The sequence below is a fragment of the Pomacea canaliculata genome, linkage group LG5 (genome assembly GCF_003073045.1).
Source record: "Pomacea canaliculata isolate SZHN2017 linkage group LG5, ASM307304v1, whole genome shotgun sequence".
Lineage (NCBI taxonomy): Eukaryota > Metazoa > Mollusca > Gastropoda > Architaenioglossa > Ampullariidae > Pomacea > Pomacea canaliculata.
The window spans coordinates 3,377,257-3,440,704 of NC_037594.1; the positions used below are offsets into that span (position 1 = coordinate 3,377,257).

Sequence of the window (63,448 nt, forward strand, 5' to 3'; positions counted from 1 at the left end):
TTTTTTTCCCTTGCAGGCTGTGGCCTGAAAGTTATTGTTTCTACTTGTGACAAGGGTCTTGCCATTCACAATTTCAGTAGCTTCACAGCAATTTTTATGAAACATTAGGCCTTAAACATCTTTGCTACTGATTGTTACATTTACTGTCTGATTGTCACAAGCCTGCTCTTATTTTTAAATTTTTTTTTTTAGCTGGGAAGGGGGCAGGAAACATAGCTGGAGGGGTGTGTGTGTGTGTGTGTGAAAGACAGCAATTTGTGCTTTTGTCGGTGTGAGCAGTCTGTTTGTCGGTGTACCGCACCTGCGATGGCCGGCCAGCCTTTTAATCAACTAATGTTCAGTTCTTACGGAAGAAAGGTGCACTGATGCGCCAGTATACTTCTGATAAAGGATTACTTCGATTATCTCATGATGTGCCCATGGCCGGATATCTCGGTACTCAGAAGACAACTGACCGCCTGCAGGCAAATTTTCATTGGCCAGAGATGCTGTCAGAAGTTTGTCGTTATGTCGTTTCCTATGATGTATGCCAAAGAACATTGCCGAAGGGGCGTGTGAGCAAGGTACCACAAGGTACCACTTGGACAGTTCTCTTTGATTGACGAACCTTTTAAAAAGAGTTGCAATAGACCTGGTGGGACCCTTCATACCCATGTCAGAATGGAAAAATCGTTACGTACTAGTAGCGGTAGATTATGCAACACGCTTTCCCGAAGCTATAGCTTTTCCAGGAGTTACAGCTGAAAGAATAGCAGAATCACTCTGGGAAATATGGACTGGGTGTCCCGAAAGAGATACTGACAGAGATACACAGTTTGTCAGCGAACTCATGAAACAAGTGAACAAGCTGCTTGCCATTAAATGACTGGCAAGAACCCCATATCACGCTCAATGCAATAGGCTAGTGGAGAAATTTAACGTAACTTTAAAGAGTATGCTGCGAAGACTCTGTCAAGAACGGCCAAGAGATTGGGACAGATTTCTACCCGCTATTTTATTTGCATAACGTGTGGTTCCTCAAGGAAGCTTAGGATTCTCACCATTTGAGCTGCTTTATGGTTGAACTGTGAGAGGACCGTTACAGATTTTGAAAGAACTGTGGACTAAGAATGCCCCAGAAGTAGTGAAGACTACTGTTCAGTATATCATAGACTTGAGAGAACGGCTAGAATCCACCTGTACAGAGGCTCAGAAAAACCTCGTGAAAAACGCTCAGCGTTATGCAGCGGCTTACAATCAACAGACTAAGTGGAGAGGATTTCCAGTGGGAAGCAGAGTGGTGTTGTTTTTACCGACAAAGTCTAATACACTGGAGATGGCATGGCGAGGACCACATGAAGTGAAAGAGAAAGTAAATGACATGAATTACAAGATTCAGGTGGGAGACAAACTAAGGCTGTATCATGCTAACCTGTTAAAGGCCTACATGGAGAGAGAAGCCGACCGCTCTGAGACCGACAAAGACTCTAACGAGCTACACCGTAGCGCAGTCGGAGTAATCATGGAAGAGGAGGAAGATGAATTAGAACCAGCTCTAAGAGCAGAGACTCCTCTACCTTCACTCACATCTGAAGAAGATCCTTCCGGTGTTAAATCTGGGAAAGATTAAATAAGCAACAGGAGAGGCAATTAGCAGAGATTTGCCATAAACATGTCCGCTGTCTGACTGATCTGCCTGGAAGCACTGACTTGGAGCAGTTTACACTCTCACTGCAGGACTGTCAGCCTGTCGGTGTTAAACCTCGGTCAGTGCCACATTCGCAGGTGGAAATCATCAAGCAATAGCTAGTAGCTAGACTGTATGCTGAAATTGGGTGTCACTGAAAAAACTACATCTCCGTACAGTGCACCCATCAGTGCTAGTCAGAAAGATGGACAAGTTAGGTTCTGTGTAGACTGCAGACAGTTAAACATAATCACTGTGTTTGATGCTTAGCCACTGCCTGGTGTGGACTGTTTAGTCGACTGGCTCACGCCACATGGTTTTCAAAAATTGATCTGGCCAAGGGATATTGGCAGATACTCTTAAATTCTGATGACAGATGAAAGCTTGCCTTCACTACATCTTTCGGGCAGTACACTGGTGTGTTATGCCATTTGGACTGAAGAATGTTGTTGGTGTCTTCAGTCGAATGATACGAACACTATTGGAGCCACTGGACCGCACTGATATTTTGAACTTTATGGATGATATATTGATCGCCAGTGACTCATGGGAACAACACCTAGAAGCCCTGAACTTGGTGTTTAGTCGTCTAGAACAGGCAGGATTGACTGCTCGCCCAACAAAGTGTTTTTTGGGATGTGAGGAACTAGAATACCTGGGACATAAGGTTGGGCGAGGTCAAATGTGGCAGGAGGAGTCAAAATTGGAGAAAATACAAAATGTCCATGCTACAACCACAAAATGTGAAGTAAGAGCATTTTTGGGACTTAAGGGTTTCTTTCGCAGATATGTGCCACACTTTGCTGAGATCGCTTTACCACTCACAGACTTGACAAAGAAGGCTAAACCAAACAAAGTACAATGGACTCCAGAGTGTGAAGAAGCTTACCAAACCCTTAAAGATCACTTGTGTTCTCGTCCCAAAATATGTCTCCCTGATGTACATCAGCAGTTTGTGCTACAGACAGATGCTTCTGATGATGTAGGGTTGGGAACTTTCTCTTTTTCCCATTTTATCTTCAACATCATCATTGTCACTTAGCAAGACGGCGGTACCCTGCTACAAAAACCTCGTGGACCATTGTGGCAGGAGTGTGGCAGATAAGTGTCGGCAACTCAGCAATGTCCACTTGCTAGAGGACAGTGCTGTAGAATTCTCATCATTTTTTTCACCTGCATTTAGCTCTCATTTCTTTTCTACTTTAGCCATTAAATGTAATAAACATTGGTTGGCCCTTTTTGTTGTTGAAAAATGCAGAAGAGTGCAGGTATGGTCACATATATATGTTCACGCACACTCCGCAAGCAACCACTTAAGCACTCCTCAGTAAAATAATACAAGAAGTTATGCCAGGACCCACTGGAAGAATACTGTGGGAGGCATGGAAGAATTAGACATACAGATGATAAACCCACCTTTCATCAGTTTTGTCACCAGGAGATTAACATTCGGCTCCTGGCTTTGACAATTCAGCCACATGGCAACAAACATAAAATGAACAGCCAACAATAACAACAAGCATGAGCCAGTATTCAACCCCAAACAGCGAGCTCTTTATGACTGGTGCAAAAGCAAACAGCCTGCAGCTCAATGCAGTATGCATTGCAAATAAATATCAATGACTATGATCAGTTTGAGCTTTCTGGCGCTCCCTCGGTTGACTGTCACCCCTAGGTGGGTCCAGTGTAGGGAGAAAGCTCCCTCTCAGGCCACCCTGTAGTTAAGGATCCGCCTCAGTGGGTCCTCCTTAAAACATGGCTGCTAGGATAGTTGCACGAAAGAAAAAAACTGACCACATTACTCCCATATTATGTGACCTAAATTGGCTTCCTGTGGAGAAAAGAATTGACCACAAATTGTTAACCTTGACATATGGCTGCCTTCACGACCTTGCGCCTGCATATCTACAAGATCTCATTCACTGTCACCAACCTCAGCGGAACCTTCGTTCAGCAGCCCAATTCAGACTAAGACAACCAAATGTTCAGACGGAATACAAACAAAAAGACAGTGGGTTTCAGATCCTTCTCAAATGTAGCCCCGCTTCTGTGGAACTCGCTTCCCCTCTCGACCAAGGAGTCTGATAGTCTTGCATCTTTTAAGAAAAATCTTAAGACCCACTTGTTTAAACTTGATCATTTTACCTGCAGTTTGGTGGCTGCTGGGATCACTGCACATTGAGCGTATCTCTGTGATGCGGAAACTGGCGCATTATAAAACGACATCATAAGGGTTGATTTAAACAAAAAAATTATTCAGCATCGAAACATACAAATTTTTTTAAACAAGAACACACCTCGGTATTCTCATACGTGCGCGCTTCCGGAGTGGACAAATGGTTATAACAAGTCCTGAAGCGACTTGGAGTTTTAGTCCTGACTGGACTGTGTGCAAATCCTGACAAAATTTGTATCGAGAAATTAGTGTAACATTGAACCTGTTGAGGTGAGTGTGTATTTGTGATGATTTTTATTTGTTAAATCGGAGAGTCTGTGTTTTAATGTTTGAAGAATGGATAAATTTCTGTGTTGGATGAGTATGATATATATGTGTATATTTTATGGATATAGATAGGTAAAATCATGTATTGGTTTGAAAAGGGTGGGGGGGGGGAAGAGTTACATTTTGAACTTGCCATTTGTCTAAAGACTGGTTATTTTTTTCTCCAGGTTTTTTTTTGTTTTTGTTTTATTTGTTCTTCTTTCGTTCATCGTAATCTGCCTGGGGTTCGTTGCCTATCATGATAATTCAAGTGGAGGCGTTTCAGCTATTTTAAGTGGAGACTTTGTGGGGAACTGTATCGTCATAAGGAACATTGGATATTTTGAGACAGTGAAAGAAGCTGTGTTCGGACTCTGGGCTGGGAAATTTGGATTTGCTTTGTGGTTCCTTTTCTTCAAATTATATTTTAAAATTAAACTGTTGTCGTTTTTATTTAGTTGGTCTGAAAGGCACTGTAGAGTGTAGATGACAGTGCCTTCTTGTAATGCAGGACTGTGCCCTGGCTGCTTTTGTCAGTTATCATAGAAAAATTGCACTGCACCTTGTATAAACATGCTGTGTAATTTTCTTTGTGTTTTGGACAAAATGTGGACGTAGACAAGTTTTTTAAGTGAAACTGTGTGTACCGTGAATATGGTCAACATGTGAACTGTGAATTTTCTTGGATTATTCCTGAAAAAGGGTAAGAAATTTCCTAAAATGGACACAAACATAAACATACCTTGCATAATAAACCCAATCAGAATTAGCTGACCCTGACGGGATCATAGGTCAAACACAATGCAACTGTCATGGCTTCCGGATGTAAAAAAATGTCGACAGTAACTCAAAGCCAGTCCTGGGATACTTTCTTTCCGAGACATTAACATTATATATTAAATGTTCATTGTGCCTGTATGATGCCTTTCTTCTCAACATACCATGTGCAAAAGAATAAAAACCATGACGGCATTCTGAGACTTTGTCTACCCCAAACCTGAATCGGACTGTGCGCACAAGTGGGCTTGCACAGAACAGTGTCCGGCCGAACATCGCTCCTGACCGGGACACCAGCAGAAGACAGACACTCTTAACAGAGAGTGTCGCGAGCGGCCCCGTGCTACGGCACTCCACCAGAGCTCAAACTCAGAACTTAAAAGCTCCGGTTCGACAAAAATTTTTCTTTTATGAAAAATGCTTCTTTTGAGGGGCTTTCTCTAACTTTCTTTGCTATATGGCGTTACTCTGTTCTTTAATTGATGATATGCTATGAGAAGATATGTGCTTCAACTGATGACAAGCTATATGGTGTTATTCTGTGCTTAATTGATGACATGCCATGTGATGATAATAGGTGCTTTCATTGATAGGAGTTATACCAACTCTTCGGCGACACTGCGGTGTCCTTGGCCTGCACCCGCGCACAGTCCACTTCTGCGCGATGGGCATACAGGACCATCGTGTTTTAAAATTTTTTTGGGCATTTACAGCGCATTTTTTAGTGAAGAAATTGCTTAGTTACGACAGCTTGGGCATTTCTCAACACAGTTACTTCCCTTGTAAAGGGAGGCTACTCTGTTTTGACTGAACTATCGTCAATTTCCCAGAGTAACCGTTCAATCCACAGACTTAGAAGGATATGTTGTATTAGAGGACGATGAAGCTAATACAACTTCTACAAATGTTTTTTCAGATCAGCATGTGACAGCAGCATGCATCGAGGAGGAGGAAGAAGAGGAATTTGAAATCGACGCAGATCAAGAGCATCCTGCACCAGAATGATCAAATAACAAGGAAAACAACGAGGCTAAGGATATTCCGTCATCTTTAGAGGGAGATTTTATGAATGGTGTGAAAACCTTAGTGGTTTTCCAATGCGACCAAACTTCCTTGCAAAGCCAGGTTTGAGCGACTCACTAAATCTTCCCCCTGGGGAAGATTGTTAGCCCATCAATTTTTTTTATCTTTTTATAAACAAAGATCAAATAAAGAAGATTAAAAGTCAAACAAATTTATTTGCAAAGCAGGTAATAGATAAGGTTAAAAAATATAAAGTTACTCTTCCAGCTAGGTCTTTTCTAAAAACGTAGAAGCCTGTACGCGTTTGCGAGTTGTATGATTTTTTTGCAATTATTTTGCATATGAGCGTTTCGCAGAAGCCAAGACTTACTGATTACTGGTCAAAACGTTCATTTTTTCAAACGACATTCGCTCCTATGGTAATGAAGCGTGATAGGTTTATGAGCATTCTGAAATTTCTTCACTTGAATGATAATTCTTTAGCAGTTCCAAAAAGGCAACCTGGCTTTGATCCTCTGCACAAGTTGAGACCATTCATAGACCACTTGAACCATGTAAGTAGTTGTTAAAACTTATTTTTTGAGGTTTTTATCTTTTAGATGTTATTTGCTTTTATAGTCGGATTGTTATTTTATGGACGACACAGTTCTCTATTTTTTAAAATCCAAAATCATTACAGTGTTGTTGATAACTACATGCCACGTCCACTTGCCCCTGCTGTCAGTGTAATTATTTTATTATTGCTTGTCATTTCATAACAAATGAAATATCTCTTGCATGTAACTTAACACCATTTATAAATAGTGCTTAAAAGAACTACCTTACGAGTAAAATCTGATGTATAATTGACTGAATTCAGAATACAAGAGTGCCATGCCCCTTTTGCAGTACACAAAAAACATATAATTTGATTCATCTTCCAGACTGTGTACATGCCAGAACAGCATATCAGCATCGATGAGGCCTTGTGTCCCTGGAGAGGCCGACTAGGCTTCAGGGTGTACATGAAGGACAAGCCCACCAAGTGGGGAATCGAATTGTACGAGCTCTGCGAAAGCAAGTCTGGCGCTTTGAAATCTTCTGCTGCATGCCTGGACTGAGCAACAGACCTTATGATGTGGTTCAACGCCTTATGGAGCCCCTGAAGTCCTTAGGCTACTGCCTGCATACAGACAGGTATTACACATGTCCAGCTCACGCTGAGGACCTGGCCTGCAACAACACAGGCTTCACCGAACAGTGAGGTACAACAGAGTGGGCCTGCCAAAGGACTTCATGAAAAAAAAGATGGCCAAGGGAGATGTAGAATTCAGGCGCCTAAAGAACACTATGGTGCTATGGTGGGTGGAGATTTCTACTTGTTGTATTGCAATTTGACCAGATTCATAGTGAGTAAAGTGTGCTACAAGTATGCCTTCAGACAATCTTGTTTTTCGAAGAGTTTGTGGATCTTTTACACCAATATTCGTCAGCTTTATGCTGAAGAGAGTAAAACTAAAACTGTCTGTGCGGGTCGCCATGCTTACGTTGAAGTCCCGAACAGACGCTGCGGTGATCGGTCTGTTGCTCTCGTTTTTATTAATGTTATGTGGAGATGTGGAGCCAAACCCTGGTCCCACTGGTAAAGACAATATGAGACAAACAAGACTAGCTACTGTCAGTGCAAGAAGTGTAAGTGCAGACAGGGCAGATAGTGGTGCAGTACACACTGAGACTCAGCACAGTGCAGAGCCGACCTTGTCGGATGTTATGTCAATGCTGGTGAATATGAACGCAAAATTCGATGAAGTCAAGGATGATGTCAAAAAGCTAAAAGACTCAAGCTCGACCCTCGAAGCGCAAATGAAAGAACTGCGGCAGGAAAATCTTGTGATTCAGCGCGAGCTCCAACAACTCAAAGCAGAAACCGATTGTCTACAGAAAAAGCTAAACGAGGCGGACAGGAAGATTGACGATTTAGAAAGTAGAACAAAGAGAAATAATCTTTTGTTCTTCGGCTTTCCTAAGAAAGCCAACGAAACGACAGACGACTGTGAAGCCAGCGTGAGTTCTTTTTTGAAACACGAACTTGAAATTCCAGACACAATAGAGTTTGATCGGGTACATAGACTGAACAACAGGAACGACGCACCCATCATCGCCAGATTTACATTTTACAAAGACAGAGTAAAGGTCATGAAAGCCAAGTATAAATTAAAAGGATCAAAAATTTTTATTGGAGAAGACTTTTCATCGCGGGTGCGTGAAATGAGGAAACTACTAGTCCCACACATGAAGAAAGCGAGAAGTGAAGGAAAGAGGGTGAAAATGGTTTTTGATCACCTATATATTGATGGGAAGAAATTCTATGCTGATACAGACGGTGCCCTTACTGAACAAAGATAGGATTCTGGCCGCCCTGAAAATCATTCCGCTTCTAAGGACATTAACCCCAACGAAGATAGACAAAAACAAAAGAGAGTTACATCCCTTGATTGTAGAAATGGAAGCAGTGGTTATGATTCAAGTGCTGGCATACACAATAAACTTTCTTTTCTACATTGGAATGTATGTGGACTGCAAGGTAAACTAACGAACAACGATTTCCTATCCTTCATAATGGCATTTGACCTTATTTGCCTTGTAGAAACATTTATGGAAAACTTTACTTCTACAATATTTTCAAATTATCACTGTTTCTACAAACCGGCTATTAAATTTAATAACCAAGGTCGTCGTTCGGGAGGTCTGTTATGTCTAATTAACAATAACCTGATACCATATATTACAAAAATAGACACAAATTTTCATAATTTGATTGTTTTTTCGAATTAACAAAATCTTATTTAATCTTGATAAAGATATTATCTATATATGTGCATATGTACCACTGAAGGCTCTCCTTTTTACCCATACTTTGGTATTATCAATGGTTTTTCCATTATTGAAGAATGCCTGGTGGAGTGTATGCAAAAAAATGGGGATATGTATGTCATTATAGCTGGAGATTTGAATGGTCGGACTGGGTGCTTGAACAATAATGATTCTACTGATGCTGACTTTGTCACAGAGTTACTTGTACCTGATAGCCATTCTGTCAAGTCAGATAGACTTTCACATGACCCAGTGGTCAATCAGTATGGGAAGCTTTTACTTAATCTATGTGCCTCTTTTGAGCTTTATATTTTGAATGGTGTATGTCATGGCGACCGTGATGGTTGCTACACCTACATTGCTGATTCAGGACATAGTGTTAATGATTACTTTTTAATGTCAAAAGAACTATTTTACACTCATAATGAAGCTTTCTCATTGTTTGTTAAACAGAGATTTGATTCTGATCATATGCCTGTAAATTTGCAGTTAAATATGACAGATAGGGAACTGACAGGGAAGTCATGTGAAGTAACAAAAAAGAAACATACACTAAAAACTTTCTTTGCCTGGGATAATAATAATGCCTCTAAATTTATAACTAATATGAATAAAGAAGAGACTATATATAGTTTAAATCAGGCAATCCAATTGATAGACACAGACATAAATGGGGCTCTAGACCTATTTAATGGCTGTATTAAGGAAAATGCTAAGTGTATGGAGAAATGTATCAATATTTGTAAAAAGAAGAAACAGACAATTGGTTTGATCATGAATGTAAAAAAGAAAGACAGTTAGTATGGAAAGCCTTAAAACATTTAGAAAAACACTTCATGAGGATGACAGACATACATATTGTAAAAGAAGAAGAGAATATAAAAACTTATTGAAAAGAAAAAAGAAGTTATTTAATGAATCAATAATACAAAAGTTAAAGTCTGCCATAAAAAACCAACAAATGTTTTGGACCACACTACATAATATGTCTGCAAAGCGTATTAATTACAACAACAAGATTTCCCTTGATACCTGGTATCAACACTTCAAAAAACTACTTGAGAAAGACATTGGCTGCTCTAATAATGATACATCAGAAGTTAACGACAACATTTTTGACCGACCAATTTCAAAAGAAGAAGTATTGCATGCTCTACGAAGAATTAAGAATAATAAAGCTGCCGGCCCAGATATGATAATTGGTGAACTCTTAAAACATTCATGCTCTATTGTAGTTGATTTTTTCCATAAATTTTTCAACGAATTATTTAACAAGGGTGTTTTTCCAGAAAAATGGACAGAGTCAATAATGATAACTTTATTTAAAAAAGGAGATAGGAGTAACCATAACAACTATAGGGGTATTTCCATTTGTGATGTAGCTAGCAAAGTGTATGGTTTCATAATTAACAACAGACTACATGAGTGGATGGATGAAAAACAGGTTGTGGGGGAATACCAAGCAGGTTTTAGGAAGGGATACTCAACTGTGGATCATATGTTTACCCTATTGGGTTTGATTCAAAAACAGTTTGCTCTCAATCGTAAGTTATACGTAGCATTTATTGACTTTGAAAAAGCGTTCGACTCAGTTAACAGGCATTTACTATGGCACGTTTTGTTAAAAAACGGGATCCCAAGTAAGCTGTTTAAATCTATTAAAGCCATGTATAATAATGTAAAAGTAAGAATCAGCTGTGGAGCACAGCTAACTGACTACATAAACTGTACAAAGGGGGTAAAGCAAGGGGATGTGTGTAGTCCTGTATTATTCTCTCTCTTTATCAACGAAATGGCAATCAAGATAATCCAGAACGGAAAGCATGGAGCCTCCTTATCTCTAGATTACTTAGAACTGTTTATATTACTATTTGCAGATGATGTTGTCTTGATAGCTGAAACAGTGATTGGGCTGCAAAACCAGTTAAATAACTTAAGTATAGCTGCATCTACCTTGGACCTAAATGTGAATCTAGATAAAAGTAACATTGTAGTCTTTCGCAAAGGAGGGTTTTTAGGAACTAGAGAACGTTGGACTTATAACAGCACTGTAATGCCTGTTGTTAATGTATACAAATATCTTGGATTGTTGTTCACTACTAAGCTTAGCTTCTCGGCTGCATGTCAAGATTTGGCAAACAGAGGAAAAAAGGGCTTACTTTTAATAATGAAAACTCTTAGATCATATAATAACACAAGTGTAGATGTATTTTTGAAACTTTTTGACGCCCAAGTTCAACCTATCTTGCAGTATGGTGCAGAATTATGGGGATTAGACAAGGCATCTCATTATTGTGAAGAAGTCCACCTTTTTGCCTTAAAACGCTTCCTAGGGCTAGATGGCCGAACCCCAAATGATTTAGTGTATGGTGAACTGCATAGACACCCAATTACAATAAACTCAGTTAATAAATGTGTTCGATATTGGCTGAAAATAGTCAGAATGAACGATGAAAGACTGCCCCGTAAAATCTATAAAATGTTATTTGATTTAGATACAAAAGGAAAATCTAACTGGGTATCTAATATTAAAAGAAAGTTATTTTTCATTGGGTTTGGTTTTGTGTGGTTAAATCAAGGGGTACAATGTGAAAGAATGTTTATAAATAAATTTAAAGAACGACAAGTTTTGTGTAGATGGCAAGAGTGGGAGGACCACATCACTAGTAGTGAGAGATTTTCCTTTTATGCTACTTATGGGATTTCAGGAGCTGTCAAGAAATATTTACAATTAGACCTTGATTATTATTTGTTGACAATTCTTGCTAATTTCGGATGGGTGTATCTAATATTGCTGTTCATTATTTTAGATATAGAAGATATAATCACTTGACCTTTTATGTCCATTATGTAAATTAAGTGAGGAAGATGAAGTTCATTTTGTTTTTGTGTTGTGAAGCCCTACATCATTTTAGAATAAGATACTTACATAAAAATGGTATACTAGTCAAATAAATTTAAAATGAGTTTGCTACTAGCCTCATCAAATGAAAAAGTTGTTAAAAATCTGGCATTGTTTCTCCTCCATGCCTTCCAGTTTAGAAAATCTACAATTGAAGGCAAATAAGCAATTATGAATGTATTTTCCTTCTTTTCGCAACCATGTACTGATGTATGAAATATTGTATTATTTTGATGTTACTCCCCCTTCAAAAAGGGCAATGGCCCATTGAATAAACTACTTATGACTTATGACTATGGTGGGTGGACAAGAAGGATGTGAATGTCCTTACCACCCTACACAAGCCTCAGGTGGTCAATGTGAAGACTCGAACTCATGAGAAGAAGAAGCCAACACCTATTGTTGACTACAACAAGTACATGGGTGGGGTTGACCACAGTGACCAGATGATTGCCTACAACCCATTCCACAAGAAGACAGTGAAATGGTGGAGAAAGCTGTTTTTCCACTTTCTGACACTCACCTTGGTACAGGCTCACTGTACCAAAAGGTAAGGAAACAAATTGGTAAGCCAAGTATGCAGTTGGATGAATTTATTACTTCTGTAGGTGACGATCTGGTGACCATACCAAATCGAAGAAGTAACGAGGAACAGCCAGCACGATCAGGAGCTGCAGTTCCTCAGACACCGGATCACCTTCGCTTACAGGTGAATTATGATGGTCATATTACTGCTCCCATTAAAACTAGAAAAAATTGTGTTGTTTGCTATAGAAAGCTAGTTAAGGCAGGTACAGATGCCAAGTTCCGGAGGGCTAGGTCTAAGCGCACTACCTATGAGTGCAAAAAAGTGTATGAAGCCCCTCTGTCTCTATCCCTGCATGCAGATCTACCATACAGTGAAGGATTTCTAACCTCTGAAACTCAGAGTAAATAAGTGTACATGCTTTTAACATTTTTTCCCAAGTGTTGCAGGTGCATCTTCTGGATGGAGGAGATAATACAGAGGTGGCCCTCCCCCATGACACTGCTTATGGCTCTTCAGTGTGCAGCTGCACAATGCATCTGGCAGCCTATGTGATGTTAGGGGGGATGTCTAAATGTACTTACACTTCAGGGAAATGCAGCTGTAGTACTTTATTTTTAGTCAGGTTACTTCGGGTGGTACTGGGTAAACAATCTGACCAAGTGTTTATGTATTTACATCACATCTAGAAAGTAATAGATTTTCATATAAATAATAAAAAAATGTTAAATAATTTGTTTTGATATTCCTGATCTTTGCACAGTATTTGTTTTGTTAATTTTTGTGATTACAAGACTTTGCAGGGCCTAATCGTTACAACATCTACATCACGACTGTAACAACAATTTTACAGCCATGAATTTCCAGAATTCTGGCACCATTTTAATGCATCATTTTTGAATTTCTATGGACAAGAACAATGTGTGTGCATTTCTTCTTGGTTTTGAAACATCAAACTGTGGTTCCTAAAAGCCTAACTTCTTGTTAGATGACATAACCTGTGTAAACATGTGCCCGAAAAAACTTTTTAAAAACTTCACTTCATATACCCAATTCTGTATGGATTACAATAAAGTGAGTTCTCATGCAAGTTTCAGGTAAGATTGTTCCTTTTTTACACATTTTGATCTATCATTAACAGTTTGAATTATTCTTCTACTTCTTTTAGTTATTTTCTTAAAATTTTTTGAAAAACGTTAAAAATCATGCGTACCAGTGTGTCAAACTGCCTCTAGCTTTTCCGTCTTCAATGAGTTAATTATGGCAGAACCGGTTAGAGAGGTAGCTTCCTATGTAAGGGAGGGGGAACTGTTCGGTCTGAAGGAAGAAGCCCTTAAGAACTATGTGCTGCGGTGTATTGAGAGGCAGGAGAGGTACGAAGAAGGCTTAGCCAGAGATAAAGAAGCAGATAGGTAGTCAAAAAAGGGGACACTAGTGACCCCATCTACCTCCAACACGTTCATGAACTCATTTCTGACTATCCTAAATTGTGCTCAGTTTTTACAGATGGCTCCAAAATTCCAAGTGGTGGCCCAGTCGCTGCGGCAGTAGTTCTGTCCTGCCAACCACAACGGGTTGTTTCAGTCTGACTGGCAGACGAATGTTCTATTTTCACAGCGGAACTCCATGCCATCTTGCTTACCTTGCAGCATGCTCACCAATCTTCGGAGCACAACGTTTTGATAATTTCAGACTCTTTCTGCACTTCAAGCCCTCATTTCAAATGATTCTGACCACCCCCCTGTGCTTCAGATTCATAAAATTCATGCAGCACTTACTCAACGAAATAAGGACATTGTTTTTATTTGGGCTCCTGGCCATTCTGGTATTCCAGGCAATGTTCGAGCAGACCAGGCTGCCAAGGCTGCATGTCAGTCCCCTGGTAAAATACAGTCACTTATCTCATCCAACTGCAAAACTTTATTTTCAACCTACATTCTGACCTTATGGCAAGACCACTGGAACACCTTAAGTCAAAATAAATTATTCGCCACTCTTCCCTGTCTTTCCGACCGCCCACCTTTGTGCCACACTACAAGGCGGGAGGAGGTAGTTCTTACAAGACATAAGGCCTATTCTCACGCTGCAATGTACCGCACTTGGCAGGGTTAGTAGGCCATGGTAGGATCTTTCCGAGTTTTGCACACGGCTGGGTGGGGGCTTACCATCAAGGTTTTCACGGATAGGACGCGATTCTATTTTCTTGCAGAGCATGACCTACATTACATGGCTGTAGCCAATCGGAATGCTTGAACACAGTAGGCTCCCTTTTACCTCCAAATTAGAAAATGGCAATGTGGACGGAGCAGAGGTGCATGGATTTGATTGTAATGTGGGAGAACTACCCGTGTCTGTTCGACACTTCCAGTGCGGACTATGTAAACCGGGATAAGGCCAAAAATGCCTTCATTGAAATTGCTCGTGCTCTGGGCAATGGAATAACAGGTAGGGATTTTATATCAGAAATATAAGAAAAAAATTCTCGCGAATAGCTACTTCATCACGAAACATTCTACATAACATTAGATTAGCAGCTTTCATAATCTTTTGTTTTCCTGTTTTCAGAAGACGAAGTGAAGCAGAAAATGTGCTCACTTCGCAATTCATTTTTACAGCAGTTATCTGCATACAATGCACGCTGTAGAAGTGGTGCTTTTGCACAACATGTGGCAGAGCCAACATGGCGCTTCTGGAAGGCGTTGTGTTTCCTCAGACCCTTCATAAAATTGAAAGATAGGACACACCTATGCCACGCAAGGATACCTCTTGCGAGGTGAACTACCACTAGGTTGCCCCTGGTGTAAGGGAAATTTTAATGTATTACACCTTCTGATTATCTGTCTAGAGCTCCAGACCATCCAACGACAGTTTTTTTACAGCAAATTCTCTATCTGTCTTAAGGCCTATTCCCACGCTGCAATGCTCTTGTACAAAAAACTCGCGCAGAGGCAGCTTAGCGCAATGCGTCCTATTCCCACGTAGCAAGGGCACACAAGTGTCTTGCGAACTGACGTCATCCGCACAGTGCATTGTGGGAAGTTAACAATATGGCAGGCAACATCGACGACGAGATACTTTTAGAAGCAACTGTGACTACGATAGTTATATTACATGAAGCGGAGAGAGAGAGAAGAAGAAAGGAAAAAAGATGTGGGTGATGGAGTGGGTAGCTCGAAGGAACCGATTAGGAGCATATTCGTGTCTGCTAAAGGAAGATTCACGGGAGTGCAGACGCTTCTTGCGAATGTCGTCTTCCACGTTCAATGAACTAATTTATTTAATTGAACCTGCAATTTGCAGACAAGACACGGTCATGAGACAGTGTATAAAAGCAGAGGAAAGACTGGCAGTGACCCTGCGTTACCTTGGTTCAGGTATGCATATTTTTTATTTTTTTTTTGCTGCTTGGGTTGGTGACGAGAATGTTTAGTTATGCACTACAGATTGACAAATTTTCAACACTGGAGGCTTAGAGAGTCCGAGAGAGAACCAATCTTTTGATGGAACAATTTAAGCGCACCCAGAATATACAGCAAGCAAAGTCAGTCATGACTGAACAAAATATACGGGAACAATTAATCTGAATCAGTATGCCAGTGCTTTATAAAGAATAAAAACATACAACCACAAGTACTCAGGACAAGTCCAAAGAGTGTTTCTGTATTTGTGTGAGTTAAAAAATATAAAATCATCCACTTTACTGTTTTTCTTTTAATTTTAGATCAGGGGAAGAAGAAGAGGAACTTACAGAAAAGGATCATCTGCTGTTAGAAATTATAGGAATGAAAGAAAGTATAGAAAACCCCTTTAGACCATTGCATTGGTTTTATAGATGGAACTTTCAGGCCAATAACAAGACCTGGATTGTTTCAAAAGGAGGTGTATAATGGACATAAAAGACAACATGCCTTGAAATTTCAGTCAGTGATGTTCCCAAATGGCATCATTGGCCACTTGTTTGGGCCTGTAGAGGGGCGAAGACATGACACTTTTCTCCCGACAGAAAGTGGTTTAATGACCTTATTGCAGAATCACTGTCATGATGATGATGGTGCACCCTTTTATCTATATGGTGATCAGGCTTATCCGCCAAGTCAGCACCTGATTTCACCATTTCGAGCCCCCTTGTCGTATATCGCTTTGGCCATCCTCCTCATATCTGCCTGCTGCAGCCACCTGTGGTTCAGCTGATGCAGACGATGCTGGTGTGTATCATACAAATAGTTCAATGAACTAATTTATTTAATCGAGCCTGCAATTTGCAGACAAGACACGGCCATGAGACAGTGTATAAAAGCAGAGGAAAGACTGGCAGTGACCCTGCGTTACCTTGGTTCAGGTATGCATTTTTTTTTTTTTGCTGCTTGGGTTGGTGACGAGAATGTTTAGTTATATGTACAGAAGGGTAGAAAGTGTGGAAAACTAAATGCTTATCTCAGATATATCAGTAGTAAGAACCTTAGAAGGAAGCACACTTGGCAGTAACAGTTCAAAGAAATGAAAATTTAAGAGAGGAGAAAGGATAAGCTTAAAGGGGAAATGGTGTGGTGGAAATTATAGCAGTTGCTGTGAATATTCACATTTATGATACCACTTTAGAGCATTGTTTTTACAACTTGTCTTTGTGGTGGTGATCTTGATTGATCGATATAGGATTTTAATTTGGCAAAATGCTTCAGTGAATAAAATCATAAAGAAACAAAAGTGCAAAATTCATCACTGTTGATTGTTTATAGTAGTTGCTATATAATTTGTTATTGCCAACTGTTCAGTTTTAACTGGCAGGATGTTGTGTGGGATCACACTTTTGTGAATGCATAACAGAGGAACAGACAAGATCTGATTTTTTTTTCCCAGGCAATTCATTTGCAGACCTAGCTTTCCTTTTTCGGATTCCGGGAAACACAATCCAGAAAATTGTGATGGATACATGTGCTGCATTGTACAGGATTTTTTAAAGGAACACTGCTGATAATGCTTAGAAAATATGGATGTACATTAGGGTCGATGAACGATTGCGGTGTTATTATATTGGAATGTCATTGTCAGTCACATTTGTTGATAAATGTGTAATGTGGTCTGCGTGTGTCTCTTTGACACAGACATCAGGCTAAGTAGACAATCAGTATTATATTATTCAATTCCAAGTTATCAGTAAATAAACACAAAAATAAGTTTCCATTATAAATGACTCATGCTGGTATGTTGTGGAACAATACATAATGGCTGAAGACAAGCTCAAATCAGCAAGAGAAAGCCCTTAGCGTTTATCACACTTTGTGCGCACAAGGAACAGTTCAATATGAAGATTTAAAAAGGGAGTTGCTTCTAAAGTTTCAATATACGGAGGAAGGATACCGGGAAAGATTTCGAATGGTGTGGCCCCAAGCCGAGGAGTCCATGACAGCATTCCTGACTTGGCTAGCCAGTCTGGCTGACCGGTAGATTTCACTCTCAAGCATTCCAAAGGATTTTGAACATCTTAGGGATTTACTGCTACGGGAACAATTTCATCAAAGCGTATCCAAGGACCTATCAGTATTTTTATGTGAGAGGAACTTGATCTGTGGCTGAACATGCCATACTTCCGAGAAGCTCACTCCCATAAATCGCTAGCTAGGCGAGCCGAGAATTCCATGTTTGCCAATGTGGGATGGAGCATACCACCTTCGTCTCCACCCACGAAAGCTCGACAGGACCGAAGGCAATCCAATACTCACTATTTCTCTGGACGTCGAAGCTCTTCTAGTTATAGAAGTCAAAGACCACGGGGGAGTCCGCCCTTTTCACCACCTCCTAGGCCGACCCAAAAGAAACCTCTCTCCTCAGCTCATCGTCCTGAAGGGAAGAATCCAGGACATACCGACATACCTCCACGCCATTGTTTACACTGTTGCAGCTACGGATATATTGCCCGAGAATGTCCTGAAAACCAGCAGAGAAGTAACATCAGTGACGGCTCCGGTGAGAATAGTAAACCATCCCCCGCCAATGCCGCCATCACGTGTTCAGCTTCCAACGAGGAGAAGCTTGGACATCTCCACTTGTACCCGGGAAAAGTGAGAGGACAATATGTTTGTGTGCTACGGGACTCCGGGGCAACCATAGCAGGCGTCCGGGAATCCTTAGTTCATCCTGACGATTATCTGCATAGGACGCAATCCTGCATTACCTTTGGAGGAAAGACTGAAGTCTTCCCTCTAACAAATGTTCGAGTCGAGACACCTTTTTATACTGGAGTCTTAACGTGCTGCGTAATTAAAGATCCTGTAGCGGACCTTATAATTGGGAACGTAAAAAGGGCCCGCCGTGTCACCTTCAACCTACCCGACAAGGGTCTGGTCTCAGCAGGCGCAGTCACTACCAGAGTCCAGTCTAAGCTAGATGATCAGCAACTGCAGCCCCTGAACAGTCCACCTGTTCAATGGAATTTAACAAAATCCAAGTTAATATAGCTCCAGAGAAACGATCCATCCTTGGCCACTGCGAGAACCATGGCCGACCAGCAGCTCACTTCTCGGGGTGGCTTAGAATCCTTCTGCTATAGAAAAGGAATACTCCATCGTCTATATAAACAAGGGAGCGAACAAGTCCAGCAAATTGATGTCCCTGAAGGACTGCGCTTGACGGTTATGAGACTCAGCCATGACAACCCTTTATCAGGACACATGGGAAGCCGTACAACCTTGAGACGCATTAGAAACCAATTTTAATGGCCGAAAGTGAGAGAGACACCCAGGAATATTGCAGAACATGCGACATTTGCCAAAGGACAACAGCATCAGGGAGAGTCCCGCCAGTACCCAGGGTGAAGGTACCCACCATCGAAGAACCATTTCATCAGGTCGAGGTAGACCTAGTCGGATCTCTCCATCATCCATCAGAGGAAGACATACGCATATTTTGACCCTGACTGACCTCTCTACATTCTAAAATCGACACCATCACCGTAGCGGAAACTCTGTTGACCATCTTTAGCAGAGTAGAGTTTTCACAGCAGATCCTAAAACCGACAGGGGATCACAATTCACCTCCCAGTTAATGGAAGAGATTATGCAGCCATTATCAATACTAACACTGCATTCTACTCCTTATCACGCACAAACCAACGGGTGTGTGGAACGATTCCACGGAACCTTAAAGCCATGTTCCATAGAGTTATTGAAAAGGAACCCCGTCAGTGTGTGACGTGGTCGTGACAACAATAATGTAAAGGCTAGAGTGCAAGCTGGTGCAAAGCTGATTATATTGAATGCCCCCGTGGCCTTAAACAAGGTGAAATTTGTAGCCCTGTATTATTTACTTTGTTTATAAATGAACTAACAAAGGACATAAATGAGTATGGGAAACATGGTGTCCAGTTAACCCCAGAACTTTTTGAGGCATTTATTTTACTTTTTTGCTGATGATGTTGCCATTGTTTCAGATACAATCATTGGACAGCAGAACCAGTTGAACATTCTTTTTCAGTGCTCAAACCTTGCTGTTAACCTTGAAAAATCAAATGTCTTGATTTTTCGTAATAGTGGTTTTATACCTTGTAAAGATAAATGGTTATTTGGTAACTTTTCTGTAAAAATTGTGAGTGTATACAAATACTTGGGTATAGTTTTGTCTACAAGGTGTATTTTTATACATGCATTAGAAGACAGCCGAAAAAGCAAAGAGAGGAGTTATAAGCTTTCTTAAACTGTTGAGTGCGCTTTTGTCTGGTGAGTGTTGTTTTCACCATCTGTGCCATGACAATTTTGGTGACCCCGATGTGATTACGGAACTGTGTTGCGTGAAAGATCACCTTTCGCTAAGTCTCATGCATAACTGTTAAGTGGTTTATTCTTTGATGTTTCTTGTTGATTTTAAAGGGCATTAAAAAATTTAGTAGTTTAGTGGTAACCAGACTTTCAATTTTTCTTTTCTTGCCTTTTCAGTTTCTTGTTTTAGCAAGCTTGCTTACTTCAAAAGCTTTTAACTTTATATTGACATGTGACACAGCAAGTTTTTCTTTACACATATCTAAACATTTTAATGAGGGTTTTTAAAAAATATTTAGTAGTTACTAATGAACAAACGTTACTCAGTTACTAAGCTATGAGCAAAATAGTTGATTTGTGGGATCAGTGAGCGCTTTTTACAGGGTAGTTTGTGTGGTCCCTTTGAAAGTCAAATATATGCGAGATTTTAATATTTTACTGAGAAATTTGTGGACTTTTTCATACTCTTATGATTGCCTTTATGAGAAGACACTCAATGGTGTACTGATGTAACAAATTTAATACAACCTTAACAGGCTATATTTATAAATATATATGAGAAACTTAAAAAGAATTAAGACAACAATTTATGGCAAAACTGTCAGGCATCTCTACCCTTTGATCATTAAGATTTGATCAAATCTTAGACATTTAAAAGCTACTGTATAAAAAAAAAAGGCAAGAATCATTTGGCTTTTGTGTGAGTTGACTGGGTAAGTGTTTATTGCTTACATTTCAGGAGATTATATAATCTATCGCTCCTCCTCAAATAAAAAAAAAGAAAAAAAAAGATGCAGCTAACTACCATGGGAAAAAGCTACAAAAGCTTAATTAGGGTGTGTGGGTGTGGAACCCCTAACATTTTGCACACAGTGTGTCTAACAACCAGGAAAAAATGTGTCAAGTGGCACAATATCTCATAATGTAGAGGATATTCAAGGTCAAAATAACGATACATCATATCATATCCTGCTAAGACCTTACATGACTAATTACTAATTCACATAGTTTAAATGTGCATGCCTATGCTTTAAACTAAGCGCACTGTAAAAGATATACTGCCATACTATCATGCACACCTTTCTCAAGAGAGGGCAATGAAAGATTCGTGAAGTTACACCCTTGCCTTTAGGTAGCTGGCTGAATTCTACTTGCAGAACAACCTCATGAAGTGTGTTCTTCTCTGGGTCATCTAACAAATTCCTCAAGGTCCCTGGTCTCGAGGATGAAGGCCAGGTGCAAGACCTTAGCAGTCATTCAGAACAGCATTGTTCAAGTTTTCCGAAGTTGCTTGCTTAACTGCCAGAAATCTGATGACCTTCTTCCATATGATCACAGCAGACACCTAACACAGAATTGTTTTAATAATAATAAACACATTTTTATATCAAGCTCTTAGCACCTAACACAGTTTTGTGTTAATAATAATAATGAATACAAAATTGGTATAGCATGCTCTTAGCACTTAAGAACAAAAATGAGACATGGGCAATATACGAGTGACAGAAGAACAGCATATAAAATGTGGAAGGACAAACATTACCAATGATGAATAAAAAAAAATATAGAGAACCCAAAGAGCAACTGAGATAAATGCCCATACACAAATATATAAGGGTATTTCTAATTTACAGTGTGGTCAGAAGACTGGCTACAATATCTGCAATTTTGTATGGCCTCTTGTCCTGTGACAATCTTATACACGTGCTAGATATACATAATAACTTCAATACAAATATGATCTGTTATGGCATAAAACCTAATCACAAGTATTTACCAGTATAGACCAAAACACAATTACTATAAATGCTATGGGTAATACAAGCCAGGGACGCAAGCTTACCATATGCTTCTTACAGCCATAGCTTCCCTCCGTACCAATCTTTTACGGTCATCTAGAGCTGGTTTTACACCTTTCAAGACTTCAGACTTGTAAGGCTGCAATGCCACGTTAGGTAGACTGGACACTTGCTGTAAGCACTTGAGTGCAAGGATACGAAGCTTCTGAAGATTGAGGAAACTTGGAAATTAAACACAATAGTATGCTTAATATAGTATGATGCCTTTACAAATGATTTGCTAATATGCATGCAAACTGCAACAAATGATTTGCATGTCTTATTCTTGTTGTATGAATTTGTTGTGTTCCACCCTTTCCCCTACATGACAGTTTTAGTCTTATTTTTTAGACTCCTCCATGTATTGCAGATATTTACTAATTACCACAGAATCAAAATATAATTTAATATGTTACTCATTTTGCTAGGTTACATAGCAACAATAGTAACAAGTTTTGTGCATACCATGTTGCCTCCAGAGACAGCTAGTCGTAGACAGTCATTCAAAATGTCAGACAGATATGCTGTCAGAAGCTCTGGCATGTGCTGAATCCCCAAACTGATAGCAGCCAATGCTTGCTTATGCAACTCACATTTTCCTCCTTTCAGGGAAGAAACCAAAAGGGGCATCACCTGCATACATTTTATACGAAACCTTTAACTTTGTTAATGCATGGGGTAAAAATAACAAAAGTGAAAAGGACTCAACTGTAAGAAATGTATTAACATTTGGTTGAGAACTACAAGACTCAAAAAAGTAGTTGGGAAAAAAAATGAAAAAGCATTATCAACAAAGAATTACTTTTTAAAGAAGTACATGGAGTGTGTGCTCTAACATTATTTGTACCATGATAAAAACAAAACACTGACTTTGCATGACTTTTTCCTTTTTCCAGGATAAACTTCACTTATCCAGCCCACGAACTGATATCACAAGCATATTTCGGAACTTCCAGGATTAATCAATGTACAGTGTTCCCTCGCTACTTCGCGGTTCATCTATCGCGGATTCACTACTTCGCGGTTTTTTTGAGTGAAGTATCGATCGATACTTCCGCGCTAGGAATTATCGTTCTACAAAATACCATAGATATTTCATCAGGAAAAAGAGGAAAAATTTGGCTATATTAGTATTTCTATTAAAATATCATGGTAATTTTGTGAATAGTCAGACGAAAAAAATAATTAACTGTATGAGAAATCCATTGCTATGCGTAAGCGACGAGCCATGATTGGTATCTCCCATCTAGCAGCCAGTTCTCATCAGTTTTTTTGTTTTATTTGTGTTGTATAATTTTTTTACACTTAAGTGTTATTGTACTGTATTAATACCATGATTAATATATTACTTTACACTAACGTGATATTGTTTTACATGTATATATTATTATTGCATGTATGTCACTAATTCGTGGAAATTCTTTTATCGCGGGGGATAGGTTCCAAGACCAGCCGCCATAAACGAGGGAACACTGTATACTTCTATCAGTCCAAAATACAAAAGTATTCGAATGCACTCCTTTACATCACTATGGAATACCACAGAAAATAGTAGAATTGGAGGGAAAAAAGCTATATATGTTGTCACTGATTTTGTGACAATAGGAGAATACTGCTCTCCGTGTAACTATAGTACAAATTTATATATGTACCCATATTTACCTTGCGGGAAAGATCCCATTTTTACTTGGCTTTGTTGTTCTGCACTTCTTGAAACCACAGCCAAAAAAATATATATTTTTCATCTATAAGTCACTGATTTTAAAGCAAGTCTGCTTTCTCCACGCGGTCAGAGAATGACGATGCCAGTGCAAATGGCGACATTCAAATCAGAAGGGGAAGTTACTCTGCAGCCATGTGTCAATTTCCGGATCAAGCAGTACAATGAACAAGGACATTCAATCTTTGAAATTTTTTTTTTTTAAATCAGTGATTCAAAAATTTAGCATTATAAATTTACGTGTCAATTGTTCTTTTAATTTCTTCAAAGCCACAATAACCGCAGACTTACATATGGAGGAGTTTGTTACGTTTGTACCTCCCAAAAAGGTATTCAATGTTTTATTTTTCACTTTCTTATTCCTAAATATTAAACAAAGAAAAAAAAATCATAAAAGTTATGGTCTGTTTCCAGCTCAATTTACATCAAACTTCAACAAAAGATGTAACAACGAGACTGATTTAGGCTCTTCCAACTCCAAAGCACCTAAAAGCTAATGTAACTAACACAACAGTCCCTGGTGGATACGTAGGAGTGGGCTAGTTGTACAAGAAAACAACAAAGGATCGAAATTGCCGCATACTGTAGATTTTATTCAGTTTCACTCGGCGGCTGGCCTGCTGTCTCTCCACTCTCACTTCCCAATCAAAAAAGCCTCTCTCAACTGTAAAGCTACACTACTTATCCTCTCTACTGTCGAGCGTTCCAGAACCATCCACCCACTTTCCCACGGTTTCGTCACGGCCTTTCTCAGCCCACGTGGCGCTGCTAGACAAACCCATTCCGCCCTCTCTGGTCATTATTTCCCCAAGTGGCTCAGGCAACTTTTTAACAATACGTTCAGTTGCCAGTAGCCGCGGGTGGGCAGTTCAAGGTTGGCTATTACCAACACAGCCGGCATGAGAAAGGGACAGTCCTGGGCGCCGTTTGACGCCTACCAAGACATAATTCAGTACACTACTAGAGTGCTACACTAAAACAGAAAAAGGCAGGAAAAAAAATCCATTAAACAGGCGATGTTTGTCCTAACCTCAGGAAGCTCTGTCGTCATAACTTGGTGTGGGATGTTCATCAGCATTCCAGCTACTGCCATTAGATAGTATTCCTTGTTATCTGTTGAATATAAAAATATAAAGTGACAGACAAGGGAAACAAAGCTGGAGCGGACTTTTGCGAAGTTGCTGTAACAATGCTTAGCCTAACCTCTGGTTACACATCTCCCCAATCCAGCCTATCAGTGTGGCACTTAAAGAGGATGCTAATTCTTTGGCGTAACTACACTTTTGTCATTTGCATTTAAAATGTTCTCGTCAATGCTGACATGGTCAGATTTTACTCACCAGGCAAAGCATCATGGAAGCCTACAACCAGCTTTGGTAGTGTCTGTACCACAAATCTCTGCTGATAGGTAGGAATGACATTTGCTTGCACAGCTGTACACAGAACATCATCAAAGGGAGCAAGAATTATGTTGAAACTCTCTGCTGCTTGCAAAGCCAAGTATTTATCTTGAAGCGCAGACAAAAGCTGGAACAAAAAAAGGGGGGAGGGGGTGGAACAAATGTTTAATCACATACAGCTACTTCAGACCCATTTGATGTATTATATACACTCTGGAACACTCATTATCACAATTGCAAGCATAATCAAATGCTAGTATTATGGTTTTTGGGTGTTTACCATATTAATTCTAAATGCAACTAAATTAGTACTCTTTTATTATATAATGCTGTCATTTGACCTTTAAATTTTCCTCCAGAGAAAATGTTTGTTCACTACCATGACCAGGGGACACAGGTTGGCCTTGCTGGAGAATACTAAATTTGCACTAAATGCAGTGGTGTAGGTGCCATCTGACCATCTGATTTTACTGCCAAAATTAAAACAGTGTGATTACTAATATAAACAACTCACCACTTCTGTCAGATCAAAAGCTGACTTGTGGCCTCTGACAACCACTGCTTTAGTTAGCCAAGTAAGAAGAGTCAGTGAAGCAGAACGAAGATGACTTAACGATCCTTTATCAAGACAGGAACTAATCTTATTCTGCAGGCTTATCAACAACCCATCCAAGATTGGTCCTGCACAAAAAATAATGAATTTATCACTGATGATTCAAATTTTCAATATTTTAGATACTGGCTATTACTATTTTAAAGTAAACTTGTAAGAAAAAGGCTGTTTCAAAACTAATATACTTTTGCTGCATAGACAATGCCTGTTTTCAGTACCATTAACAACTTTTTTCTCCCCTCTCACCTGCTAGCATCATGTTGACAACTGCAGCCTCACACTTGCAGGCCTGGAGACGTGTGTATACATCCACACTATAAAGAGCCATTCCAGGCAGCCATAATAACAGCTGCTGTGTCCAAGATTCATCCTGAAGTCCATGAAATTTCATGTTTCACAGAAGGCCAGCGAACAGCATCACAATCATTGCAGTTACATCTACAAAACTTTGTCAAAGGAACTGTCCTCAGCCACAATGATGAAGTGCTAATAGCAAAATGATTTAACCATAACATTAACGACTTGCTTTACATTTAAAAAAAAAATAAAAGATACCATCACTGACTTTATGATTTAGTAATGTCATTTTTCTCCTTGCGTAAATGTTATAAAAATACAAACCTGATGAAGGCTGGGAATAATTGCAAAAATTAGCTGAATTAGTCGTGATTCCTGCCAGGGCAACTGCAAGTACCAAAATATTATTTGAATATGCTGTATAAATTGTTGGGTTTAAAACTGCTGACAGGAAAATAGTTCTGACAAATAAGTAGCAACATTGTAATTGTGAGACTTGAAGAAATAATTTTACAAACATGGAAAGGCAATAAAGATGTGATAAGTGGTGAGCATGAGCGGGATATCTTGATGTGTTGACTAACACTCTTGCTTAACTCAGCAAGCAAAGCCCCATTGTCAAGATACAGCCTGAAAGACTGGTCCTACCATACCTCATAAAAATTCTCAATCCTTGAGGGTTTTCAGCATGGGCTTCACACCTTTAAGGGAGGCATGAAGCATGCAGAAGGTGCTCAAACAAAAACAGTATAAGGGAGTGAGCGTACATTAAGGTTTGTCACAATCTTGCTTTTACACTGACCTTTGCAATTACATCACCACAAGGACCACCACCAAGTTCTGTTAGCATAGGCATGCTGCTGGTCACAAGACCATATACATCTGCAGAAAGGTGCTGCTGGACACTAAAACATAGCTAAATATTATTATGGTTACCTGTTTTTAAACTTAACATCATGCTTTCCTATGATGCTTAGACTAGAGACAACAAAATCGTTTGAAAGAAAACTGGAGAGACACCATTTAGCTTTCAGCATATGATCTCTTTTAAATGACAGACAGCACATCAATATATATCAAGAATGATTCTTTGGTTCCTCCTTCAAAAATGAAGAAAAAATAATTGCAGGCAGTTTTCAGGAAGGGATGCTGTAAGCTCACCTTTTGTCTTGGGACAGAATAGCCAAACGCAGACCATCTGCCAAATTAGTAAGAACTTTTTCGTGAATATGTTGTTTTTGATCAGGCCATTCCTTACATTTCGATCTCAACCAGGACAACATATCTGGCACAATATCTACTGTCAAATGCTGTGTAGTTAGGTGGCTGCTAGCCAAGATGGTGGATAGGGCAGCTGTCACAGGAATCAACAACATATCTAGACACACACAAAAAAAGAAAATAATTCACAATGCCAAAAAAGGAATTTGGACTTTAAGGCTATTTCAAGAAAAAAAAACATTTTTTTGTAATCTTAATGACTTTATTTAGTGCTCAAAGAAGTTGTTCTAATAGAATTAAATAGATTGCTTAAAGCAAAATTAAAACTAAAGCTGTAGATAAATGTAAACAAAATTACCAGTATCAGAGGCTTGAAGAATATTTAAAAAAATTTTGCTTGCATGTTCTGCTTGAATCTTATCTACAACACTGGCCACCAACAGAGAAACACTGTTATCAAAACGATGTTTACAATCAATTTGACTGTAGTTCAAAACATCTGAAACAGACAAAAATTTAAGACACTGAGCCTTGTGGATTTGCCGGGGAAGCATGGGGAAGGCAATTTTCATTACTTTTATTGCAAAGTTCAAACTTTCTCTTTTCCAAAAAATGTATAGGTTTCTTGGTCTAATGATTACTGACAACACAACAATAATAAAAAAGAAACAAAACCCGCTGTTATCTTCACAGTCTTCAGTTATTTGCTGCTCTTTGTAATACTGATACTTTAATGCAATCCTCAGAGGGCTAAAATACATACTATAGATGCCGGCTCAAGTATCTAAAGAGTTATTTTGTCCTCATCACACACAAGTAAAGGTAAGCATATGAATATGTAACTGAAATAATGACTTATAAACACATCTGATATTTAATAAAGGGGGTACTGATATCTACTCACTTTTATAGAGAACATTACTCAGATAACTAGTCACTTCGTCTCTGAAATTCTTTTGATGTTTGAATATTTTGATGATTACAGCATGACTTTCCCTCCTAAAATCCAAAGGAGGAGAGAGAGAAAATAATAATAATAAAAAAAACAGTACTGAATGTCAGATGACAACACAAACATTTATTTATGCTTCCCCCCTTACCCCCTTCATATGAGATTCTTTCAGGGACATGCTGTACTTTTTTTTAATTCCATGAGTGGGATAATTATTATTACACTGATACAGCACCCCTCTCTAGTATTGGCACTCTACATAAATAAAGATGTGAACATGCCATTTTAGGGCACTGTACTGCTGCCAAACTACAACTTACTACAGGTGGTCACAGTGGCTTCTTATCTATTTTCTGGCAAGAGTAACTGTCTTTAACTCACATGCAACAAAGCTATGCAATTACACAATATATAACAACCTGCATACAAAATTTTCCGTACCTAGCAGCATCACTTTCAGTCTGTACTGCTTCCACCGTCAGCTTTTCCATGGCAGCAGTCACTTCTTGTACTGACAATATGTCTGACCATAAAGAAAGAGCACCCAGCCCTCGTATCCCTAGAACCTGTAGCTCTGTGTTCTGGTTCTCCAGCAATTTGTGGCAGAAGTCTATGATCTTCTCTTTTATGTTCAAAAAGATATCTATATCTGGAAAAAAAAATTTACTCACCATTAAAAGACAGACAGACAGTATTTTAAGCCTCTATGATAAACTTTTTTAAATACTAAAAAACATATTTTTCACCTTTTGGAAACACCCCACACACCTTAAATTTAATGTCATCTAAATATTTGAAACAATTACTTTTTTAAAATGTAAAAAAATTAAATATAAAAGAATTAAGCACCAAGTAATCATGTACCTTAGCCCTCATGGCTGATATTTCACTACAAATTAATAAAATCATCAAGTAATGCTGACCAAAGTGAACAGCCTGGTGGTCGCCTATCAGCTGAAGAAGGGAAACGATCTCAGAAATGTGTGAAACATATTGGTCCCACTGTCAAAACAGGTTTTAAAAAATGCTTTAAAGTACATCAAGTTGCAATATTCCTTATTAGTAAAGGGAGATTAACACATTTTTAGGTTCCAAAAATTTTTAACATACACATAGTTTCTGGCTAGCAGCCTATATTAAATTTATTATAACCAACTGTTTAGACTAAGCCCACAAATATCTAATTTGCATAAATGTGCTTGTAGAACTCAAATTAAAACGGTCGAACTTGGCAAAGTGTGTTAGGCTCAACAAAGACCTTTGTCAGCTGTTGGTAGCAGCTGCAGATGACTGGCAAAGCTACAGCAGCCACATTGAGGCACGCCTGTGCGGACGCTTTTGCCATAGCCACAAGAACTTGAAGTGAGACTAGTTGCATGGCTGGGCTGTCAGACTGGGCCTGATGCAGTAAATCTGGGTACAAAGCAAAGTGTGTGATACAGCAGGCGATGACTTAATAACTCTTGAAATAACATGGTTGTTACCTAGAACAGGTATTTATGTGCCATCAGGAAATGTGTCATAGAGCACAATGTTAAACTATTGTTTTAATGTTAATACATGTACATCTCAAAACTATATTACACAACTTTTCATTATTTACATATATTTAATAATTGACTTGCAATAAGCATGAAAAGTAATATGCGATGAATAAAGTTCTTTACTGAAGTATGTTTCTACAACTTTAAAATGCCCAAATACAACAGCTGCATGCAAACTCACGTATTGGGTTGTCAGAAAAGGCATGATGTAATTTTTTTTCTAAAGGCCTTTATTTATGTAAATATGGTTGTGTGTTTGTCCCGGCTGCTTGAGTGGTTGCGAGCATGCATCCAGCGAAGCCGGGAATAGTTACTCGACACAACGAAAAGCATAAATCCCCAGTTGTGTTGTCCCTGACAGCACAAAGACTTTCTCTCATCACTCACCTGCCTTATTTTCTGTTAGATAGGCAGCCAGCTGCAAGGAGTCCTGCAAAAACAAAAAACACGAGGTGTAATCCTTCTGAACCAGAGTAGAGGCATGCACTGAGAAAATTATATAAAGAAAGGTAACAGATTGGGTGAATTTTTGTTAGGCACTGGCTATTTTAACTTGTTAGCCTGTCATGGCTACTCTAGGTTTCTCTTTCCTTTTATCCTAATCAGACAGGTCTACTCTTTGTCTGATGCTTGTATGCTATCCCTATCACCAGAACAACCACATTTGGTCCCAGGACTTAAGTTACTTAGAAACTCTCTCCTTCTACATCTGCCACTTATCCACCCCTGCATCTTTTTGGCATGAACTAAATACATGTTTCACGAGCAACAGCAATCTACATGCTGCTGTTCCCCTTTCAACCCTCCTCCTGCTACTCTTCCTTTGCAGATTTATAAAGCTCAATCCTTATACTGTTCAGTTTCCAATTTCTTTTTATCTTCTATGTTTGCCTTTTATTACTTGTCTGCGTAGCTGCTTATCCCTGTCATATGGTGTTCAAGTCTCATTCTTGTCTCAAGCGTTGAAACCATGTACCTTCATTAGCATGATTAAGCACTACATGATCATTTGATCATCATTAAATAATAGGCCAATAGATTTTTTTAAAGCTCTTTCGTCAAAACCGTAAAGTCTTAGTGAGCACACTCAATTACCTTTGACAGTTCTTTTGTAATAGCTGTAATTGCTTCAAGAGAGAAATGTACTATCTCTTCAGACACATGACTGCGAACCTGAAAAAGGACATGAAAACACTTTTTATTTCACTCCCAGTGATCATTCCTTTCCTTATTTACCAAGAAAATAAAAGCAATCACTCATCTGAGTCTGGTTGCGTTGGGTTTTCAAAAGTATGCATCTAAAATTCTCTTATTATCAGCAACCAAAACTTATTAGATATTTAAATTTTTTTTAAATCAACTTTAAATCAACCATTTATAAAAGTTCCCTTCACAAATGCTCCATGAACAAAAATTCCATTTCAATCAATACTGCTCATCCCTCACCTCTCTTATTATCTGAGAGAACAAAGATCCAAGATATTCTTGCAGATGATTCATCTGGTACACAGGCAAACATGCAATCTGTAATGAAGAGACTCGTTTTGATGTAAAAGACTTCAATATGCTCACTAATTAAGCTATTATTAAATTGGCTCCGTTCTACCTCATACTGAAGAAGAGAAGCCATCTCTTGCTTGAGACATTTTTCAAGGCACTTTATTGCCTTCAGTTGGCTGCTCAATCCCTGAAGCTCTTTACTAAACTGCAACACTAGCATCTACTTAAAATGTGAATATCTTTCATCAGCTGTCCAAACAGCTACATTTATAATAACAAAATACCAAGAAGCAGCATTTTTCTTGTTCACTTCATCCACAAAGAAAAGTTAATCAAAAATATTTTCCTTTAACTTGGATTTGTCGTGTAGCCTCTTGGGAAAATAATGTGAATAAATGAAATAACTGGGGGAAAAATGTAACATTCAGAGCATATACTTGCACTTGACAAATCTAGATTAAAAACCAAAATATTCTCACCAAAGTTTTCAGAGCATCTACTTTGGCAGATTGTACATCAGATGACATTTTCTCAAGCAAAAGTGGATAGCAATACTGAGCAAACAATGGTGTTGCTGACATGACATGTTGTAGGGCAAGCCGAAGGTCATCTCGGGTAATACCATGTGGATCATTAGGTGGCTAAAATGAAGAAAACTGGTTTCAAAACTCAATTTATCTGAAACATAACTTGAGTCTTTTTGCAAGTAGCATTTTACAAACAAGTTATAAGGGTAGCAAGTTTTCAATTCTTCAGCAGATGGCTAAGAATTTACATTTTCTCAAAAACAAAACAAAACAACTACAGAAGAGTGCACCACAGAAGAGGTATGACTGTAAAGCAAATTTACTTACTGGGACAAAATCCACTGGAAAGTAACATGCATTCACTTCAAACATGTCTTCCACCATGGTACCTAACAGGGAAAAAAAAAAAAACCCAGGAAGAAGTGGTGAAATGACTACAAAAACGCATAATTCAAAAATGCATACTAGACAAGAATATTTCAATGAATCTTAATGACAATGAAATATGAATCAGCATTTTTTTTTTACTAGCACAGGTCAATGACTCACCTAGACTGAAGTACTGGCAAATTAAGCGAGAACAGCGAAATGCTGCCATTAGGTTTCGCGGGTCTTTCTCGCCATCCATAAGCTGCACATAACCACATACAAAGGTATCACCTAAGGGTTGGAGATCTGCAATGATATCAAGTATTGCCAGTATTGTATATATATCAACTTAGCAACAGTTTAAAACTAAGGCTAAAATATACAGAAAAATCTGTAACACAGCTGATATTCATGGTTTAATATTTTACAAGGTCAGCAAATCTAAAATGCTAGACTCTATGAGCCTAAACTGTCAGGCACTATATTCCACTTAATAACTGCCCAAAGTAGCTAACTTTACGGCACACATTACATAAAGGAAACCTACTCTAAAACTCAGATTCTGAAAACAACAACAAAATAAATTTTTAAAAACCCCAGATTCTTTTTTAAAAAAATTATTGGCAAGAGTGGCACTGGGCCCTTCATATTCCCTAATAATCATGTGTTCAAATAGTTGCTAACTTTGTAGAAATAAAAAAAATCCAAACTTTCTTACAGATTTATAATTCAGAAGTAGAGCCATACTGAAAACTTAGTACGTAAATGATTCCAGTTATTAATACACACAAAAAACTTGTTTCTTTCTAAGATGAATACATATTATAGAGAATCCGGAAAATCACTAGACACATGGTAATTTAATTGAATCTGCCAATGAAACTGACAGGGGGAAACCGACCTGTGTATTCTATTAAGTTTACCCACTATACCATCAAATGTCCTGTTCTATAAACCGAGGGAAGTAACTGATAGAGAAATGAATCAACTTTAAAATGAGCTATTTTTTGGTCCTTGTACCACTAACAGTTCATGAATGAAAAAAATAATAAAAGCACTGTACATGTGCGGCGTGACTTCTTAAACAAGCCACTAGCTTTGGCTTGCCTATGTGACCAAATGAGTTAAGAGTGGAGCTTATTATCTTTCTCTGCAGCCATGCTTTCTTTAGTGGGCTGCCCACCACCACTCCAAATCAACCTTCCACCCATAAACTCTGCCATTGGCTAATCATTGATCTTGCCCTGCTGTTTAAAAATCGACCTCCAGAAATAACCCCAATCTTTACAGCGTCTGTAGAACTTCACAGCAATTCAAGCCCCTGACCCCTTAATATTATTTTAGGGCAGTGACAGAAAAATCGTCTGCATTCTGCACCAAAGTCAGCTAGAGTCTGATAATGAACAAATGTCAGTTTAAATAAGCCTGCAAAAATCAACTTAGGGTAATATTTTGTTGATGTAGGGAATTTTCAGGCTTAACTTGGCTTTTTAAGGACTGATAAGGTTACTAAGAATCGTAAATGAGCTTTATTATGTGAGATTATATCATATGCAACAGTACTTTGTTCAAGATACAGCATAAATGCATTTGCTGATATCAAAATCTTCCTAGGTCTCACTTTCACAACCTGTGCAAGCCCAGTTAAAGTGACTGCTCAAAAATGCAATTACTGAACCAGACGAACAAATGAAATATGTACAGTTGCACAATTTACCTGCTAGATGATAAGTGAGTAGATTAAGAAAGATAGAATATGTGGTATAACGATCCTTCTGAGACAGTGTCTGGTTCTGAATTTCATGGAATATCTTGTTGCAGATTTGTTGTGTCATTTCTCCACCAGGGAAGGAGTTGAACATAATCTTTAGCAAATGTAAAAAAAAAAAAGCATTATTACCCATGAACAGCCATTAAGCAAAAGCTTTTTTAATAAAAGCATATAAAACTAATCATTTACTTGAAAAGACTTCCAAAAATCCTGTTGCAGTTTTAAAAAATATACATCCTCTAAAACACAATAAGACGTACAATCATGGTGATCTCCCATTATACTAATGACACAAATTTTGCATGCAGTTCGTTTTTTAAAACTTGTAATTATTTCCTGTTGAAAAATGATAATGCTTTAACAATCTTTACTATGAAAATGTTATAACATCATATCAAAATGTCAATTTTTATTCATTATGTAATGATAAGCTAAAAATACATGTAGATTCTCTATTATGTCATATAATATTGTTAGAATGTTGCATGTTGAGACATCTCCTTTAACAGCAGTATGAACCTTTTCAACATTCTATATTATTCAAAATTGCGCAAATCAAAGAATTATGGTAACTTTTTAATTTACTTGTTAAAAGTACATTGTTAGAGATAAACTTTCTGTTAAGGTACTATAAAAATTTTGAAGTTTGAAAATGGGCCTATGAAAAGATGTAAAAGACACCAACCACTGCAGCCAGCCCCTTCAGTGCAAAAGGTTGAATGGAATGATGGTCACTTAGCATCGACAGCAGGAAGGATGCCACATGACTTGCTGTATATATATAAAATGAGAATATAGTTCAGGTTTTAGTCGCTGCAAAATTCCTGACTCAACAACAAAATATTTACAAGGAAACATTCTAACAATAAAAAAAGAAACATCAAGAAATCTAGGGTTTGGGTAATATGCTAATGATAAGCTAATTAAATACTGTTCGGCTCTAAAACAAATATTCTGCATAGGTAGCGGCACTCAAAATTTTATTTCCTGTATATCACTTTGAAATGTGCTTTTGTGATGTGTAGGAAAAAATACTAGTAAGGTTTATTTCTAGACGCAGAGATTCACTACTTCAAAGGTGCAAAGATGTGTTTCCCCAAATTTTGAAAGCTCGCTATTTTTTATGAAATCTTTAATCTCATGTATTTTTCTCACAATGAAACAGAAGCTATGATGTACCAAAAAGCAGTTTGAAAATGCCAAATGCTAAGCCCTGTTGTGCTTTTCCATGTCCATCACTAGGCAACTGTCACTACCTACTTGAATTTCTCATGAATGATTAAAAGCGGTCACAGTCAACATTTATGTGAAATAATGGCCTACATCTTTCTGATGAGACTATGACATGGATTGCAAACCAGGTAAAAATCCAGGTTTCCAAGACATCACACTTTCACTTCAGTAAACTGCAACTTTTGCTTCACTACTGTACAAGTTGTGCAAGTCAGTATCAAAAGTTTTTTTAAATGCATTTGCTTACCTTCTTTCTCTGTTAAATAGTCGAGTGGCAATTTTTGCATTAAATCTGCCATAAGTTGAGTGCCTCGCTTTCTTAACAATACATTGCTGCTTGTTAGAAACTCTCTGTAAAAGAGAATTTAAAATACCGACTTGAGAAACGAATGGAAAAATTCACAATTTTAAGAATTAAAATTTTACATCATGATTTTTTTTCAAATACCTTAAGCTTAATCGCTTCAACTGAACTGAGGATTACTTTGAATCTAATCAAAATTTTTCTGTCAGCAGAAAAAGTGAGAATGGGGCACAATGGACTAATCCATCCCAGCAAAAATTTTAACTTATTTCCATCCCTTGCTTATTATTATCATAACTGTTTAAGTTACACATTGTACAGAAAGTTTCATGGATCTTAGAGAGTTGAGTAGGTGAATTAACAAGTTGAGCTAAAATGACAGATATCCAAACCCAAGATGTCAGCATTTTGACGAGCATAGAATACTATTAGGTAACTCTAGTGTCAGATGGTTCTGATGATGCCACTCGACATCACGTAGACCAATTCCAATTTTCTGCCCTTCATTAGGAGAGAAGTCAAGCTTGAAAATAAACTAGAAAAAATGTTCAAATTTATGTTAAATAAAACTCACCCAAGACTTTCAACTACTTGCAGGAGAGAGATTTTCTTTTCAAAAAGATCTGCAATAAAATAAAGCAGGGCTCATCAAAATTTTTATCAATGTTCTCTATTATCTACAACACAAATTACAGTACTTTAATAATCTTAAATTGAAGATATAGATGACTTAATACCACAGATTTCTGTTTTTACTGATTATAACTTGTACTACCCACCTGCTGGATATCCAAAGAAAAATTGTAAGCTAAGGTAATGCTTCACCCTTTATGGGTAGTGATTATGCTAAACTGGTAATAAAATGTTTTACTCAGTTTTGGAGAGAAGTTATAAGAGATATTAAACAATTAGCAAGGGCATCTCAACATGCAGTGAAGAATTTACATTAAAATACATTTGGGTGCTCAGATAAGAATAGGGGATCTTAGTTTAAAACCGATAAAACATTGCTCTTAATATCATTGATATTTTAAATAATCCTGATTTTAAACATTTTTAAATAGAACAAAACGATTTCTGCTGAAAATAATAATTTTATGCATCAAACACTGCAAAGATATTTGTTTTTAATTAAGCAGGCTTAATTAATTCTAGCATACTGATGTAAACAGCTCATTTCATCAAACATTTCTTAACTTTCATGCAGATGCTATATGACGATTCATAAAGTTGTACTGTTCACTGTATATCAGAAGAATATTTGAGAATATAGTACTATTAAATAATTTAAAGATTGTTAAAAAATGTTTTAACTGACATAACTCATTACTTTTCAGTGACAACACATTGTGCCTACATTTAACATTATTTTTAAAATGTCAAAGTGAGATGCTTGTAATATTTCATGGGAGTTCTCAAAAATAAACAAAGATATGGGATCAGTGTTTTCTTTTTTTAACAAAAACTATTTACTCATTTTTGATGACAGAAGCAAATGTCACTAGCTGATCAAGATGGAGTAGGCTTTACGTTTTTAGGGTTGTGAATGTTGTATCGTTGATACTTTGAGTCACTTTATGCTTTACTACAGTTACTATCTTCCATATATCGTGAAAAGTGACCTGACTTACTACAGTTCAGTTTTATTAATAAACAATGAGATTAACACCAGAATAATCTCTTAGATTATGCGCACATTTTGTTAATGTATTCATAACAAATTTATCGCCCGCTAAATTTCCTTTTGGTAATATGCCTGTTTCTTTGCATCTGGCTTTATAAAATAGGAAATAAACGTTTTACAGAAACTGTCGTAGGTCAGGATCGGCCACGTGAGTTTACGTTTCATTTACCAATGAACAGCATAAAGTCGATAATTTCTTGTTCTTCTTATTCAGCCCCCACTGGAGCATAGGGCCGCCAAATTCGATAATATAATCTACATTTAAAAACCAATGCATCAAAAACTAACGGTACAACAAGTTAATGAAAAGTTATGACAAATTATTTCACGCTAACAACTTCAATATGCTCTTGCTGCTCATGTACGGTTGTCAAAAGCCATGCAGCCACTAAAACTGTAAATCATATTATGTCTGTTCAAAATTTTAATATTAAAGAGAACCTCTTGCAATGTCGTCGGACTTTGAATCAGAGAGGCCCAAGACAAAGTCAGCAACGTCACCTGCCACTGCGACTGCCATTTTGCAGAATTATAAATTCGAATAGTTGTGACCGAAACACAGCACGGACATGTATAGGTGGACTGCTGTCTGTCTACCGAGACCAACTCTTAGCCTCTTGTGGAGTTCTCCGCTGTAGTCTCTGTGAGCCTTAACAATGAATGTGATTAAACCGGAAGCTTTATAAAACCTGCCTCGTTCTAGCAGTTAATCGGAAATGTGAACAAGCTGGAAGCTTTGTACACACCTACCTCATTTAACTAACTGGAAAAAAAAAAAAAAAAATCAGCTGCCAGCAGTCCAGTAATACAAGTCCGTGGACAAAGCGGGAATGTGTCACGAACAGAAGTAATAATTTTTGAGAATTAACCCTTTATGCTTTATAAACTAAATAATTTTGTTTAATTTTGGGTTGTTGTTTTTTTTGTTTTTAATACTATAAATGCAGTATTAAGAACAATTAATAAATTAATATTTAATAATAATCTGATGAAAGAATGAGACTCATTTGCTGGTTGTTAAATATATAGAGACCGATTTACTGATTAACCGTCCCACCTAGTTAGCATCTCCCTCTGCGGCTCTGGATGCAGGTACTAAGGTAGCGATGTTTCTTTCTTTAAGCCACCAGCGCTTAAAAATGAAAATTTAGTTCCATTTTCTTCTTATCGCTCGTAATTTCAGGTGGCTGAACGACTTATTATTTTTGGTTTTTATTATCAACAGATCTTTGGACTAAGGTAAAATAAGATCATTTATCATCGAGTACTTTCACGGACGATATCAGTTCATGGTGTTATACGCAGTATATGTAATTTTACTCATTAACTAATTACACTGACAAACCATTTAAGATTTCAACTTATGCGAGTTACGAGATTTATATTTTACCGTGATTGGAATCGATCGACCCTAGCAGCATCGGAAACCATAAGCTCAAGGGGTCCACCAAGTTTGTCTTGATCCGACTGTGATACAGGGGGTCAATCTATCGCAATGCTTGACTCGTGGGGCATGGCGCTGCTGCGCACATAATGCAAGCTCCACCTCGCCGAGGCGAAACCAGAGTGCGGGAGATCAACCCCCACATATAGGGTCGTGACCCCTAAAAATGGCAATGACCTTTTTGCCATGCGTGCTACATACGACCGGCCGCCATTTCAAATTTTGTGAGTCTATACTTTTCCCAACAGAAAAGCTTCTCAAGCGGTCAATTCTATACTGATACATGTGTCGACGCTTCGATAACAGTACGTATAATTTTTATACTCTATATTAACATAGTTATTGAGATTTTAACTACAGAAATGTCCAAATTTAATGCAGAATATCATTGCTAACAGAAGAAAGAATAAGAGTACACATTAACGCAATAAATGCACAAGTTTTCCAGACAGAGGTAGAATTCGTGCTCAGCATTCTGAACGCTTGTATTTGATAATTCTTTAGCCGTTAGCAATGGAGAGAATTTGGAGCTGTCAGAATTTCCTCAAATTGCGATTACGAAAGTGGAACGTAACAGAGCTTCGGCAGTTCCGTCTGTTTACTGGTATGATAGCGTTAAAATGCCAGGTTTCTTCGGGCAGTATAATATTTTTTCTCTTATTTATTGTGGGTTTGTTTTTTTTGTCTTGCAAGTCCTGGCTGTGTGTGAACTATGCTGATTATTAGGCTCATAACCTTTCATGTTTATTTTTCAAGAAGCAGGTTTGTATGGTAAAGGATTTTTGGTGTAAAATGTACTTGCTTTGTCACATATTGCTGATAATGTTGACAGATTTGTCCTTTGACTCTTAACTCTGCCTCTCAATTTATAACTTTTTAGGCTAGCTTAAACGACTTTTTCAAAACACCAAACTTTCCACTGCAGCAGCTAATTAAGAATATTTGTCAAAGAGCAGCATAAGATTGTGTCCCAGTGGTGAACCAAAAAAAAACTTATATAGATAGCCCATTGACAACTGATTGTGACTGGAAGTATCATTTCAGACAACTTTAATGGTCTTTTTCAACAACAAATCATAATAACTGCATAATGGTCAATAATTTATTTACTGTTATTCTAGATAGCTGGCTGCTGGCATTTTAAGATGAAAGTGGTCACAGGGTGTGCAACTTCCCACCACAATCTATTGAACCAGATGCAAGCTTCATTAATTAGAGCTATAAAGCTGATTCTCATGTCCTATGCTTCCAGTTCTCCTGCACAAGTCATTAAGTAAGTGCAATTTACTTTTTGATTCATAATATTCATAATCCTTGTGCAGAAAGAAAATTTATGAAGCATGTGACCATTAATGGTCAAATGACTTCTATGTTATTGTGTGCTGCAGATTTAAGGAAGGAGAAAAAGATAATACCTGAACTGTTTGAACACGTCATTACACCACAGATAGTGTAGCTTTTGTTGTGATGCTGCACTATAAGAGTGTGTTATTATTTATACTTTTGATCTTGATTTGTGAAATCTTATTGCCTTATATTTATTTCCATGCAGGTAACTACCAAGAATCTAGCTGAATCTGCAAGGGACAAAAATGTCGGAGGTGGAGAGTGATGACAAAAATGCTCCCACTCAACCAAAAAGGATACGGATAACTCCGATTAGATTTCGTCTGTTTCATTTCCTCTGCTTAATTTTAGGGAATTTTTTGGTGGACATCATGTAGGGACACAAGCTGTGTCCTCTTTCTGGTAAAATAGCATACAGTGATAAACAAGTTTTGTACAATAACAATAAAATGTTCTTTAAAAAAAATTTAACAACCTATCAGCAGCTGACAGTTTTTAAATGTACTAAGCTGAAAAAAGTTATGCAAATGTATTCATTTGACACAGGGATGCACAGCTAACAGCGAAGGAGAGAAGGATGCCGAGGAATCACTATATGCTGACCATTCAGTTATGCAGCAATGTCCACCACCATTGCCATACTCTTTGCCACTAGTGTTGGCAACCATCTCAAGGGTGTCCCCAAGTAGCAGCTTTCAAAAAGGACTGTTTCACCTTTGCCTTCACACCCCCAGCGCTTCCGATTCCATTGTCTGGTTTTCAGCCTGCCAGCATAAAGACCCATAACCCTTGGAAGGTAATTTAAAGCATTTTATTTATAATCATTTTAGCTTTTTTTTCTTCTTACCCTTGGCCAAGAGTTATGAACAGTGCTTTTATGAGTTAAACTGGAAGTGGAAAATCCCAGCCTTTTGCCATAGTGAAAAAATTTGAAACAAATATGGATCACATATCAAATAGATATGACAAATGGTAAAGAGTAACCAAAATAAATGGTATTTTCCAGGCATTGGAACTATAGCAAAGCTAGCAAAGATCAGTATTTTACATGTTTTCTGCTATTGTGTTCTTAGGTTAGAACTAAACTAGAGAAAGTTGGATGCAACAACTGTCTCTTCTGGAAGAGATGAAGAATGATACAAACAACCTTAAAAGGATGTTTACATGGATGGAGGAACAAGAACAGGAAAGGCAAATGACACGGGAAATCTGCCAGAGGGGTTCCAGTCTCCCTTAACAATCAGCAGAAGATGTAGAGAGTCTTGAGGGAGATATGAAGACAGACCCATAAAAAAGGACATGCTTGGTATGTGCTTTATTCTGATTTGTTAGTAGGAGGAGTCAAATCTTTTTATCTGATTCCCTTTAAAGGTTTCCATACCATCCATTCATTGTATAAAACTAATGACATGTTTGCAGTACTAAAAAGTAATAAAGGCATGTGTTATTGGTGGCATTGATTAGAGCAGATAGTAATTTTCTGTACCCACTTTTTGCTTGGTTGTTATGAAACTTCCTGAATTGTTGCTGTCTTTTTTTTTCTTTGGGGGGGTGTCTTTAAATACTAGTTGTCATAACAGGTATTATAATGTTGCCCACTGCAATTTTTTTAAATGATGTGTATTTATTTTTGTCTGTTTTCAGAATGCCATTCGGTGATGCGTCGGGCTTCACATTAAAGCATGTAGTGAGGGCATTCTATCTGTGCTATTTTCAACTGAGTTGGCCTGATCTTACAACTTCAATGGGACTCAAGAACCACCCCTTCATTTTACAAACAGTTTCAGGGTAAGGATTTAAAATATTTGACTCTGTGTGTGTGTGTACGGTAACATTAATACATGCCTGTCATATAAAATAGGACTGTTTGGATTGTTTCTTATCTTTTAGTTATGAACCTAACCTTTGACTCTGCTAGGTGCAGACAAGAATTTTCATGAGTCATAAAAAAAAAAACATGACAGGCAAGATAAATCAGGCCTGGAGAACTGTCCCTACCTCATTTTATTGTGATTGAATTACATTGCCAAAAATAAAATATGGACACATGTTTACGCAATTTCTAGTGACTGTAGTCTTTAATCAGCTGGTTAACACTGTGTAGAAAGGAATTAAAATGAAGTTTATAGACATCTTTACAGTTCCCATGTATTGGGATTGTTTTTGAAATTAGAATTTCCAGAGTTTTTCTGCCTATTAGAAATTCTAACTGAAATTCAAATGCAGTTCCACTTGTAGTTCCTTTCTGTTTATAACAACTTTAAATTTTATGCACTTTACATATCAGTATAATTTGCTTGTACCTCTTTTTGTTTCACATTATATTCTGGATTTTAGGGTCAGTAACCTACAATTAAGTTGATTACTTTTTTATGCAGACCTCATATTCTTATATTGTGTTCTATTTTTAGATGCTGCAAGAAAAAGTTATCCTGAAGCTACGGATGCTGACTTGCATGCATCAACTTGGTTAGCTGGTGCTAGGGATCAAGAGAATGGCAGAAGGAAAGGGCTGAGCACAGCCATACGTCAGTTGATTGTTCTGGGGTGGTGGACAAGTAAAGCTGTGCAACTTTCTACTACAGTGTTAAAATTCTTGTACATAAACCTGCATATACTAAATCTGGATTTATATAATTATAAAACTGTGCTGTGATTATTATTTACTCTAGCCATTAATTTATCAATGAGATATTTTCACCCGATCCAATAAGAGATGTGTTGTGGTAAATTCAGAATCATTTTATATGTTTACCAGTTCTTTTCTAATACCTTCTAAAATTCTTGAACATATTGTGTTTCAAACATGTGTTTGATGGTTTTCCTCTTCTTAGTGATAAAGGTGCAATTTAAAATTTTAATCTGTTTTAAAAGATTGTAGTTAATACCATAAGCTGCAATCCAACCTAGAACCTTTTATAGTTAATTTCATGACTTTGATTTATTTTTAGAAATGTCTATTAAAGCATCACTCTTTTTTCGACAGCAATTCAGTTCATACTTATCATTTGATATATTGTCATAGATCTTTGAACCTTTTCTTTGGGAAATGTAATTAGTGTTTAGGAACTGCAATTTAATTTTAATTGTTTTGTCAATGGATACATGGTTTTGCATCGTTCTACAACTTATAATTAAATAACGAATGTTGCATTAATATATCAAGAGGAAACATCTTTTTATGTATGCAAACAGACAATGCTTTAAAAAAATTTATATATTTTTAAAATTATTTTTTTTATCAGTTTGCTTTTTATCCTTATTTATGATAACATTTTTACCTTGATAAATGATAAATTGTGTTATGTATACAATAGAGACAATGCTTTAAAAAAAATTGTATATTTTTAACATTATTTTTTTTATTAGTTTGCTTTTTATCCTTATTTTGTGAAAATATTTTACTTGATAAATGATAAATTGTTATGTATACAAATGAGGCACATGCTTTAAAAAAAATTTATATTAAAAAAAATTTTATTAGTTTGCTTTTTATCCTTATATTACCTCAATAAACGCCAATAAATGACAAATAATGTTTGTTTGTTTTTTTATAACATTTTGCACTTTTGTGCACTCTTTTGCTGCTTGTTATATTATATAATTATTGCAAAATACACAAAATTATTTAATCCATTTGATATTGGTATTTTTTAGGAATTTTGGCATGTTGATTTAGAAATATGTAAATCAGGATATGCCGAAATCCCTAAAAAATACCAATAATCTGAAGATATAATAGTGGATATATAAAAAAAAAAAGATGGCGACTACCATGACCCATCAGTTGACTAGCGTCACAAGGGGGAGAGAAGCGTCCACGCTTGTTTGACAGGTAAAACCGACATGACCCCGTTGTTACGGCCCGGTTTCACTTCGCTATGGGTCGGACGCCATTTTGCCACATGGCCCCCGGATACTCAAGACATGTGTCCCACCTGTAGCCAATATTCCTTTGCTGCTGGGGGAGTGTCAGTATATTTGTATTTTATAATCTTTGGTCCTTGGACTTTATATTGGTGCCTGACAACATCTCTTGTGATGTTCTTTTGAGATCCTCTCAGAACAAATTTCGACCAGTCTCAGATGCTGATATAAGGGCATTATTCTGAAAGCCAAGCCAATAACTTGCCATTTAGATAATAACTATGATAATAAAGGCAAAATTTGTAAAGCGCATTACTTACACTCCTAAGGAGTTTGCTCTTAGCACATAATTAAGAAAGATGAAACAAGGACGGCATACGAGGGACAGGAAAACAAACAATTAAGTAACAATTCTCTTCCTGTCACCAGAACAACAACATATGGAGACAGCATTTTTAGTTGTTGTGCAGCGAAACAATGGAACTCACTTTCCATATCTGCCACCTACCCACAATTGAATCTTTTAAACGTGCACTGAAAATGCACCTCTTCCATAAACATTATTCCTAACAACCTTTCTCATAATCCTAGTCCTTTTTCATACCCTTCCTATCGCAGTATAATGTTACTCAGTTCTTGTTCTTGTTATTGGTTCCTGTTTGCATTTTCTGTATTTGATTTTATTCTTCATTAATACTGCTGTTTATTCTTTTATAGTTCATATGTTATTTGTTTATTTTTCTGTCCATCGTATGCTATCCATGTTTTGTTTTTGTTCTTAAGCACTAAGAGCATACTCCTTAAGAGTGTGAATATGTGCTTTACAAATTTTGCATATTATTAATATATTTGTTTCATAAATATTTTGTTCTAAAGAATGATGGCTTCAGATAAAGCATCACCCCCTAGCTCTTGTGATACGTTCGTGGCATTGCCACCAGCAACAAGCAATGGACAAGTTATTTTCGGCAAAAACTCCGATCGACCAGGTTTAGAAGTCCAAGAGGTGGTCTACATACCAGAAATGGATCACAGTCCAGGGTGTAAGGTTCAGGTAAGTCGACACTGGTGTAGGTACTGTTAATATCATTACTAGTTTGAGATGTAGTCACTTAGTCTGGAGGCTTTTTTCCCCTTTATATGCATTTACTATGTAAGCTGTCTATATTTACAATTTAAGATGTACATTTTAGACAATGCAATGGTATTCTGTTATCAGGTGGGTAGTACACCATATAATTATTTAAATCTGGTTATTTTTATATCAATACACGAGGAAACAAAATTAAAAGAGCATAATTTTCAGTGCACCTACATAGAGATGGATCAAGTTCCTCATACTCATGCAGTAATACTAAGCAAGCCTTCATGGATGTGGGGAGCAGAAATGGGATCTAATGACCAAGGTGTTTGCATCGGCAATGAAGCTGTGTGGACAAAACTTAATGGACCAGAAGACCTTAATGAAAAGCTTCTTGGTATGGATATACTTAGGTACAGTCATTATTTTTATATCATTTTACTCCATTGTTTATAAACGCATTTGAGAGAATAAGTGGATTGACATTAATTTATATGTATGAACCAAGTTGAACATGTAGCCTGGCTCAAAATTGCTGTGTATGTCAATTTGTTTCAAAGGGCTGGTGTCACAAGACTGACACAAAACGTGTTGTTAATCACTGTGTAAATGCTTACACAATTCACCAACTTTTCTTTATTCAGGGTCTATTTGGGTCAGGAAAAACTTCAAAAGTTAGTATGTTTTAAAAAATGATTTCCAGTTACTGTAAAGATAGTCAACACACTACAAGTAAAGGATTAAATATACATTGTGACATTGCCAGCCTCCATGCAGCACATGTATACTATTCAAAATGTAATTTGTAATAAGCAGTGTTTATGTGCTTCAACAATTTATAACTCTTTGATATCAGTTGAAAGTAATAAACAAGTTGCAATGTGGAATCCATCATAAAACAGTTTTCCTGATTCTTTCAAAGGCTTGCACTTGAACGAGCATCATCTGCTTCTGAGGCGGTTGATATAATTGGTCAGCTTCTGGACTCGCCAGGCCAAGGTGGACCTTGCAGTGAAGAGCCTGGTCAGCAGGCCTGGAGCTACCACAACAGCTTTCTTATCGCAGATGGCATGAATGCCTGGGTCCTTGAGACAGCTGGCAAGTACTGGGCAGCTGAACACATAACAGGTGTGAGAAGGTGCACTTGCGAAAGTGTAACAGAGAAAAGAGTCAGATGTAACTACACAGGATAACGAGATGCACTTTGTCATTGATCCAACAGACTATTACTCAGAACAGTATCCATTATAGATATAGCTATAATAAATGGTCAGTAAGTTCACATGACCTGAAGTGCACTAAGGTTTTTTTGGGTTTTTTTTTTTTTTTTTTGTAATCTTAACTTTTTTTTTTATGAGTAGACTTGTTTTTACTTTGGGATGTACAATAAATATGAAATAAGAAAAGCTTACTTTTTCCATCCATAATTATTAGACATGGAAAAGTTACATTTGGAACACTCAAATAACCTTTTATAAAAACTTTGTCGTGCCATGTGATGAGATTCCACTCTTCTTTAGTAGACCTTTGTATAGTACATTCAACAAGTTTGCTTGAAAGATGAATGAATGGGAAGAATTCCTGACAGATTAGTCAATGAGTCTTATGCCGCTGCTGGTGTCTGGTCTTCAGAGGGAGTACGAAACATCTCCAATGAGCTGACAATTGGCACCAAGATAGACCGTTGCAGCCCCAACCTTGAGGAGGAAGCAAGAAAATTGGGACTTTACACAGAAAGCATGGGACCCTTCAATTTTTCTGCTGTCTTTTCTGAGAGCGGGAAGGTTCCAGAGAACCGAATGTCATTCAGGTACCGTCATGGCCTCAAGATGCTGAAGGATCTCTCTGCTTCTGGTGAGTACAGACTGCTGTTATTACCATGAGCTTTCTGTGTTAATCTGGTTTATACATATGTGCAGGTGATAACTATTTCAATAATTATGCATCAATAATATAATGGACTAGATGGTGAATAATATTACAAACATTCTCAAATTTAACTTTTAACTAAGTTCTTTTCCAAAACTAAAAGAAAATTGCAGCAACAGCATTTTAACAATAAAAGTAATAAAATTGTTGTGAATCAGTCTGTATCTAGTCTTTTTTAAAAAAACAGACAAGTTTTGTAGATAGATTGGAAGAGCATGAACTTAGAGATTGATCGAAAAGATGGGGGAGGGGCATATAACCCAGGACTGATTGTGTAATAGTGCAAGTTCCCTTTACACAGAAATGTAACTCAGTAACCTGAGCCCTAATATCAACATGGAGAGCTGGCAATACCAGAACCTGCCATAGTTTCTAAGATTCGAACAAAACTTAGGTAGAAATCTTCCAGAATGCTTTAGTCATGGAAGCCTTTAGTGGGGAACAGTTTGTAGTGTGCTCAATATTTGCAAAATCTCCAGTTCTGCACTGTTATCATGATTTCTTCAGATTGCTATATTTGTTACAGGTAAGTTTGGTGTGCGAGACATGTTCAAGATTCTCAGGGATGAGGAAAGTGGAATCTGCATGACAGATGGAGGATTTGTATCAACTGGCAGTCAGGTGTCAGTTCTGTCCCCGCAGGGTTCGCCATCTCCATGCTGTCACTGGTTCACAGCTACTCCTAACCCCCTCACCTCTATTTACAAACCTTTTATCTTCACTTCAAAAGCTGCCATTGGAACCTCCACATTATCCCCAGACTTTGGAGAGGAGGATCCTGCTCGAAAATCACCTCGCTTTCAATCACAGGTTAAAATTTCAGTATGAATATCAGAAATCATGTTTAGAATAAGAGATTAATGAGTAATGACATTACAAGTAAAGATGTAAATAATGGTCATTTACAGGTTGTAGAGTTATGATTGATTTTTTTTTCAATACGTTCACTCCTATTTATTTTTTCATATTTTGTCTGTCTTTACTGCATACATCACCACTTCCAATGACAATTAAACTTTGATCAGCTAGGGAATGGATGGGGTTGGGGAAGACTGTCCAGCTTCTGAATTACCATGTTAATTTGTCTAAATTACCGATTTCTGCAAAAAAATTTAGGCAAAGGATAAGAAAAGTAAAGCATGGGTATTATTGATAGTGTAAAGTGCTTAGTATTTGCCTTTGCTTTGGCAGGTACTGCAGTTGTCACATGCCAATTTTTTGTGCAGGTGGACCGACGCCATGCATTATATCGAGGTCATGAGACTCTTCGAGACATGCTGGGCCGTGAAGATCCCAAGGGTATGGCGCTGCTGGAGAACCTGCGGGAGCTGGAAGAGAAGTGTGTGGAGGATATGGAGGAGACGCTTATCTGCTGGCAGGAAGAGAATGCTGCTAAAGTTGCCCACATTTTTCAGCACATGGCAAACCTTGAGCTCAACTTCTACAAGTGATCTTCCTCTCACAAGTCTTGTATGCTCTCCAGTGTCGCTTCTTATTGTTGGGGTTATTACTTTCTTCACATATCTCTAGATTTCCAGCAGCAGATGGAATCAGTCATCATGTGGAATGTGAAAAGCATTTACCTAAACTAATGAAGCAAGGTCACAAAGTTTAGTCATGTGGGCTTTACATGTTGTTACAGAAGGAAGATCCTAAGAGTATAAATGATTATGGTAGTAGGCTCAGGAGGTTGTGTATCATATATTTTACAAACGGAGCTGATCATCAGAAGGTGTAGTTCATGCTTTGATTGTAATTTTATGTGTGTGTGGGTGTGTAAAAATTACAATTTTTGAAACCAATTCCTGCTTACTTGACATTCCTGTCTGCAAGTTTTGAACATTCAGACAAGTATGTTGCATGTTTGATGAGCTTTATACTTCATGCAGTCTTTGACATAGAAGATAATAACATCATATTTATTGTCTTAAAAATGTCTTAGAACATGCATACATGTCGTGATAGTTATTGTTGTTACATCTGCTTGTAAAACCAGTGATTTTAAATTTATGTATTTATTTTTGTGCCATTCAAATCGCAATGGAATTTTTATCCGAACAGCTAAATGAACTTCCAGATAGTTGTTAGACATTGTTATTGATGTTGTTGGCATAGACTTGGGAACTGTAGAACCCTATTTAGAGTTATTTTGTCAACTTGAGGGCATGGCTTTTCAACATTGAATTTTTGCCTGTTTCTTAATTTATAAATATTTCAGACTGATTCAGTGATGTTTTGAGTTTTGGAAGGATGTTTAGTCAGACTGATTTGATAATTAAGTTTTATCATTTTATTGTTCCTAGTTTTGAAAGAATACACTATTTATTTTGTGTCTATTCTATCAGTCGCTTGAAAGAAATGGAGTGATTGTTGTTGGTGTACAGAACAGAATGGAAACATCACTGGATTGGCTGAAATGTAAAGTGATTACTTTGTCACATATACAAAAGATGTTCTTGTAAACAAAAAGACAGAAAAAAATATATTTGCTCTGGTCTTTGATCAAAGAAATCAGTTAAAAGTGAGAATCTTTCAAGTTGCGATTGTTAAGATGCTACATCTTTAGAGGATAAAGCCGCTTCTTTCGATGCCACATTCCAGGTGCCATATTTGAATTTATAGAGTCGCTACAATTGGAGTTTAAAAAGTCCAGTATAATTTACCTACGTCCACAATTTTCAGACCACCTCTTGTGATCAAAAGTGTGCAATATTTCTTTGATGAGACTCAGTTTTCAAATGTTTGCTTCCTATTCTACTTGATGCAAACTTTTTTTTATTAAAGATAGATTGGAACATGCTGTTTTATTTTTGATTATAAAAACAAGAATATTAACATTATATAGCTTTATATTGCAATGATAATGATTACCAAATTATAATCTAGAAGGAAAATGGGGGAGCGGAAAGCTGAGTGGTTAGAGTGCTTGCATCTAAACTGAGAGGTGCACCTGTTCAATATCCAAGTGTTGTGCAGTTCACTTCCCTAAGTTGACCCACCTGCAGGAAATGAGTTCCTGACTCCTAAAAGGGTAGGGAGAAGGTAAGGCAGCAAGGGAGAGGAGATATTGCCCTCACGTGAAGCTGGCCTGGGGAAGAGCAAAGTCTCTGAAAGCTCTCTCCCGAACGACCTTAGAAAGGTCATGGGATGATCTTTATCTTTTTAAAGGCCATGTTGGTGTATCATACAGAGCAAACTGTATAACATGGCAAAGAAGCCAGCACAAAATGGGTGCTACATGGAGAGAAAGAACAGCAGCTGACTTAGAAAAAGGGTCACTACCTGTGTTTAGCTAAGCTGTAGGTCCAACTTATCAAGGTCCTTCTGTGTGGTTTGCATGTATTAAGTTCCTTCCCCACTCCCCACCCTACAGTCAAGTCTGTTTATTGCCCTTGATCTTTTAAATATTGTTTTCTTTAGTCTGTAATGTAGCTCAGTTGTTATCTTTGACCTTGCTATCTGGAGTTTATTGTTATTTCTACATTTTGTAAGAACATTGGAGGAAAACAGATTGACATATTAGTGCTCTTAGCAAAGATATATCTCTTTCCTGGTTGTCTAAAGGGTTGACAGGAATTACAGAGAAAAGATTTTTTTTCAGTTTGGTTTTGGTTCTATTCTGAACTTTAATCCTTCTGTGGTGTGTTCAGGGATCCATCTTATACTGATCTACCTCTAAGTTTACACGAGGCATTGGAGTATCAAAACTCATTGACATCCCAGGGCAGATTACTATTCACATTCATATATGCTGCTCATGTGCCCGGGAGACAAAGTAAACTGTAAACAACTCACAAGCACAGAACGATGTATTTGGTTAATCACTGATAAACACAGTCAAGAATACTTGGCAATAGCTCGACAATTTTTTTTCAAATCCTCGGGAGTAGCAAATCAGGACCTTGAGATTTGTGAGGACACTTAAAACCCTCAACTTTTCTTAAACGGCTAAAGGTGTTATTCTTATGTCCTTCGTATTTCGATTCACCTTGAATAAATTCCGAGTGTCATAATAGATATACTATTCCCATCTTCCTGTGTAAAAAAAAAAAAATGCTATGGTGTGGAAAGGCACACCAGAAATCATAGCATCATATTAAACGCAATCGCTACTCACTACGATTAATCTCAGTTTGTCATCGACCATCAGTCAGCCGCTTCTTAAACATGAGAAGAAATTTATTTCTTCAGCACGATGATTCACCCAGAAACACCACTGGACTGTACTGCTGCTATGACACTACAACAGGTGAACAAACAAGAAACGCGTGAAGGCGAAAGCGAAAGTAAGAAATGAGTTGATTTTCCGCGAAAGGAAGCAAAGCTCAGGATACTGTAGACATTTCATTACCACGGTTGTGATAGCTACATGCCATATGGAATTCTCTCCTTGTGAGACCATAGCCTCATGACAGGCTGTCGGTAGTGTACAAGTCTCAACGTGAGTAACAACATACTTTAGCGTTACTTTTTTAACGAATAATTTAGGAAGTGTATGTAAGCGCGCGCTTGAGAGAGAGAGAGGTTTAGATGTGTGTATGTGGTGAGAGAGAAAGCATGTGTGTATGTGGGCGCAGGAGGAAGTGGTTTAGATGTATGCGAATGAGTGAGAGAGAGAGAAAGCATGTATTTTTTGTGTGAGAGAGATTAAAGTGGTTGAAATTTGAGTGTGAGGAAGAGCTTATGTGTGCGTATGTCTGTGTGTGTGCAAGAGAGCGAAGGAGAGACAGAAATTAGAGAAACCATTTTAATGCAATCCTTGCACTTTTTTCTTTTAAAACAAACTTTATTTCACATAATTGCAATGACAAGGAAGCACTGAGGTCAGATGCAGGTAAGCTGATTCAATCCAGGATACAGAGCTTGCTTTAATTACATACTATAGACCCAGATACTGTCGTGACGAGTCAACAACAAGACGAACAGCGAACAAAGTTACAACAAAAATATAATAACACAAAGAGGTAAAGGTACAAGTCATTTGGATAGCTACATTTTGTCTACTTCATCACCATTATCATCACCGTTGTCATGATCTCTGTCATCTAACAGCTCTCCATCATCGTCCTACTCTCCTCTTCATTTATCTACCACTCAGCTCTTCATTCATTTGCCCACTATGATCTCAGGTCATTTAATGCCGTTAAATTAATCTTGTCTTAATAAATATTTTATTTTTCTCGTTTCGATTTTTTTCTTTCTGATTTCTTTTGTAATTTCCTTGTAATAATATAATCTGTCTCAGAATCTCGACAATCAGAATGCCGAGAGGTCTGCTGCTAAACCAAAGTGTCCAGTAGATTGTGAACATGAATGCATTTTCTTCAGCAGTTCAATTCCTAATCAGGGGTTTTCATGAATACTGGTCACCGAGTACTCCGAAATACCAAAGTACGTGTACCTTTGTGCTAATGTTTCTGTTAGTAGCTTCTAGTATCAGTGATACATATACAGGTGTGTGAGTGTGCTCGCCTACCTAAGTATGTGCTGCTTACATTCACCAACTGACAGAAATAAATGAAGACATATGTTTAATCACAGCTTCATATAGTGTCTTTCAAGTGTCAAAAGGTTGTTTTTATTTGATATTTCAGATGATCCAATGGACGTGGAAACATGTCCTGAGAAACATGCTGAATACGCGCTTGACAATGAGTCTCATAAAGGTCACACCTTCTCTCTCTCTCTTTGAGCACATGCCTTAAACAGAAATGCTGAATATTTTAAGATAAGTCTTCAACACATGCCTCGACCAGTCTACTGTATATTTATGTGAAATTATATATTGATATATCGTAATTAATTAACTTTGCGCCTTACGTTTATGTTACAGTATTTTGATGGTCTAGCAGTCTAGCTTTTCAAAGCGAGATTTTTAAGTTATATTTTCGATAAAAAAAATCCGTAAGGTTCTTTGACTGTCTACAGATGAGCAAATGGATGTTGACTCAGACTCTAATGAATCCGATGAACTCTGCGAAGGTGAGATTCTCCCCCTCCCTGAGATCATGTGAACTGTTGCTCTGATATCCTGTTCAGTATCATATCTCTTGTCTTGATATGATTGTACAAGAAATTCTATGGATTCAGCAGTTAACCAAGCTACTGTTCATAATTTTAAGATCTACTGAGAAATGAAGATAAACAGGTTATGTTCTTTGTACAACATCAGTTTTCATTTCTGTTTGATGAGTTCATTTGATTTCGTCTGATATTTCTCCTCCTAACCTCTCTCCACGGGATCAGTAACCTACGATAAAGCGGGTAAATGGTGTGTGACCAATGCCACACTGCCTGTGATATTTCTCTTTCATGTATGATTTCTGGCAAATAAGAACAGGGATATTTCTGTATGTTGCAACTTACTGAGATGTTATAGAGATTGTTTAGAGGTTTTGTCATCAAAATCAGGCTAAAATACTAGTAGTTAAATCTTCCACATTATCTTTTGTCATAACATGTCGTCCTGGTCATCTTTCTCGTTGTCACTTGGCTAAATAAATTCATCTTATCTTTGATTTAACTATATTTTAAAGTGATGCATCTTATGTGACGAATAAAAGAGACATGATATTATCAAAATGCATAGTCATACAAATACCTTCTCCACATCATGTCACAACAGAGACACACCAGCGAGAACAAGAAGTAAAAGACCAAGAACGGCTCAGGTGCCTGGAGACAGAACCATTTTACCCAAAGAAACTTTTCTTCAAGAACGTGGCTCCATGCGTCTCCACCGAGTTTCTTGTAAACTACCTGAAGAACATAACTGGACAGGACTGCGTAGACCTTCTGTATAGTAATGAGCCTGGAGGTGTTCTGGCCACCTTCAAAACCGAACTCTGCAAGTAGTAAACTATCAATTCTTAGAATATTATTCATTGGCTTTCTAATGTGCACAATTTAGTTTATAGTGTGCATGAACTAACGATGATTATAATGGTGCTTATTAGATTACAATGTAAAGTGCCTGCAAAGTCGAAATGTGTTTTCAAAATGTCCCAAATGACTGCGTGTGTGTGTCTCATTTCTGTCATTTGTGTCTACTTGGGATGTGAGCAGATTTTGCGAAAGTGAAAAAGAAATGCCAGAAAAAGCTGCTAAATAAAAGACATCTGGAGGTATGGAGGGTACCAGTCTCTAACAGCATCCTCGTGGAGAACCTCAGCCCAAACACAGATCCTAACCATGTATCTTGCTACTTTGAAACCCCGCGTGCTAAGGGGGGAACAGTGCTTGCAGTTAAACAAGTACGAGACAGAACCAAGTGTGTCGTCTTCTTTGAAGATAAGAAAGGTAACAATATTTGATTGATGTGTTACAGATAAACCTTTGTGGTAGTCGTGGTGTTGGTTGGTATGCAAGAGGGATTGTATGTGTACACCTTGAATTGCTCTTGCGAGGGAACGCTTTATAAAACTGTAATCCTTGTTATAAGACATCAGTAAGTTAAGAGGCGTGGACAACATTCTGAGACTTCTGACGTCTAGAAGTCAACATGTAATAGTGTTATTAAAACATCTATTATATTTAAAACTAATTTTCAACATACACAACAGCAATATTAAGCACTTTCAGTAATGGTAGGAAGATTTAGTCTGTAACTAAAGGTGGACCTGTCTGTCCCAGCAACTGAGGGTGTCCTGAAGGCGACTCACAGACTCGGAGGCCGGAAGTTACGGGTCTCGCTCTATCTGGAATGTCTGGGACCCTCAGGAGGCAGAACAGAGCCCTACATCTTTGTCCCTCCCCCTCCTGTAGAGCTGACAGAAGCAGACGATCTGAAAGTCTGTTTTGTCACACACAGCGCCGACATATTGCAGAGCTTCAACGACCACCTGTCACAGGTTCATGCCCATGCCTCTGTAGTGGAAAATGTTCTTAAAGTGAATTGTACCCTCACAGAATCGATGCACAGTGTTCACATTTTAGTGGAGACATGGAGAGAAAATGTAAAGAAACAGCTGACGACCTGCCTCAGTTCCGTTAGACTTCAAAGAATAAAAGTGCCGCCAGAAGTATGGGAAGAGGTGAAAACCAATGTGGAAGAGTGTGGAGTCTGCTATGGCGATCTGGTCCTAACGCGCAAAGAAGAAAAAGACTTTTTAGTGTTGGGGAGAAGCAACACAAAAGGTGACACATTTGAAAAGATTCAAAGCATTGTTAAGGTCAAACAGGAAGAGTTTGAGGTTAGGAAACAAACAGTAAATTGCACAATAAAGCTTAAGAAACATCAACTAGATCTCGTCAAATCATCGTCCTTTCTTTCAGACCTAGGAACACAAGATGGAGGTCCCAGAGTAGATATTCATTTTCAAGACGAAGAAATAACATTCCAGGGTCAGCTGACGGCGATAAGAGAGGCGCAGGTAAAGATGTTTGATGTCATCAATGCCACTTTCTCAATGGCAGTGACAAATATTCCCGACTGTCAACAACGTCTTCTCGCCACTGACACATCTCACGAAGCTGTGAGGAAAAAACTCACAGCAGCTGATCTCGCTGCATCATGGGAGTGTTACAATGAAGGAGTTGTTGTAGTCTACAGCTTAAAACAGTCTTGCCTCAACCAAGCTGCTTGCTTAATTCAAACATCGTTCAAGAGTGAAACCATATTTGTCAAGGAATCATCTTCCAGTTTGCTGAAAACAAGTGAATGGAAATGTTTTAAAGAAAAGCTTTTGGAAGAAAACTGCGGACTTCTAACAATCATCACAAATCTCCGCACCATTTTCATCACAGCTTTCTGCGATATTATGGTTGCTGTCAAAGAAGAGGTGAGAAAGTTTGTTTCAGAAAACACCATCTACTCCACAGTTTTCAAGCTTTCACCAAGTCGTATGAAGTTTGTGGCCCTGTTTTGGGAAAACAAACTTGCTCTTATCGCTTCGTCTTTGAAAGTGAAGATTACTGTGCAAGATGACAAGAAGGATATTCTGGTCAGAGGAACAAAGAACGGTATTGAGAATGCGAAAAGAGAGCTGAGTTCCCTGGAAAAACAAATTATTTGTATAGAAGAAGAGATTACAAGAAAAGAAACCGTCTCCTATCTTACTGACCTAAAGGACATCAGCACATTGGATGCCTTTGCTTGCACCCGCAGGTGTGTTCTGTCTCTTCACCCAGAACCTCAGGTAAGGCCATGGCTGTACGACCAATGGGATAATAGAACGCTACATAGAAATTTACATATTTTTCAAGTATTTAGAACATTTTTATAAACAAATATCATTACCCATTAGTAACTGCAAAATAACTCATGAAAATGTTTTCAAATGCTGTTTACCATAAATGTAATTTTGAAATTATATTGCCATTTCACTAGTAGGTTAGTAGAAGAAAAGGCTAAAAAAAAATTTAATTTATTTGCTTTACAGATGGTACCTACAGATCAACCCTCTCTAAGTCCCCCAAAAGTGCATGCATTACTAAAGGACATCACTCAGCTCTCTGTGGATGTCATTGTCAACGCAGCCAATGAACGAATGGATCATGCCGGGGGACTGGCCAGACATATTGTTTTGAAAGGCGAGAATGTTACAATATTTAATTTCTCCAAGCTTCAACCAAATTTATATGATCTTTTTGTTTCTTTGTTTCTGTTACTTTCTTGACAGTATCGCAACAGATTTTGAGCGATTTTTTTCTCAAGCGCAGATAACTGTGACGGAGGAGGATACAATAGAAACATCAAAAATTAAAGTGATAAGTAAAGCATTTCTTAACCGAAGAAATTTAGACGAATGTTTGAAACAGTGTAGTAAAGTATTTACGTGATGGTTATAGAAAATCTACTTGACTTGATCAAAGGTTTAATCATATTTCTTGTTCAGGAGAGAATTTAGAGGGTTAAGTGACCCGGACGTTCGAAAACAATTTGGATGGATCTTTCTTATGAATAATATATGAAACTGTTTACGTGATGAAAAGACTGGTAATATTTTTTGAATATAATTACATGCATTGGTGAATGCGAGCTTGTTCTTACAGGAGGCATAGCGATACAGAAAGAGTGCTACAATATTCTAAAAACCAGAGGCAAGCTGTCAGAAGGCGATGTGCTGGTGTCAGGACCAGGGAAGCTTCCCTGCAAGTCCATCATCCACGCTGTGGGACCTCGGTATAAGGGAGGCAACAAAGGGGAAGAAGAATGTCTCCAAGCTACAGTGTTAGAATGCTTGAAGACTGCCACTGACCTAGGGTACACTTCTATTGCTTTCCCAGCCATCAGCTCAGGAATATTTGGTTACCCTGTTAGGGAGGCAACTCGTGTGATCGTGGAAGCTGTTCGATCTTTCTTCAGTACCAACACTGACAGCAGCATCATTGATGTCCGACTCGTTGATATTTTGCCTCGCACTATCCAGGACTTCGAAAAAGCCTTAGAAGGAGCATCAAATCAACAGATGTCCACTGATTTAAAGTCAGGTAATATTTAGTTTGTTTCAAAACGTTTGACCTAGAAATTTCAGGGAGTAGAGCTTGTTTTCATTTTGCTGTTCGGAAAGCTCTTATGAAACCAGACTTTGATGTCTAAAAGCCTTCAGGATAGTTTTGACTTATTACAATGGGAACAGCAGTCATGAAATCACTTTAAAATATTTAATTTCTATTATCATATTTAGAGACTTTTCCTTTTTGTATCTTGGTGTTGTACCTTTTTAACAGCGCATTTAGCTCACTGCTCAGTGGCCAAATTCTTTTTTTGCAAGATGATGATGATGATGATGATGATGATGATGATGATGATGCTGATGATGCTGATGATGAAGAATAAGTAGATAAGTAGATGCTTCTTCCTGTCTTAGCTTTTCGAAGATGTAGGAGGGAAGAACTATTTTCTACACCGTGTGTATAGTAATTCCATTTGTTCTATTCCCATTTCTGGGCTTCTTCTTCTTTTCGTGGACAGGTTCTCCAGGACTGGTACTTGTTACACCTGGAGGGGAACATAAAAAGCGCACGGTATACAAAAAAAACACCCATCAGATGTCAAATTACATGAATGAGTCTCATACATCTACTATCTACCTGCTCACCCATCTCTCATACATGTACACACCCTCTAAATGTAACGCATATCAAGCATTGACAAAATAAAATAAGATGTATGAATGGAAAGAGATAATACGTGAAGGTAGAATTTTTAGTCAGTACACCATTAGTCTGCATGTAATTCTTGTCTTTTACTTTTTTCTTCCTTTTTCCTATTATTCAGAAATGTATCATCACTGGGTTCTGAGGACATTAGTGAATATCCTATATCTTATTTTGCTATTAAATGTGAAAAATCTTACAATAATCTTCTTTTTTGAGATATTTTTTAATATTGATGATTACGCAAAAGCCACAAGCAAGATTCACACAAAATAAACAGGGAAGCAAATGACAAAATATATCAATGCCTGCGAACTTTTTTCTTTCCATACAGATTGTTCCTACCATCATTCGGGACATCAATCTGCTAAATGTGGATGCAGTTTTGATTGCTGTTAATACAGGAATGTTTCACTTTGGTGACATTGCAAGTAAGAACACGAAAAGTTATGACTGGCCATAAAACTCATGTCCATAAATTGATAAATTGATAATCACGCCTTGTGTGTAATCTTCCAGTGAATTTCCTTCATGTCAAAGCTCTAGAATGCGAAGTAGAGGGTTAAAGACCTTGAATGTTTTAACCCTCTTCGTTGTTAATAGCAAAGGTAAAACGATATGTAAATGATTAATTAATTTTACAGAATGGGAAACAATCGGAGTTTAATGTTGTAAATTATCCTTTTGGGTCGCCAGACCACAGAGCAACAGGAAAACACTTTCAAATATAAACTATCTTTTATACCTTAAAAATCCTTAATATCTGAATGAGTTTTCCTGGTATTTTGTGAACTGCTACTGACAGCCAAAAAAAGATAAGTTTTATGAATAAAGCTTTATGTCTGTCCTACAGAGATTAGAGAAATTAAGGAAGAGTGTCAAGAAAGTCTAAAAACGAAGGGTGAGCTGTCAGAAGGAGATGTACTGGTACTAGGTCCAGGAAAGCTTCCCTTCAAGTCCATTATCCACGCAGTCGGACCTCGACTTAAAGATGGCGACGAAGGTGAAGAAGAATGGATTCGGGCGACAGTGACAAGATACTTAGAAACTGCCTCCGACAGAGGGTACACGTCCATTGCCCTGCCCGCCATCAGCTCCAGAGTGTTTGGCTACTCGGTGGAGACATCTGTCCGAGTCATCGTGGATACTTTGAAGGCTTTCTTCAACATAAACCACGACAGCAGCGTTATCGATGTCAGGCTCATCGATGGTTTCTCACACAATGTTCAAGAGTTTGAGAGAGTGTTAAGCTCAGGATCTCTCGAAAGCAATCCTTTACCCGCTGCTTCACCTGAACCCTCCATAGCACCTGGTGCCGCTTCTTCAGAGCCTTCAGACCGGACGGTAATGAAGAAGAAATATAGAAAATTTTATTAGCTGCTAGAATTATAAATGAATTTAATTTATCCATGGCATTATTGGTATGTCGGGTTATTATTTTTTTTCTCTACAGTTGTTCTGTTGGCTTAAAGAAATAGCTAACAAACGGGCAAGGGCAACAAAGCATTACATTTGTTGAGAAAAAAAAGAAGACAGATATATACATATATATCTTTAGACAAAGCAAATGCATAATTTCCAGACTAAGAAGAGTCAAAACCAGAATGTAAAATCATAAAGATGTAAATGCTAGAAATAAAACCTTTTTTTTGTAGATTTTGAGCAATAATCAGTCGTCGGAAAGCCAGAGTGAGGCAGGGGTCGCCACTCAGCAAACAGACGGCGCAACAGAAAATCCTGTCAATGAAGCTACATCCCACACCGACGGACCGGCCAGAAATGCTTCCATGATAGCCTTAGCAGTGGACATTACTCAACTAAACGTGGATGCCATTGTGAATCCCATCAATAAGGACTTGGATATTTCTTACAGAGTGGCCAAACGTGTTGTTGAGACAGGTAAGATCTTTACCCGAAAGAAACCCTCGCCAATAGCACGATATAATCTCCATAAGAAATGATGAGGCAACACCACGTACATGCCTACAGGAAACTTGATCACTCCTAGAATCATTATACATTGTTTGGTGTGTGTTTATATATATATGCGTGCATATGCATGCGGATTTGTGTGACAGGAGGTACAGAGATACAAGAAGAGTGTCGCCGTCTTCTCGAAGACATGGGCGAGCTGTCCGAAGGCGACGTGCTGGTGTCAGGACCAGGAAAGCTTCGCTGCAAGTCCATCATCCACGTAGTTATACCCACAAATGCAGAGGATGACAAGGTAGAGGAAAGTATGCTGACAATAGTTGTGAAATGTTTAGAAACGGCCTCTGAGAGAGGATACACTTCCATAGCCCTGCCACTCCTCACGTCGAATACATGGGTATTTACCTACACGGATAAGCTCGCGGCACGTGCAACGGTGAAGGCTGTACGTGGTTTCTCGCCATGTACCCGGACAGCAGCATCAAAAACGTGACATTCTGTGACACTCGCTCAGAAGCTGTGACAGAATTCAGGGCTTCGATAACAGATTCTCTAGTCGTAGAGCAAGGTAAGGACGTTGATGTTTGCTATCCTTTCTTCCGAAAACGAAAAACTTCCCAACCGAAAGCGTGTGAACAGTTTGGTTTTTACAACGACTTTGTTGTGTTTTGTCTGGATTTTTCAATCAGGTTTTGATTTTCAAACCGCGGGGACCTTGGGAACGTGCCGCGCAGTGGACGATGAAGCGTGTTTGACAGTAAGTACAGTGTAGGAGAATCCGGTAGTAACGCTTAGTTCTTATTTTACTTTGTTGTAAGATGTGACGGTAGAAGCCAAGAGGAAAACACGAAAAGAGTTCATTATGTTTTGGAACACACTCCGTGGAACGAACTGTTTGTTTTCCTCGAGGCACTTCTATTCTGTCCTTATCTTTAATTGACACTGTTAGTGCTGATGACATAGTCGAATTGTGTTTAAGGCAATAAATCATATGCGTCTTCTGAAATGATGCAGATTGTAATTTCATGCTCTCCCCATCCCCCCATCCTCCATATTTGTTCACCTTGTGTTTAATCGGATGTTTCCTTTCCTTTGTGTGTTCAATGTAAGCATTCTTCTCAGTGGCCCACGATCTCCACTCACTGGACGTATGGAGCTACGAGACCAAAGCTGAATGCGGAGAATGTTACACCACCAATGATTGGAGCAACGGTATTAATATTATGAAAAGAGTGAAGGTCTTTATCATCCTCATCATCACGACTGTTACCACCATTACCACGACGACGACGACGACGACGACGACGACGACGACCACCACCACCACCACCACCACCACCACCACCAACAACAACAACACCACCACCGCCGCCGCCACCACCACCACCACCAACAACAACAACACCACCGCCACCACCACCACCAACAACAACAACACCACCACCGCCACCACCACCACCAACAACAACAACACCACCACCAAAAACAAAAAACCGTGACTATGCATTCTTCTGCTTTCATAGGTTTTTGGCAAAACGGCAAACACGAGTCTGTCTCCTGGGACACTCTTTGGAACATCGGCTGGTGAGTTTAAGTCACTGTTCCGTACATGTGAGTGCGAGTTTGTATGACAACATATTTGAGTGTTTGGTTGTGTGTATGTACATACCCGTTACGTTTACATCTTAGTACTTATCAAGGATTTCTTCTAAGCTTTTGCTTACTAGTGACTGAATAAGATAGAATAATGTACACAAAGTGATCTGTATATAATATTCAATAACCAAGGTCCAAAAGAAGCAATACGACTGTGCGTGTGTGTGTTCGTATACGCTGAGCGATCTCGTGCATGTAACAACACTTCGTGCAATCTCGTTTGCCGGCTGATGAAAAACACGTAAACAATAATGCTGATAGTAACAACTGTAATAACAACACTGTTCTAAACCATCAAGATTGTAGTCGCAAAATCCTGACTTGTTCCAGCCACACCTGGTCCGCAAGCAAATGTCCAAGGTTTGAATTTTGGTGACATTCATGTTACCATCAAGCAGGGAGACATCACGGAAGAGGACACGGAGGCCATCGTCAACAGCACTAACTCTAAGATGGATTTCACTCGAGGTTTTGTGTTTCTCACTTATGCTCCTGTTCTGCTTCACGAGCTGGGCTGGGTCACAGTAAACAGACACGGGTACACAGTGTGCCAGTAATTTCTCTGTTGAAAGATTGTTTTAAAACTGGGGTAGAAATGTATATACTTGTATAGATTTGTAAGATAATGGGTGGACTCCTGATGGAGTAGTGGACATATTAAAGGTGAAGAAACGAATAGGAAAATAAATGGTAGATACGCCAATCAGTTTTAGTGCTATTATTGAGGATGATTAGGAGGATGGGTGTAGTGATGATTATGAGGATGATTGGAACAGCAGATAATGATAGCGATAACTTTTGTGGTGTACTGATTTCACCAGTAAAAATTACTTTTCGAAATTATGTGACAAGGATTTCTATTATTTTTACATCCAGGCGCTGTTTCGATCGCTCTGAGAACCAAATGTGGACCAGAACTTGAGCAGATGTGTGAGGCTAAACGTAGGTGACACTCAAAAGTCTCTTCAAACAATTTTTTTGGCCTCTGCTTACAAAGCTAAACGATTGATATAGTTACATTTGCACTTAAATTATTCAGTGGAATTAAAAAATATATATACTGAAACAGTCTTAAGATGGTGTCAGTAAGAGTTTAATTATTTGGTTAGAGTATTGCCTACTTTGTTTTTAACAAAAGTGTTTTGGTATGTCAACTGTGGAATGAAGTGTTTGCATGTTTCCACAGCCTCCACAAAACACAAAGTTTACAAATTTTAGTGTGAGGAGCATGAAACTATGTGAGGTCGCGGTCACTCTTGCAGAAGCTGGTCCCTCCTTCATTGCCTGACCTGCGTGTAAAAAATATTACAATGTCCACAGTCAGGTCTTTTTTAGTATTCAGACGTGAACTTGCAAAATCACATATTACTTCAAGCGCCACTTTCAACAAATATCTTTTACTGATTTATATCAGTTTCAGAGATGGCCGAACGTAAGGTGGTGGTGACTGAAGCGTGCAAGTTGAGGAGTAGATATATTCTACACATAGATGCTGAACACTACAGAACACCTGGCAACTGGGAGGACGCCTACATTGATATTCTGAAAGAGGCGGAGAGCATTGGTCTGAAGTACATTGCCTTGCCAGCCATTGGGACAGGTAAGCCACCAGAATCACTCTTTGGTGTTTGTCAGCGCTTAATTCTTTGTTATCAACATTTTATAATGCATTGTTACTCGCTAGTTTATCACTTAGTCATTATTGTTTTATTGAAACGCATTTTTCTTGTTCGTTACAGCAGAAATATGGTATCTTTTCTGACTTTTCTGACTTTTCCGAAGGTAACTGTCTCTTTTTCTTGCTACAGGGGGACTGGGGCTGTCTTTCACTGAGTCAGCGAGAGCTTTGGGGCGAGCACTGATCACTCACTCGCGTGACACAAAAGCTGCCACCTCAGTGACAGTTGTGTTGTTTGACGCGGCCACGATCGGCGATTTCAAAGACACGTTGACTCAGGTGGGTGCCACCTGGAAGGCTGCTGAAGCCATGGGATTACAATGGCCATGTGTCTCTGAGAGGCTGTACCCTATCTTCGGGACCGGAGGTGAGAACAACTGCAAGAAACCATTCCGTCAGTGTAATATAACCGTTTATTGTTATACTATTATATATATAAACTAGGAATAAACGCAAAAAGT

General features: G+C 38.1%; 3 protein-coding genes and 1 long non-coding RNA gene across 12 annotated transcripts; 3 read left to right on the plus strand and 1 right to left on the minus strand.

Annotated features, from left to right (window-relative positions):
* The first annotated feature begins 11,755 nt into the window (after positions 1–11,755).
* LOC112564964 lies at positions 11,756–16,786 on the plus strand. Its single transcript, XR_003099304.1, has 2 exons — positions 11,756–14,674; positions 14,845–16,786. It is a non-coding gene; the product is annotated as an uncharacterized LOC112564964 (long non-coding RNA).
* Positions 16,576–38,688, minus strand: LOC112564961 (MMS19 nucleotide excision repair protein homolog). Of its 4 annotated transcripts, none has more exons than XM_025240139.1 (26): positions 38,344–38,688; positions 35,844–35,892; positions 35,213–35,316; positions 34,418–34,503; positions 33,679–33,826; positions 32,142–32,267; positions 31,920–31,981; positions 31,545–31,706; positions 31,012–31,089; positions 30,661–30,738; positions 29,953–29,995; positions 29,280–29,434; positions 28,945–29,023; positions 28,463–28,670; positions 27,974–28,068; positions 27,428–27,568; positions 27,010–27,226; positions 26,651–26,753; positions 26,173–26,235; positions 25,798–25,921; positions 25,453–25,619; positions 24,879–25,065; positions 24,569–24,651; positions 22,284–22,451; positions 21,824–21,984; positions 16,576–21,325 (listed from the first exon to the last, which is right to left on the minus strand). In XM_025240139.1, the coding sequence occupies exons 1-26, from the start codon at positions 38,372–38,374 to the stop codon at positions 21,313–21,315; spliced, it is 2,931 nt and encodes a 976-aa protein (XP_025095924.1). In that variant the 5' UTR covers positions 38,375–38,688; the 3' UTR covers positions 16,576–21,312. The 4 variants fall into 4 exon arrangements, with proteins under 4 accessions (XP_025095924.1, XP_025095923.1, XP_025095922.1 ...); XM_025240138.1 differs by lacking the exon at positions 38,344–38,688 and adding an exon at positions 37,395–37,679 and having other exon boundaries at positions 27,974–28,071; positions 28,469–28,670; XM_025240137.1 differs by lacking the exon at positions 38,344–38,688 and adding an exon at positions 37,395–37,678.
* LOC112564962 (secernin-2-like) lies at positions 37,769–49,421 on the plus strand. 5 transcript variants are annotated; one of them, XM_025240142.1, is made up of 7 exons: positions 37,769–37,800; positions 44,488–44,665; positions 44,918–45,105; positions 45,615–45,820; positions 46,325–46,546; positions 47,148–47,431; positions 47,848–49,421. In XM_025240142.1, exons 1-7 carry the CDS (start codon positions 37,784–37,786, stop codon positions 48,070–48,072), a joined length of 1,320 nt encoding a protein of 439 aa, XP_025095927.1. In that variant the 5' UTR covers positions 37,769–37,783; the 3' UTR covers positions 48,073–49,421. The 5 variants fall into 5 exon arrangements, with proteins under 5 accessions (XP_025095927.1, XP_025095928.1, XP_025095930.1 ...); XM_025240143.1 differs by lacking the exon at positions 37,769–37,800 and adding an exon at positions 37,957–38,053; XM_025240145.1 differs by lacking the exon at positions 37,769–37,800 and adding an exon at positions 38,017–38,045.
* A 1,499-nt stretch (positions 49,422–50,920) lies between these two features.
* LOC112564360 (poly [ADP-ribose] polymerase 14-like) lies at positions 50,921–60,747 on the plus strand. 2 transcript variants are annotated; one of them, XM_025239121.1, is made up of 15 exons: positions 50,921–51,062; positions 51,867–52,012; positions 52,216–52,287; positions 52,550–52,603; positions 53,247–53,468; positions 53,687–53,920; positions 54,254–55,758; positions 56,002–56,152; positions 56,585–57,052; positions 57,537–57,589; positions 58,056–58,152; positions 58,575–59,065; positions 59,377–59,620; positions 59,800–60,221; positions 60,343–60,747. In XM_025239121.1, the coding sequence occupies exons 2-14, from the start codon at positions 51,931–51,933 to the stop codon at positions 60,144–60,146; spliced, it is 4,020 nt and encodes a 1,339-aa protein (XP_025094906.1). In that variant the 5' UTR covers positions 50,921–51,062; positions 51,867–51,930; the 3' UTR covers positions 60,147–60,221; positions 60,343–60,747. The 2 variants fall into 2 exon arrangements, with proteins under 2 accessions (XP_025094906.1, XP_025094907.1); XM_025239122.1 differs by having other exon boundaries at positions 56,615–57,052.
* The last annotated feature ends 2,701 nt before the right edge of the window (positions 60,748–63,448 follow it).

Bases quoted from the DNA above. Each gene is read 5' to 3' on its own strand.
- LOC112564961 (XM_025240137.1), bottom strand. From the start codon at position 37,473: ATGGCAGTCGCAGTGGCAGGTGACGTTGCTGACTTTGTCTTGGGCCTC. The intron at 30,739-31,011 runs GTGAGGGATGAG...GTCCTTTTTCAG, and splicing joins TCTCTCAGATAATAAGAGAG to GTTCGCAGTCATGTGTCTGA. The intron at 25,620-25,797 runs GTGAGAGGGGAG...TTTTTTGTGCAG, and splicing joins TGTCAACATGATGCTAGCAG to GACCAATCTTGGATGGGTTG.
- LOC112564360 (XM_025239121.1), top strand. From the start codon at position 51,931: ATGAATGCATTTTCTTCAGCAGTTCAATTCCTAATCAGGGGTTTTCAT. The intron at 55,759-56,001 runs GTAAGGCCATGG...TTTGCTTTACAG, and splicing joins CTCTTCACCCAGAACCTCAG to ATGGTACCTACAGATCAACC. The intron at 59,066-59,376 runs GTAATGAAGAAG...TTTTTTTTGTAG, and splicing joins CAGAGCCTTCAGACCGGACG to ATTTTGAGCAATAATCAGTC.
- LOC112564962 (XM_025240141.1), top strand. From the start codon at position 43,672: ATGTGTCCCACCTGTAGCCAATATTCCTTTGCTGCTGGGGGAGT. The intron at 45,821-46,324 runs GTGTGAGAAGGT...TCTGGTCTTCAG, and splicing joins GGCAGCTGAACACATAACAG to AGGGAGTACGAAACATCTCC. The intron at 46,547-47,147 runs GTGAGTACAGAC...TATTTGTTACAG, and splicing joins GAAGGATCTCTCTGCTTCTG to GTAAGTTTGGTGTGCGAGAC.